Source organism: Mangifera indica, chromosome 14 (genome assembly GCF_011075055.1).
Source record: "Mangifera indica cultivar Alphonso chromosome 14, CATAS_Mindica_2.1, whole genome shotgun sequence".
Classification (NCBI taxonomy): Eukaryota; Viridiplantae; Streptophyta; class Magnoliopsida; order Sapindales; family Anacardiaceae; genus Mangifera; species Mangifera indica.
The window spans coordinates 12,472,985-12,534,660 of record NC_058150.1 but is presented as its reverse complement, the minus strand read 5'-3'; the positions used below and the strand labels follow the sequence as shown (position 1 = coordinate 12,534,660).

The window sequence follows — 61,676 nt, the reverse complement described above, 5'->3', positions numbered from 1 at the left end:
TATATTTAATATTTAAATATAAAATCCAAATTATATTTAATCAGAATGTATGATCATGTGTATTTACAGAGTATCGGGTTTAACTTCCACCAATTACAAAAATTAAAAAAAAAAAAAATCTTTTTCTTACAATAGGGTCTGCCGGTATAGGATAGTGCAAGCCTTGAAGTGCAAAAGTTTTGCTCTCATCTCTGCGCAAGGAGGTTTGATCAAATTGAATCAGTCGACCCAATTTGAATTTAACTTTGAGTTTATCTTAATCAATTTAAATTTAAATGTTTAGATAAATTTAAATTTATTTTATTTATAAATATAAATTTAATTTTTTATTCAAATTTTAATAAATTAAAATTTATTTTATTTATAAAAATAAATTTAATATTCAATCAAGCTCAAATTAAAGATTAGAATTAAAACTTTCATTTTAGCCACATCATTTTCTGAAGTAAATGTGAAAAGTACAACACGTGATCAGAGCTATAGCTCCGTCTTATTGTTTACTTTTCCACAAGCTGTCAGTATTATCTTACTTTTCCACAATTAGCGCGTCATGGGTCCACACGCCTATTACTTTTCCACATGCTGTCCGTATTATGATACTTTTCCACAATTAGCGCGTTGTACGTCTACACGTTTATTACTTTTCCACTGACAACCAAATTAAAAGGGGGCAGGGGGCATATTTTTCATTCAAATTTTAATCAAAATTTAAAAATATACTTATAATAAATAAAAAATTTAAATATTTATTTTTAAATTATTTTTTGTTAACAATAAAATTATTATTTTAATAATAATATTAAAAGTATATTATTTTATTTTATTTTCTCTCAAAATTTTGAAAATTGTTTTCATCTCATATATCAACTTTGAAAAGTCATTATTTTCTTTTTAGAATTTGAAATTTTTAAGGTGTTCTCTTCAGCTATCGGAGTCTGCTTTTCTCACCTATCTTTTATCGACGACCGAAGAAGAAGGAAGGGTAACCACTCATCTTTCGTTTGATGCTCAAACGACTACCTATTTATCACATTCGAACAACATTCAAGGGATATTGCACGATTCATCGATCTCAACCACAATGCTAGATTCAACAATGATGTTGACGAGATGATGTTAGAGGACTTCAAGAGATGTTGGGACGATGATGATAGATACTCAAACAACACAACGGAGACGAATTGAGCAAAGTCGTACAATTTATATTATTATAATATAGTATAAAAAGGAATTATAATCTTATAAAGATGAAGTAAATGGATTATAACTGATTAATATACAAGAATCAAATCATATATTATATTTTGTTGAACAAGAGGTACCATTATTTTACCTTGATTAGTAAATATGTGTATTATTCGTATTCTCGTATTATTCTCATATTAAACATGTTCAAAAGAATTTTTAACCCTAAAACATATTAAACGTATATTTTATGCCCTTTTCATATTAAATATGAATTATACATCATATTTTACATTTATCGTATTTTTGAATTTTTGGTTAAACTTAAAGTACAAAATTATCCTTCCTATTTTTAATTATTTACAAAAATGTCACTACCATTTAAAAAAAACTCAATGGCAATTTTTTTAATTCCTAACCCTAAATTAACAAATACATACTTGAAAATTAAAACGAGCATCAGATTCCGTTGATATTGGTTCCATCTCTTTCCTCACATATGAAGCTAATTAATTTCGATATGAATCAGTGAAAAACAGAGGGCTACCCTTGCGTGTATACGTAGAAATTAGAATCAGTGAGTGGTTGCCAACAAGTCAAAAGGAGCGGCGGCGGTGGGCTTTGTTTGACTATTTATGCCTGGAATATTTAATGTCAGCAAAATGAAGAAAATTTGGGATTTCAGGTCTACGTTTGAATATGATGGATTTAATTGGCCTGGTGTGAAAATTTGTTTGAGTTTCGTTAAGTTTGGATTGTGTTGGTACAGAATTATGGATTTTGATGCAAACTGGGCAATATTGAGGGATTTTTAATGAATTTTGAAGTTTAGAGTAACATGCTAAACTTGAAGTTCATGTAGTGTATTACTGTAAGTAAAAAAGTTAAAGTTTAAACAAGGGGGAGTTTGGCCACTAACACTTATCTATTTTGTTTTATTTGTTGTTGTATCTAAATTTCTCAAATTTAGGTAACTTCTTAAATGATTTTTGAGATGTGAGATATGTTATATATCCAAGTGACTTTCCACCTTATCAAGTCAAGAAAAAGTGGGAAAAATAATTTATTATTGCAAGCACGTGAAGGAAGAAAAATGGTGAGGGGTGACATCAATTCTTATTACCTTTTTGCGTAAAAATCTATACAACTTGTCATTGAGAAATATTATTTATTATTATTATAAAGATAAGGTTATAACAGTAAATATAAATATTAAAAATTTATTTAAACAGTATTAATTTAAAAAACCAAACACATTTTTGTATTATAATTATTAAATATTTTGTTTAACTAAATACTATTAAGTTTTAATTTAAAAAAAAAAAGTGACAAAAACAACAACAACCAATTCCTGAGAATATTAATATTAACAAATTATATTTATAATTTACTCTAGATATTTATTTATTCTCCAAAGAAAATCAATTAATCCATCAACATATGAATGAATCCTTTGGCACATAATAAGCATATTTTATAATTTAATTAACAATGTCAGCAACCATGACATCAATTTTTTGTATGGCCGATAGACTGAATGTATATTAAGATAATATAAATACTTTTTGCTCGAGTGTTACAAAAGTAATTTAATATGAGCATATTTATTAAGCTAACTACTTAAATAATATACATACCTTTATTCTTTATTCTCACGCCAACCTCCGAAGTAATTTCCAGATAAATCAAAGTTTTTTAGCTCTTCAAAAGAATGAAACATTTTTTAGCTCTTCCAAAGAATGAAACAAGGACAAATTTAGAGTTGAAATTTGAAAAGTTGTTATGACTTGAATTGCATAGTGTAATTGAGGGACAATTTGGTAACACGTCCAGTAGTGACATTGTATTGAATTCTCTCTCGTTCACAACAATCAGACATTTTATTATTAACTCATGAAACAAAAATTTTTTCTATTTTATAATTGTTTAATTATTTTTAAAAAGGCTTCAATTTGTTGTTTTGTAAACTACATAAGATGAAATTTATTAATAAAGATTAGATATTAATTTCATTTATGTAGCAATTAATATGCCACGTAAAGGTGCTTGAAAATAAATGCAAGAGTGGAACAGCAATCAGGTGTAGTCGCACGTAGAAATTGAAATTGCGAGTTCACTGCCATCTAAAGAAGGAAGAATACTATTTCCCACCAAATTATGTCACAATTTCGGTCACCCACCCTTAAGGTTGAAACATGACATTTTCCCACATTCCATCATGCACTGTTATTGAAATTACTTAATTTTCCAGATAAATAAACTGAAAATACAAAAATGTCTTTCATAACGCTTTAACAATTATTAAGGAGAAATAACATTTTACCCCCAAATTTTATAGAAAACATTTTCACTCATTATATTTTATAATCTAAAAAGGCGACCGAAGTCACTCTAAATCAGCCTAATTCTTGTCAAAATAGAACATTCAGAGGATTGTCACTGTTTTTGAAGACATTGTTGATGCGAACTTTGCATATCATGTGAAATATAAGCTTGTCTTCATCACATGCAAGTGTTGCAGATTATAGAATATGGAAAATAATGTAGAAAAAGTGGTAGAAGAACAAGTGAATCTAGGAATTGTTTACAGTGTTTCATTATGAACACCGCAAACAATCGTTTCTTCATGAACAATGGTTTATTGTTCGTCATCAATAAACAGTTTATTTTCACAATTGTGTCAACGAATTGATCGAGTTGAGTCATTGATGCAGTCTCAAATTATTTTTTTCTTTTCAGTTTTTTAATCCTACAGATTAACTAATTTCAATAACAGTACTTGACAAATTGTGAAAAATGTCATGATTTAACGTCTAGGGTGGGAGCCCATAATTTTGACATAGTTTGGATGGAAAATAGTGTCTAAGAAGGTGTTTGGTTGAGAGTAGATAAAGATTACTATAGTAATTTATTTTTTATTAGTTATATTATTTTTTTAATAATTAATAAAATATTATAATAATTTTTTGTTATCAATGATAATATAACAGGTAGTATAAAAAATAATCTTATTAGCATTTTTGCTTACATCTATGCCTGGAATATTTAACGTCAGCATGACACGTCCATGGTTCTAGAGTATTGAAGAAAGTTTGGTTTGAATTGTAAACAAAATAAGAATTGCCAGAGGGATAAATTGGACTGCCAGAGATATTTTTTAGATCTTTTATTTAAATTTAATATTTAAATATAAAATCCAAATTATATTTAATCAAAATGTATGATCATGACTATTTGCAGAGTATCGGGTTTAACATCCACCAATCACAAAAATTTTTAAAAAAAATTCCTTTTCTTACAATAGGGTCTGCCGGTATGGTATAGTGCAAGCATTGAAGTGCAAAAGTTTTACTCTAATCTTTTGATCAAATTGAATCGGTTAATTCGATTTAAGTTTAATTTTGAGTTTATCTTAATCAATTTAAATTTAAATATTTAGATTAATTTAAATTTATTTTATTTATAAATATAAATTTAATCTTTTATTCAAATCTTGATAAATTTAAATTTATTTTATTTATAAAAACAAATTTAATATTTGAACAACCTCAAATTAAAGTTTAGAGTACCTACCTACGAAGGAAACCAACCGTACTTGAAAGAGCGTAAAATTTTCTTTTTACCCACTTCATTTTTTGAAGTGTGAAAACGTGTGGCTTTATTGGCGTCAGCCTTGCTTTATTCTGTATTATTATTTTGCTTTTGTCCCACTACCAACTAAATTAAAATTGAAATAAAACTTTAAAATTAACGCGTTTGTGTTACTTTTCCACGCTTCCACAGTTGACGCGTCATGGGTCCACACGTTTGTCACCTTTCCACAAGTTGTCAGTATTGTGGTACTTTTCCACAATTAGCGCGTTATAGGCCCACACGTTTATGACTGTTCCACAGACAACCAAATTAGAAGAGATTAAATTTTAATCAAAATTCAAAAATACATTTATAATAAATAAAAAATTTAAATATTTATTTATAAATTAATTTTTGTTAACAATACAATTATTATTTTAATATTATTATTAAAAAATATATAATTTTATCTCATTCTCCCTCTTTAAATTTTAAAAATTGCTTTTGGCTCGTATATCAACTTTAAAAAATCACTATTTTCTTTTTAGGGTTTGAAATTTTTAAGGTTTCTTCTTTAGCTATCAGAGCCTGTTTTCCTCACTTATCTTTTATCGATGACCGAAGAAGAAGGAAGGACAACCACTCATATTTTGTTTGACGCTCAAATGGCTACCCATTTATCACATTTGGACAACACTCGAGGAACATTGTGTAATTCATCGATCTCAGTCACAATATTCGATTCAACAATGACGATGACGGGATGACGTTAGATGACTACGAGAGACGTTGGGACGACGATGATAGATGCTCAAACGATGCTAAGGAGACAAATTGAGCGAAGTTGTATAATTTATACTATTATAATATAGTGTAAAGAGGAATTATAATATGATAAAAATGAAGTAAATGAATTATAACTGATTAATATACAAGAATCAAATCATATATTATATTTTGTTTAACAAGAGGTACCATTATGCTGCTCTTGATCAGTAAATGCGCCTATTATTTGTGTTTCTGTATTATTCACATATTAAACACGTTTAAAAAATTTTTTGAACTCAAAACGTATTAAACATGTATTTTATGTCCTTCTTATATTAAACACGAATTATACATCATATTTTACGTTTACCGTATTTTTAAATTTTTGGTTAAACTTAAAATACAAAATTATCCTTATGATTTTTAATTATTTATGAAAATGCCACTACCATTAAAAAAAACCTCTAACATTTTTTTTAATTCCCACCCCTAATTTTGCATTTTTCTCTCCTATAGCTTGTATAAAGATTCACTATGATATGAAGTTTGAAATATAAATTAATTAATTTGTTTACTTTTCCCAACTAACTAGTACGTTACTTATTGTACGAAGAATTTTAATTATGTATCATATTATATTAGGTATAATAGTTAATTAAATTTTTTACAGTTGAATTGTTATATTGATTTTCAATAAGAAATTCGTGAAAAGTACTAAAATTATAATGATATTATCGTATTTTAATAAATATATTATTGATGATATATCATATGAAACTCATATATACACGTTCTATACTTTTTTCCGTATGTAAATTTTAGGGGCTTTTTTTACAAACATTTTTTTGTTATTCATCGTATTATACCCGTACAATTAGCATACAATTTTTTTCTCATTCCTTGTATTTACTAACTAGGATTCTGCATGTGAAACATTGATATATATAGCCAAAGGACTTTTTCCACCTAAAGTATCCTATTTTCTCAAGGTTTTATCTTTTAACTACGAAAGTCTCAAATATCTATCTATAGAGGGTTAAGTTTGTTAGTTTTAAAACCAAAATCGTTATTTTATCTGTAATATTAAAAACAAATTAAAATTTAATCTTTTTTTCCCTTCCAAAATCATAAAAACTAAAAGTTTGTCTTATAGGCTGAATTTTAAAAAATGACATTTCCTCCTTAGGGTTTAGTTTTCAATCTTTGTTGCCAAATTAGACGTCATAGCCGATGATGAAGATTCTCTAACACATCATTATGCTCTAATAGTCTCTCTCCCCTCTTTCAAAATGTTAACTGATGAAGATCTCATTTGGGAAGACGAAGATGAAGAGTTTCGTCTTCTCGATGAAACCCTTCATATCCTCAATTTCATTTGATGCTGATCGGGTGTTCAACTGAAAAGAGAGAGATTGTCGAAGGGAGATAAAACTTTAAAAAGGAGAGACAACTGACAACGGTGTTAAAGTTTGAAAATTAAACTTTGAGGGGGGAAATGTAATTTTTTAAAACTTGATTTATGAGGAAAATAATTAGTTTTTAGAGTTAAAAGGGAAAAAAGAAATAAAATTTTACGAAATTAAGGTTCTATTAATTTTAACCATTCATAGGTAGGTAAATAAGATTTTTAAAGTTAAAAAATGAAAACTATGATAAGAACATACTTTTGGTGAGAAATAGTCCTTTGGCTTATATATATATTTATTTATGCTACATAGCCAGACTAATTGATCAATCTATTACCTAAAATAATTATATTTTTTATTTATTACAAAGTAGATTAATTTAATTTGTTGTCTTGTATAATTGGCTCAATAAGCAAGTGCATTTGGTCCAACTTATAATTCGGTCAATGGAGTATCCAATGTCCGATAGACTTTATTAGATCGTAAAACAATATAACATATATAAGAGAATGACATTTAATTATTAATGTCTATGCAGTCTTTGAGCTTTGGAGATGATAATTTGGAAAAAGTAAGACAGTCTGGGTTGGAGTTTAATTATCTCATGTTCTTCACTCCGTATGTTCTACAACGTTGTATGCCACGCAACCACGCGAATTTAACCTAAGATAGATATACAAATTTATAAATTAATAAAACTTAAATGAGAAAACTATATGCATTAATTACTTGAAATGACAAAAAGGGAGGGTTTAATTCAGATAATATTTTATTATAAAAAATATAATATTATCAAAAATATGAATTACTTAAAAAAGCTGTTGTCTATAAATTATTAAAATTAACATATATAATAATTATTATGTTTCATTGAAATTTGCCAATCATAAAAAATATTAAGATATTATTTTATTTAAATATTATTAAAAAATCATCAGGTATAAAATATATTTTATATATAATAATAAAATATTATATTTGATAATAAAGTATTATCAAAAAATTTTATTATTTAATAAATAAGATAATATAATATTAATAATAAAAGATAAATAATCAAAATAATTAAAAATTATGCAAAATCATATGCCGTTGAAAAGAACATTTGACAAATTCACAAAGGCTTTTCGAATCTTAATCCTTGTCTAGAATCTGAATTTAAAAGAAAAGAAAAAAAGCAAAACTCTGACAGTTTGTATAATTAACTTGTCCATATATAAATTAATTATGCAAACTATTCTTTAAAAACTAATATTAATGTGACAAATTGATGTCGCAAATGTATTATTTACTCTAACTAGTTTAAAGATTACATTACGTTTTTTCACGTAAATAATAATTTGAGTAATATATATATATATATAAAATTTTATTGTAATAATTTTCCACTTAAAATCAAATTTTATCAAGGAAAAAGATTTTGACACAATGTTAGAGATGGAAAATTTTCTTATCTTATCTTTTCTTCTATTTATTCATACTGTTTTTCTTATCTTCTTCCTTTATTTCTTCCATCTTATCTTGTCTTCCATCTGCTCCTCTTTTGCTACACTTTCTTTTTTGTTTTCTTCCTCTTTTATTTCTTCCATCATGTCCCATCTAACTACGAATGGATTTGTAAAGAGTAATACTACATGTATAAATAAATTATAAAAACTTATTTATATAATTTGATATAGTAATATTTAGTTGAGTAATTTTAAAATTAAAAAAAATAATTATATCATTTAATCATAAATTATTATCTCATTTTATAAAAAAAAATTGTATAATTTATTTGTATTTATAATTTTATCCATTTGTAAATTAGTAATGATGATAGTAATGGTGGTGGAATTTTACTTCTCGGGTGGATATAAAAATAACAATTTTGACCCTTTACTATAAATTTTCACCAACAGTATTATAATTTGGATGAGAAGTGTGATGTCATGACATCAAAGAGAAAAAATAAAAAATCTCTAAAAAATAATTTGAATGACAAAAGTAAAAACTCAATATATAAGAGAATATGAGTTTAAATTTTTTAATAATATATCAAAATCAAAATTTTAATTTATCTAATTTAATAATTATAAAATTAATTTTTAAATTTAAAATTTGTTCTGACCGAGATAATTCATTTGAACGAAATTCTTGATTTAAAAAAAAAATATGCATAGAAAAATGTTGTTGAACCAAAACTTGCATAGGAAAATATGATTCGCTCTATTTAAATATTTCATTTCACTAGTTTCCAAGCAATCTTACTTCATATTACAAGCCTCGTAAAGCTTGTAAAACGGGTCCATTAGCCTACGACCCTACCAGCTTAGGTTCATATTGTCCTACGTGGTTTGGTTCGGATTGGGCCTTAAGGACAAGCTAATATGAGTTCTAATAATAGGTGCTCGTAGATAGAGGGTCTACTTTAAGGTCCCATAGTTTATTTGAGGGATAGACGTAAGAATTTTATGTTTTGGGGTTTAATGAAATTTTTTTTTTGTAACATACTCAGGTGATGATTAGAATAAATATACTGGGTTAGATAAATATAAAAATCTAAAAAAAAAAGATAATATTCATAAACCATGTGTAATTTTATAAATTTGAAAGAACATCACAAACAAAACAAATTTATTTAATAGAAAATGGGAGGATTATAGCAAAACTAATAACATTTCGAGATATATATATAAAAGGTTATCTCTCATTTAAAAAATATATTTAATATAATTTCTCATAATTATACTTTGTAGTGCAAAGTACTTTTCAAGCAATCCATTATCCGATGTGGAATGATCAAGGCAACTTGAACTGAAGATGGTGTGGTTGTTGTAGGGATACCAACTTCAGTTTGATGTATTAGGTTTGTGGATGTTTGGTTTACCTCTAGTAATCGTGGTGTGTACGCTTTGGTAAGACACATTTGCCTCTTATGGGAGAGGCCGAGGAGCTTAAGATGTAATGACAGGTTTATTCTACTACTCACTTTCTTTTGAGTTACTTGTTTCTAAATTGGATATATATATGTAAGAGGTCAAGATGATTGCCTGAGTTGGTGCTTAGACTTTAATTGTTTAAGGGAAACTACAACTTCATTCTTGATTTTTGGATTTTCTTTACTGCTTAAACAAGCAGCATGTTCATTTTTACATCACTAAGAAAGGGAAATTACTGTTCTTCTACTTCTTAGAAAGCAAGTAAAGTGATTATCTTCCCAAATTCAAAGTTATATCCACCATTCATAAAATTTGAAAGAACAAATACAACTGAACCATAAAATTTATAGGACTGTCAAAAGAAAGGAAATTAGACTAGAAGAAAAAAAAAATGAAAATAAGAGGAAAAAAACTACTATCTTGTCATTATTAAACAACTAAAATGAAAAACAAATTTCTTACTATAGAAAATTTGGGGCAAAAAATGAAAGAATAGAAACTTAAATATAAAAATGTTATTTAGACATTGTTAAATACCTTAATGAAAAAAAAATTCCTTTTTATAAGAAAGAAAGAGAAATTAAAATTATATTTTCCTGTTTTAAGGTATAAATCTCATTATAACACTGTAGATAGAAAGTGAAAGAGTAGAAAAAAGATGAAAATTTGAAAAAGATTATTCAAAATATGAGTTAGAAAACTGTTTTATTATTTAAAAAAAAAGACTACAGTATTAATTTTTTAACAAGTAAATTATTTACTAAATTTAAGATTACAAAAATACTGTATGTATCCAAACTGGATACATAGTTTGGCACCCACTACTGTGGTAGATGCCACATCCTCTGCCATGTCAGCATATTGCTACATCAGACATGTAGTTTTAATTTTTTTTTTTTTACATTTTACACCTAAATGAATATTGACACAAAACCTAATTACAAAATCTAAAATTAAAAAGGCCAAAAGACTATTTCTCACCCAAATTATGCTGAATTGTCAAAGTTCCTCCTATTAATTATGGAAATATCGTTTATCCACCCCTGACAGGTTAAATTTAACGGAATCCTAACCCTCAAAAATTTAATCTCATTTCCTCCCTAAAAGTTTAAAAACTAATTTTTCTCCTCTAAGCCAAGTTTGAAAAGATCACATTTCTCCCCCTAGGGTTTAGTTTCCAAAACCCTAGCAAGAGTTGACAACCCTCCTCAACTCTACCTCAACCAATCTGATGTCGAGAAACATCATCTAGAAAGATAAATCGTCACCCCAGATGAAGACGACTTGTCTTCCCAGAGGATGACGAGATAATGAAGATGAGATCGATCTCGTCTTCATCGTTTGGGAAGATGATTTCTCTTCCCAGATGACGAGATAGGTTGGGGTAAAGTTGAGGTGGGCCGTTGGTGGAAGAGAAACCGTCGAGAGGGAGAGAAGGCCAACGATGACACCGGAGAAAGTGAAGGGGTTTGGAAACTAAACCCTAGGGGGAAAATGTGATCTTTTCAAACTTGGCTTAGGGGAGAAAAGTTAGTTTTTAAACTTTTAGGGGGGAAATAAAATCATAGTTAAGTTTATTTTTAATATTAAATATAAAATAATGATTTTACTCTTATTACCATTAATTTTAATTGTTCATGGGTGGGTAAACGATATTTCCATAGTTAAGGGGGGGAACTTTCAGATTCAGCATAGTTTAGGTGGGAAATAGTTGTTTGGCCAATTAAAAAAAGGCGTCTCAACCCATCCTTCCATCTATCCTCGCGCTACCTCCACCACCATCAACCATTGCTCTCCGAAACCACCGTCAGTCGTCGCTTTCCAAAACCACAATCGGGCCGGTTCCAACGATTACAAGGGAGAAAACTCTTGCTATAATTAATAGTAAGCCCTCTTTCTGATTCACAAATAGCAATTAATCTGTGATTATATATGCCTAGATTGATTAGTCTTTTGTTGATTATTTTTAATCTTCAATGATTCTTCTGTGAGTTAAATTTTTTTGAGCACTAAAACAAATATATTTTATTGAATGACTTGTGAGTTTGATTTCACCTAAGTCAACTATTCTGAGTTTGATTGCATCGTCATTTGATCCTGTCCAAAAATAATTGGAATTTTGAATAATCCTATTTGTTAACTTGAATTTTGAGTTTGTTGTTTGCCTTTCAGTGACGTCTTTTCTACAAGTGCACTTAGTGGTTTTGCTGGCTGTTGTTGCCTTGCCTGGGGCATTATTTTTTCTACATGTGTTGTGATGATTTTTGGTTGGCTGCTGTGATGGTCTTTTTTTGCTACTGTTGTTGAGTCTTGGTGTTGCGTCCTCCTCTGTTTTTTATTTTTGTTTCAACTCAGTAACTTGTTGCTTACTAGGTGGGAAATGGTGGGCTTTGTGTTCTACTGTATGCATCTTCTTGGGTCTTGGCAATTTTGGCTGCCTTCTGGGGGGGAATAATTGAAATTTTGAGTAATTTGTTTGTCGACATTTCATTAGTTCTTGAGTTAATGTCATAATTTATTGCACTTTGATATCATATTGATATATTCTGATAATTTAGGTATTTTAGTACATAATTGGTTGTCCTCTGAGGGATTTGTTTGAGTTGGTTTCAAGGGTCTTGTTGTATAGAGTGCTTTTGGGTTCTTGTAAAGTGATGTGTATTTCTTTGATACAGTTTGTTATATTGTTCCCTATCTTGCTTTGTGTAGATAGTTAATAAGATGAGCTTAGGATGTTTCATTTCTGTGTACAAAATATATATATATATATATATATATATATATACATTTTCAAATTTATAACTCGCTTACTGCTTGTCAAAAATAATGTGTATTTATCCAAGTCAAACATATAGGAAACTGCATAAATTATTACCGCTTGGTGTTCATTCTTTGTATTTAGTGTTTAGTTCATGGGTAGAAGGTGTGTACACCACTTGCTTGACGTCTATATATGTTAGTTTTTTGTGATTGTTTGTGGACTTGAGTTGTGTGTTTGTGAGTCATGAGACACCCCATTTTTTGTGAATGTAGGCTGTAGGCACTATTATGATCTTTGAGGTAAAAAGAAATTCTAGATCAGACGCAAGAAAGGAAGAAATGCGTGTAAACAAGAGGTGGAGGTAACATATGTTAATTTTTCTTCCTATATTTTATGGTGTTCTTTTGTCTCTTGTGGAAATCTTGACTTGTTATATGTGGCCTTCAGTGTGAGGCTAGTGACAGCAATTCCTTGCCAAATTTCTTAAACGTTGTGTCACCAAATTCTTTAACAAAAATTATACCCCATGATCTAGCAAACATAGAATGGGGAAAAAGAATTTAATGATTAGTTGGGCATACAAGAATTTATAGAAATATTCGGTTTAGGCTCTTATTCATAATTTGTTTTTCAAGTTTTTTAACTTGATAAAAACTTTATGCAGAAAATTCAATGTGTTTCCATAGGATATCATTGTAGAGAATTTGTCTAATGTTACACCGTTAGGATTAATGAAACAAAGGAAAAATGGAGGGCTATCCGATTTTAAGGGTGAAACAATTTAATTAGTAGTTGTTTTCAATGGGATCACTCTTTAAACAGATTCTTGAATGAGATGGGTAAAAAGAGACTGTAAATAAAGCTCATGAATATGTTAAGGAAGTTATTTTGTGACTTATAAGAACAAGCAAGGAGACCATCAAATTGGGAGTAGATGAAAATGTTATAAATCTTCAAAGTGGAATGCTTTTGTTTATCACAAAATGTAGAATGATGTTTATTTATATTTGTAATGTGAAATGCAATAGTATTTAGGGAATCAGTTTTGATGGAGCTACTTTGTTGCTTTTGACATTGCTATTTTAAAAGGCTATATATGCAACTGAATTTGTTATGTCAATTTCGTGTCTTCTGCAAGAGTTTCAACAACAATGCCTATATAGAGAATAATAAATGGGTTCAATTATGTAAACCTGATATACTTAAATACAAATCTTTGAACTTCAAATGTTGAAATTATTGTTATATCTTTTATAATAACTTATGCAATTGAATTTAAATCTTCCTTTATGTGACAACCATGGAGAGTATTTTCATATGTTTTACATAGTTGGTACCATAGAAGAATTGGCTGTAAGATTAATGAAGCTAAGCTAAAAACTCACAAAAACTACTAATAAATTTACAAATCAAAGCATACAATATGACTCCAAATATTTTATCATATTTTAAATTCATCACATCATCACCTTGAAAATTAACATGCTTCCACTGGTAATGTTAAATGAATCAAAATATACAAAAAAGCCTTTAAATTCTATATATATATATATTTTTGCAACATAATCCATAAAAGAAAGCCTTTAAATTCTATATATCAAGCCTTTAAATATTTTTGAATTGCTGAAACATCTCCAATACCAAGTTGTGGTCTCTTCACTTTTTCAATGTAGTTCCTACAATCTTTTTGTAGGAACAAGAAATTCTCAGCACCACCTATTTCAACCAATAAGGCATTGAAATTTTTATTCGGTCTAATCTTAGCCTTGTCATTCACTTCAGACTTCCTTTTTACAAACGGATGTATTATTCAATGGCTTTTAAAGTATCTACTCTTGGTAGGAGTACTAAGTTCATGGTTATGATCCAATACAACTGAACATGTTGTCCCTTTACTATTGAAATGTATACTTGCACGAATTCAAGCTTTACAACCAGTTTTTGTCACTGGATGCATTTTAAAAGCATTCTTGCAGTTACTTCTAAACTTTTCATGACAAAAACAAGCCAACGCCAGTATTTCATATCTCCATCATCTCCTTTTGTTGTAGATGGTATAATTGCTTTAAAACCCTTCTTATTCCCATAGTTTTTATAGTCTTAGACAAGACTATCTAATGTATCAAAAACCATTCCTGGCTTAGGCTCCAATTCCTCTTCTAAACTTTTTGTATTGTCTATTGTTTCAAAAGGATTAACCTAGTTCATTGATATTAAACTAGTTAAAATTAGAATAAAATAATACTATGAAAAATATTGAAACAATATTTGAAAAAAATTATGTTCATATTGATAAATAAAAATATAATTATAAAAAAATAAAAATACCTCTACAACATTTAAATGAGAGCAAACATTCTCGGATTGTAATTGAATGTACTTTTCCATCTTTAGAACTCTAATGCAACACCAACACCAAGTTTAAAGTTAGTTAATGAAGAGTAACTAAATCTAACAATTGTTTGATTTTCTTCTCATAACATAACATATTGTATAATAATTCAATCAATGCAAATTTTATATACTGATGATAAATAAATCTAAACTTTTATTATTTAAATACAAGTGCAAACAAATATACAAACTTGTACAAATGTTGAAAACTAATTTTTTTATTAAAGACAAAATGTCCACTTGCATTATGTACAAGAATCTAGATTTAAAAGATTAACATATGATTTTGACATCAATTTAACGACATCCTATTATTAATCTCAACTCGAATAACATACCATAACACACTCGAATAACATGCTTGAATTCTAAACTAGACTCGGACTTGGTTTTTTTATTAAAATGATTACAATTTTGCAAGATCTACAGAGGGCTTAAAAAAAAATCACATTATTAAATACTCACCAATCTTGAACCACACATAAATGTTATTTTACATCAAAATTGAAACATAAACAATCATATATGTCATTAAAACATCTTAACCAAACAAAATACTATTAACAAGTCTTAAAGTAATGATAGATATTGTTCAAACAAATCAATTGAAAAGTGTAATCTAATTATAATTTCAAAATGCTGTAAAACCAATTGATGATTGAGCACATTGAACCAATTATAAGAAAACACATTGAAGACACAATTACATTGAAATTTTGGCACATCAAACCAATTATAGATCATGTGAGTTAATTTATACATACACAATTACATACTGAAATTATAATTTTCTGCATAAAGTTTTTACATAATTACACACATTGAAGACACAAAGACATTGAAGACAATGTCTTATTGTGTCTGTATTATAATTGGTTTTGAAACTAATTGATAGGGGTCTCCCTAACCACTTATAAAACTCTCATATCTTAACTAGTTATTCTCTCTTTATTAGCAATCAATTCTATACTAAAATACCTAAATTATCGTAATATGTCAATATGATGTTAAAGTGCAATAAGTTCTGACATTAACTCAAGAATTACTGGATTATCAACAAACAAAATTCAACCTAACAAACAGAATTACTCAAAATCTCAATTATTTCCCCCAGAGAATAGCCAAAATTGCCGAGGCCCAAGGAGATGCATAGTAGAACACAAAACCCATTATTTCCCACCTTGTAAACAAGAAGTTACTGAGTTAAAAAAATAAAAAATAAAAAACAGAGGAGGACACAACACCAAGACTCAATAATAGTAGCCAAAAAAGGCCATCACAGCAGCCAACCAAAAACCATCATAGCACATTTGTAGAAAAAATAACGCCCCAGGCAGGGCAGTAGTAGCCAACAAAAAACCACCCAAAACACTTGCAGAAAAGATGTCCCCGCAAGGTAAACAACAAACTCAAAATTCCAGTTAACAAATAGGATTATTCAAAATTTCAATTATTTTTGGACAGGATCAAAAGACAACGCAATCAAACTCATAATAATTGACTTAGGTGAAATCAAACTCACAAGTCATTCAATAAAATATATTTGTTTTAGTGCTCAAAAAAATTAACTCACAAAAGAATCATTGAAGATTAAAAATAATCAGCAGAAGGCTAATCAGTTTGGGTACTTATAATCACGGATTATTTGTTATTTGTGAATCAGAAAGAGGGCTTACTATTAATTACAGCACAAGTTTTTCCCTTTGTAACTGTTGGAACTGGAGCAACTGCGGTTTCACAAAGCAACAACTGATGGTAGTTTCGGAAAGTGATGGTAGTTTCAAACCTATATCTTGCAAATGAGTTTGACTTGAAACCATTGTATCTAATTATAATTAAAAAAATAAAAATATTTTAAATTTTATTCATATATTTATTTAAACAATTAATGATCCGATCATTAAATCAACTAGTCAAATCGGAAAAAACCCTAGTAAGCCATTTCACTGAGTTAATGTTCATTCTACTTTTAATACATTGCCCCACTCCCAAAGATGGAGTTGAATTTTGTGGATTTTTTAAAAAACGAAACAAACCCTAACCCCAATTAAAATTTTCAAAATTTGAATTGAAACAATTTAATGTCAGGTAAAATTAAATTTCATAAATATGATTTTTATCATAGTATAATATAATAAACTATTATTTTATTTATTGTACTGTAGTTACCGAATTAATAAAGGTGTCCAACAGTCATAATCAGGTTTGTCGGTACGTAATTGTTGACTTGATTTTGTAAGCCAAAACGGCGTCGTGGAGGGATAACTTGGGGTGAGGGGACGAAAAAGTGAAGGGTAAAATAGTAAATAAATAAGTATAAATGCGTGGTGAAGCGACGACAAACAGAGTTGACGGTAAAAAGTAAAGAATAAAAAGGAGGAAGGCAATCTGAAAGGGGAAAGAAGAAGAAGAGAAACGAATTTCTTGAATCGAAGAATGTATGGAAGGTAAGGTAGCCGCAGAGAAAAGATCGAGACTTGCCGATTAATTTGGATGAAAAGTGTGATTTTATGACATCAAGGTGAAAAAATGTTTTTGGACCAAAACTTGTGTAGGAAACGGTAACTCACTCAATTTAAATATTTCATTTCACTGGTTTCCAAGCAGTCTTAACTTCATATTGTAAGCTTTATAAAGCTTGTAAAACAGGTCGATTAGCCTATGAATCTGCCTGCTTAGGTTCATATTGTCTTATGCAGTTAGGTCTGGATTGGGCCCTAAGGACTAGCGGTTTGGTCTGGATTGGGCCTTTGGGACAAGCTAATATGAGTTCTAATAACAGGTACTTGTAGATAGAGGGTCCACTCCCAAGGTCCCATAGTATATCTAGGGGATAGATGTAAGAATTTTATGTTAAGGGGTTCAAAGAAATTTTTTGTAACATATTTAGGTGATAATTAGAATAAATAGACTGAATTAAATAAATATAAAAATACAAAAAAAATTGCATTCTCAAAAAAACTCCATTTAAACCTAATTATTAAAACTCTCTAAACACTGATATAATAAAAACTGAATAATAATAACTATAGCAAAAACAGTACAATATTGTGTGACTGTCTCCCCAAATTCAAGTGAATCATAAAATTCATAGAGCTGTCAAAAGAGAGAAAACTAGACAAGAAAAGAAAAAATATATAAAAATAAGAAGAAAATAAACCACTATCTTATCATTATCAAACAACTAAAATGAAATAAAAATTTCTTACCATAGAAAATTTGAGGCAAAAAAATGAAAGAATGCAAACTGAAATATAAAAAAAGGAAAAAATAAAAATAAATAAAAATGTTATTTAGACATGGTTAAATACCTTAAATGAAATAAAAATCTTTTTTATAGGAGAAAGAAGAGAAATTAAAAAAACATTTATTTGTTTGGAGGTTTAAATCTGTTTATCATACTATAGATGGAAAGTGGAAAAGTACGAAGAAGGTGAAAATTTGAAAAAAGATTATTCAAAATATGAGTTAGGAAACCGTTTTATTATTTTGTAAAAAGAAAAAATTATTGTATTAATTTTTTAACAAGTAAATTATTTACTAAATTTAAGATTATGTTAATTTTATAAATAGAATTTCAATACTAGTAATTCAAAAACAGAAAATAAAATAAAACTCTAAAATCAAGTTATATTTATAGTTAAAATTTAAAACCAAAACAAAATAAATTAGTAAAATTTGAATAATATTTATTAATATCAAATCTTTATATTCAAAATAAATTTAAATGTAAAACAGTTTATAAACTAAAAAGATAGTTCGTTGGTGAAGTTGGAGTTGATTTTATAAAATTTTATATGCTAAGGTTAAATTCTAAAATTAAGTTATCAATCAAATTACTAATAAATTTTACTTTTAAAATGATATGTTAATAAAAAACGCAAATAAAAAAAAAAGATAAAAAAATAGTTTAAAAACCGTAACGCTTTTCATTTACAGTAAAATTTAAATTTTTTATTCAATTAAAAAAATATAATGCAAAAATTAAATAAAATAAATAAATAATTAGTTCATACTCATATGTCCCGCTTTTAGTCTTTGGGACACATGGACTCTTTCTTCTGGCCTTCATGACTCCCAGAAATAAATTGACAAATTATAAACATAGAAACCACATCGATCAAATTATGTGTATAAATAATATATAAAATTTTATATACAAATAATAATATATCATTATATGATTAAATAATATTTTATCTTTAATTTAAAATTATTTAATTACATGATAATATATTATTATTTATACATAAAATTATATGTATTATTTGTATATATAGCATTACACAAAACATATATAGAGTACATAATGACAAACCGCTCCATAATTGTACCTCAACACAAGCATAGAACAAAATTGAACAAAGGCGCAAACATGCTTAACAATTTCCCAACATTTTTATACGCAAATGCTATAAAAAACATTACTTATGAAGGAAGGACCGTGCTAGTAAAATTGCTGGTACGGATTGTTGGGGCACAATTTGTTAACCTAATATAAGGATTCATTCTATTTTTATGGCACAACATAAGTAAAAAGACAAAATTGTAATTGAAAATATACAAACATGCTTATCACATCGGAGTGTGCTAGTGGGTTGGTACAAACATACCGTATCTCATACAAGTATATAACCATGGTGTGAAGTGGGTTGGTATAAACATACCGTATCTCATACAAGTATATAACCATGGTGTGAAATGTGCAAATAAATAGGGTTAAGACAAAAAATATTAAAAGTCAATGTTAAAGTTAGATAGAATTTAATATATCTCATATTAAAACATGTGAAAATATGAAATAACTATAATATAATTTTTCAATACACAACTAAAAGACTCTGAGAACCCAAGTTTTTGAATGAGTATGATTAGGACTTGGTCAATGCTCTAATAAAAAAAGACTATTGATTAATGCTCAATGGTGTATTATCTCATCACCTATTTAATTTTATATTTTATGGTATATGTATCATAATGTTTTTCAAGATATTGCAAGAGTATTAAAGAATTTTTTTTTTTCAAACATTAAAAGGAAATGCCTTCACTATTTATTGTTGCCACTATTCTAGACCCTATAAAAAACTATCATAAGTGCAAATTTTGTTAGAAATTGTAAAAATTTGTTAAAATGTTTATCATATAGAATAAAAGATATTCAATTTTTTTTTTTACTTGAAAGTTTATCATATAGAATAAAATTTGTTTTTAGTCGATTCAACTTCAGACGAAGATGAATCACACAATATAAACTTCATCTAGAGTTGATTTGACAAAAACATGGTAGATCTAAGGGAGAAGGGAGGAAAACACAATGACAAATTCTTCGTCTCCAATTCATTGCACTTGTGTTTCTTTGTCTGTCATGAGAAGTTGTCGGTGGTGGTAGAGAGAGAAGGGAGGAGAATGGTGGTTGTTGTCATTGCCGTTGCGGTCATTGTCGTCGGAGAGAAGAAAACCTAAGGGGTCGTTTGGTTATGAGTTTTAAAAATTACCTTGGTAATTTATCTTTTATTCCCTTATTTGATTTGTTAGTAATAAAAGATTATAGTAATTTTCTATTACTTATGCTGATGTGATAGGTAATATAGGTGGTGATCTGATTACTACCTTTATCTTTGGTATTTAAATATTACCAAGGTAATCTTGATTTTATTATAATTATATTAGTATTTATTAATTTTTTGAGACAAAAATAAATTTATTTTTAATTAATATGACAAATAATATGAAAAATATTTAAAAATAATTATATTCAAAGACATTTAAGTAAAATAATTTACTAGTAATTTTTTATTACATTTAATTAAACATAATAATTATTTATACCTATCAAATTTTATCAAACATAGTAATTATTTATACATAGTAATTTTTTAAGTAATCTATCTATTTTGATAATAAAATATTACCCAAACTAAATACCCCCTAAGGGTTTGTAGGGGTGAAATGTCACTTTTTTAAAGTTGAGAGATTGAGTTGAAATATCACTTTTCAAAATCTTAGGGGGAAAATGATATAAATTATATATTTTTTAATATAAAAGGTAAAATGACTGTTTTACCCATACTTATAACTAAAAATTTTAACAGAAGTTAGTCTATGGAAAGATGTTTAGGTTTTTGAACTGTTATGGTATGTTTTTGAAAATGGGGTAAAACTCGGTTGGGAACTTGTCTTTTTCCCTAAAAGATATAAAAGAACTTAATTACCATTACAAAATCAAAATATCTATATCAATTTCCATTCCACGTCTCCAAACAATCTCCAATTAATTTTCCAATTTCCCTTCTCCACTCCACTCCGTTCTCTCCCAACCCAGTGCATTATCCCTGAAATCTTACAAAATCAGCGATCGGCAACGACCGAGCGAGTGGCGACCGACTAAGAGGAACAAACGAGACTGTGCTATGATAATCAAGATGAGGAACGATCGACGGACGATGAGGAGACACGAAATCCGACTGACGGAGACCAGGCGACGAACTGAGAGGCCGACCGACCAACCGACGACGACGAGAACAATATCTGCCCGAGAATCGAACAGAAATTGGTAAATCCTCATTTTTATGTGTTTTTTTAGGTTTCAGCATTGATTGGTTTTGATGCCGGGGCTTTATCTTTTTCAAGGTTTCAACAGCTTTGTTCCATCAAAGTCAATCCTATTATTTGGATTGGTGGTTTTATCGTTCTCTTAGCTTTTTTTAAACCCTGGTAGCTAATATGGACTATGGCCAGGGTTTGCTCCTAATTTTATTTTTAAATTATGATGTAAAGGAAGCCTCTGAATTCTTGATATGATATAGAAGCAAATTTTCAGGTATAATTACTGGTATTTTTATCGGTTAATCAATCCTTTCTTATATTTTAAGGATGTTGTATCATATGAATAATAGCTATTAAGAGGTATCACAGGCTTTGGCATGTCTTTTCATTTTTGTTTCCCCATTCTGTGTTTTTTTTTTTTTTTTTTGGGTACTCTAATTGAAAATTAATAAAATAATTAGTCTTTGCTGTTAGTGCCTTTACCTTCATGTTAGCCTGTTGACTATTTAAATGGCGTACTGATGCATACTTTTTGAGTTTTCATCCAATATCTTAGTCTCTGTTATAAGTTTCTGACTCTTTTGGCAGGAAAAGGAATTAAGAGATGTTGTTGTTCTCATTTTTGCAAACAAGCAAGTCCATATTAACGCTTTTTTTTTTCTTTTTAACGATTCATAGACAGCTTGGCGCCTAGTATTTGTTTTTTGAACATAAATGAGAATGATGACCAAGGTATTAGTGCCTTTGTTGTTGTTCTGAGAATAAAAGGTTAAAATATTATTATTATTGATAGGAGACTGTTCATTTATGGTTCATGTCTTGATGTTGCTTCTTCATATTATTTTTCTACAATATTTTCCTTTTTGTATTTCTTCCATTTTTGCAATTTATGAGTTTGGCATAGTATAATGCTCTGATGCTTTGATATTGGTGTTTGAAATTGTTTAACAAACAAAAGTATCATGTGAGAGACAAAAGTATCATGTGAGGTTGTGGTAAATACACAGAGTTAGACCATTGCCTGTAAAAACTGCTACCCTAAGGTGCTGATCAGAAACCATTAATTTTTTTTTTTTCTTTTGGTTAAGCATATATAAAACCCACTTCTTTGTTTAAATTTTATCCTGTTGTAATCACTAGAGCTCCAGCAGTCTAGCCCTTTCAATCAAGTTAAAAATTCTGTTTTTGGCATTTTATAGAAATCTCTCTGCAGTGAACTATTGAAAATTATTTGCAGTTATATTTGCATTATCCTTGATGATTATCTTTTACTATGATCAGTGATGAATGATAGCATTCAAAATGTGCCGCAGAGCTGAAAGATTCAATCATGGTCCTGTTAAGCGTACAAAATTGAATCAGGTGTGGGAATTAATTTAAATGTGAACATAAAAGACATGTGACTGTGGGGAATGTAATTTTGATAAACTTGATCTCATTAATCTATTAAATGCAGACTCTCATTTCCTCATGGAAGAAGGGCGGTACAATGTTCATATTTGATACAGTAATGCTTCAGTCATTTCTTCATTTGCTTTATGTAGTTATTTTTGCATTGTTTATCTCTCTTCACAATTTGTAGGTACTTGAAGATACAAGTCAAGCATGAAACACTAGATATACATGGATTCTTATGTTACTTGTAACAATATTTAATTTTTGCTGTAGAGAGAGATTATCATAATAGGAAATTTAACTTGGGAATATTGATTGTGCTTTAAAATACTACAATGATGTTTACTATAGGTGATGTGTCTTTTCCATTGCATGTGTCCTATTTTTTTTTTTTTTTGTCTCGGTCATGGTGATAGTAACAACCATTGTGATTTTGAGGAGAACATAAACTTTGTTGTCCATCCATCATTACAAGGGGTTCTCACAAAAATCGCATTGCTGCTATTGCCATAGCCTTGAAACAAGTGGCAACTTCAAAGGACAAAGCATATATGCAGCAGGTGAATGAAAATGCCCTGGCCCTAGCATCTGCTTTATTGAGAAGAAAATGCAAATTGGTGACCGGGGGCACTGGCAACCATTTGTTGATGTGGGATCTGACTACTTGAGGCTTAAGAGGTATACTAGTTTGAACCTTTTCTCCTGTTCTTTATAATACTTACTAAACTACTTACCCCAAAAAAAAAAAAAATCGTAAACTAATTTGCCTTTTGTAAGAGAATAGATGTTTGTATCTCAAAACTTTGTTACATCTCGGTTATGCATTGATCTATTTATACTGGTTTAGTAATTAGAGCATTGTGTTAGTTCCTCTTCGCTGATGATTAATTCTTAACTAACACTGCTTTCTATGATCTTTACTTGAAAATTTTGGACATGCTAATTAAGTGATTAATTTGTAAGTATGCTATAATCTTTACTCAAGTACAGGACAATGCTAGCACCTTCCTCAAGGATTCCTTGCTAATGTCTAGTTCTCTGATAATACACATGAGCTTTAATCATTTCTTTTTCTCATGTTTTGTTTTGTGTAATACAAAGTTTCAAGATTGTGTGAGGAAAATTTTTTTCAGAGTATTAGGGATTTCTTTTTGTTTGACTAGACTCCCACATGGTTAATTTATTGCTTTTTAGAGTATAATTTGGGTTTATAATGCTTTCCAAAGATTTTTCAGAAGGATTTAGTCATATACTATTGAGGTTAAGGACTTGTGATATTTTATGAAAATATTTGGTGGTTTGGCAGGATTTTTTTCATGATTATTAATTTGGTAGGATAGACATTATAGTTGATTCAATCTATTTTGGTTTTCTTTACTTTGTTTGATAATTAGTTTGTGAGAAAAAAATATGTTTAAATGTGTGTGTGTGTGTGTGTATGCTATGCACATTTTAATCGTATCAACTCTCTTCACAATTTGTAGGTACTTGAAGATACAAATAAATCATAAAACACTTGATTGTATGTGATACATAGATTAGAGGGAGAGATTACTATAATCGGAAATTTATAGTTTTTTTTTCTTTTTTTTTTAATAATTGTGGGTCATATGAGACTTTTAGATAATTGTGATTAGAACATAATCAATGTTAATAATTATATTTTGAGAATCAAAATTTTTATTATTAATATTATTATAACGATAAGGATATTTATCATTAATATTATATTTAGTGATAAGTAAATATGGTCATAATAACGGGGATATTCATTGTTAATATTATATTTAATGACTGATAAATATTGTTATAACAATAGAGATATTCATCGTTGATATTATGTTTAGTGATGGAGATATTGTTATAACAACGGGGTATTTATCGTTGATATTATATATAGGAACTGGTAAATATTATTATAATGATGGAGATATTTATTGTTGATATTACTATTTTTAATGACAAAATTTATACATTTTGTTATTTATATTAATGATGAGACTTTTCTTCCTGTCATTAATACTTTTAGCAATGGAGGTTATAACGATGGTCAACGACATGATTTTTCCTGTCGTTAATGATCTTTAACCATGGGAAATGGAGTTTTAACTACTAGTTTTGCTCTTGTTAAAAACCATTTTCTTATAGTGCCCTTGAATTGGCTGCTGTTACTGCTTTTGTTGCCCTCCTCCCTTGTCTTTGGAGCCTTTGTGTCTGGTAGTTCTCTTTTCCCAAGTTGCCTGGAGCCCTGCTCTCTCATTCCTCTGCTCTGGAAGTTCAGTCTGCTCCTTTCTGTCTTGCGTGCTATGCTTGCCTGTCACCTGGTGTGCCCTATGGTGGTTTCATGATCTGCACTCATGGCTGCTCTCCTTACAAGGAGGTCTTTGTTTTCCTCTTGCTGCCTGTTTTGGCGTTTTGGCTTCCAATTGGTCTATGGGATGCCTCCTGCTTTTGGGTGTCCTTTCTTCTTGGGATGTTGGGTTTCCTGTATTTCCCTGCTGTCTGTTTTGGTTTTGGGATGACTGTCTGTTGCTGATTTATTTGGCCTGCTTTGGTCTTCTTTTTCCTTTCCTTGGGCTTGCTTTCTCTTGATCCTATCTTTGGCCTGCTTTTGATGGTTTTCAAGAGAGAATCAAGTTTGTCTTGTTGATCGTATTGTTCTCCTGTGTCTTTGCCGCTTGTGGTTTCGGCGAGCTTTGATTGTACAAGTCCCTTTGTCCTTTTTCTTTGTCTATACATACTTAACCCAAGAAAAGAAAGGAAGAAATAGGCATTGCCAGTGTTAGATACTAGCTTGTCAAATAAATGTTTCTCTCTGATAGATGATGCTATTTCACGTACATAATAATTGTTAGTTTGTTACTTTCTTCCCATAGAAGTAATTTCGTATACGTCACAAGCCTTGGCAAATATGCACTTTCAGTAGTATATTTGCTTCTGGACAAATTATCAGCACACACTCATATGCCATAGTGTTGTTTTATATCATCTCTCATCTGTCAAATTTATTAACATGAAATTAGGATCTATCATTTCAAGCTCACAAAATGCTTCTTCATACCCCAATGCACCCCCAAGCACCTCTAATTCATCAAAAATCCATTTATTTGGAAGGCCTTCATGAGAACTCACCGTCTTGCCCCATGTACTTAGCTTTGTTTGTCAAATACAAATATATTTCTTCTCCACTTTGCCATATTGATCAACTTAAAAGCAAACTCTCAAAGTGAATAAGTTGACCCCGGCTTAGTGGATGAAGAGGGGTGGAATTTCGCCTCCAAGCTTCAATTATTTATATGCATTCTTTTGTACTTTCTGGCCTCCGATCTCACTTGTCTACACATTTTTTTCCCCCAAAAAAAATTCATTTCATATAGTTGCCTTCTGAAATCTACTATTAGCTACTTCTGAAATCTACTATTAGCTACTAATAAATGTTACAAGGGTTGGTGTACACACATTTAAGTATATAATCAAATATGTAGATAATATGTGATCATGTAATTAAATAACACAGCCTGCGAAAATATCAACTTCCACCACTCAGGTTGCCACATCCAAGAGCAGGGAAAAAACTGTTCTTTGCTCTTTTTGCTTCACTCTTAATTATCACAGCCATAATATAATATAAAATTATTCGCTAATTAAGAAGTCTTAGTATTAATTTCATTAAAACCGTGATATTAATTCCATCAAGATTATACTTAATTACTATTGTATCCATCTGCTGATTGTGTATTTTACAACTCAAATTCAATGGAATATAATCATGACAGATTAAAATTAGCACATTTAACATAGAAAATTATTATACGAAGTCTTCGTATTCAGGACTTCCTAAACTTTATATTTTTTTCTCTCCCTTTTTATATGAATTCTGATGTTGGTGGGCGATCAGTGGCCGTGGTAATTGCTTGGTGGTTTTGGTTATTGTCATGGGGTGGCATCTTTAATTTGGCGTTGAATCTTTATTCTTTTTAATTTTTTTATTTAAGTTTTTAATGTAAAGATAAAAAGCTTATTGATAAAATAATGTAAAGTTTTATTTAAGTTTCCCAGGTTCTTTTTATTCTTTTTACAAGGGATATATTAGGTTAGATCAAATTAGTCAGTTCAATCAATTTTATCGAGATCAATGATCTTATCTAATCTAGATAAAATCAATTTTTGTTTCAATAGTTGGACTATTTTCTCCTGGTCCTATGAAAGTTGGGAAGATGATGTAATTTTTATTTAATTTGTGTTCAAAGAATATATATATATTTGTGTGTGTTTTCCACCAAACAAAATTAGGTTTTTTTCAATATTATTTAGATTTTATATTTAATAATTAAATGAAAAATTGGTTTTAAATATTATTTTTAATATTAATTCAAATAGTGAAGTAAAATTATATTTGGGATTGCAACATCTTTTTCTATATATTTATTTATATTTATTAATTCAAATAATAAAGTAAAAACTATAATATGCTTATATAATTTAAAACTTAATCTAAAACAATGAAAAATAGAGATTCTGTGAAGCACATGATAAATTACAAGAAGAAATGCATATTAATATATTTTTCTTCATTTAACAATTGGTCAAACATATCTTTATTTGTAATTTCTAACAAAAAAAAAATCCTTGTAATAGTTATTATACTATTTAGCAATACAAGCCGTATTTAAGTGATTCAATTGATGATTAGTCACCGGTTTTTCTTTGATGGCAATTGGAGCAATTTAATCATTTATTTTTGCAATCACTATGATCTCTTTGTTTTTCTAAAATAGATTTTTGTGGTGATAACTTATATTTTTTAATTTGATTTTTTTATATTTTCTGGTGTTTTATTTTTTAGTAATTTTAATTTATTTATAAAAGAAATTATTTATATATATTTATTTTTTATAAAATATTGATCCTTTTTTTAATTAATTTTAATTTCACGATTATTTGTTGAAAGGGCATGGGAAAAATAAAACATAGATTTTTATTTCAACAAGTTCATTACATACAATCACGGTCATTCAACCAAACTTTTGTACATATCATAGCATCTTTTAAGTCATCATCCAAATTACCATTATAAATATCAGCAAAGCCATCCTCAGCCTCAGACCACATATCAGGAGAATTAAAAATAGGAATGGATAAGAAATCTCGAGCCATCGCAGCTACTGTTGGATAAATTGGAGAATTCACACGCCACCATTCCAGTATGTCAAAGCCTTCTTGTGGAGGAACCTTGAAATCTGTCAAATAGCGGTCAAAATCTGATTTTGATGAAGCAGTCTCGTTTGCATTTGCTCTCACCATGGAAGAATTGTTGAGATCCCTCGCATATTCATTGTAAATATTTGTAACATCATCCATCATTTTCTTGAAGTGTAAGTCTCCCTCATTATCATAAACTTCATTGTAGAAACGCTCTACAATATCTAGTTTAAATCTTGGATCCAGAATCACTGTGATTATAATTACCAACTTAAAGTTGTTGCAACATTCATCAAAAATTTTTCTGCAACGTAATGCAGCAAGGCGAAAGTACTGATTTTCAGTATTTTTGAACTGTAGCATTTTTGAAAAAATGTCATAAACCATAGGGAAACACTTGTTTGCCAACTTAGAATCTCCCAGTTTCTGAAGATCATTTTTTATATCTTCAACCACTACCCAAAAACTGTGCAGTGAAGTAGCGTCATCCCAATCAAAATTGGAAGACCTGAAATCAGGATCTATGCGCTCCAGTTCACAAAATACTTCTTTATATCCCATTGCCCAATCAAGCAATTTGAAATCATATAGAAAACAATCATCATTATATTTGGAAGTCACTTTTTTACCCATGGACTCAACTTGTTTTACCGCTAAGTCAAACTTATATTTGTTTGATGATGTCATGTAGTACTTTTTGAGTTCCCACACTTCGGACAAAGCACCACTTGTCCACATCACATTTTCTACTTTCGATTCAAAATCAAATAATAAATCATTATATGTCTTATAATTCCCGATGAAAGGAAGTGAAGCTCTTTCATTAAGCCAATTGGTAAGCTGAGGTACCATATCTTCTGATGGATTGCTCCTGTAATCAACCATAGACAAAATTCTTTTATCTATGTTCCAATCTTGAATCAAACGCTTTAAAGAGTCTTCATTTAAGGTTTTTTCATCACTATCATAATTCTTTAAATAAATAATCTTCGTTTTCAATTTCCATTTATCATCAATAAACCAAATCTTCACAAACTCAATATCAAAGCTCTCTGCATCATCTTCAATCGTTACATTAAAACGACCAAGAAGTTTATCTAAATATTTATACAACTTATTTTTCTCTTCTTCATAAACCTTAATTATATCGTATTTTATGCTGTTCTACCCATATTTAATAACCTTTCGCACCAAATTAGAGTGATTTAGCTCTTGATCAACCACAATAATGTCTTTCACTTTATTTGTTACTTTATCTAGATTTTTCAAACAACTTTTTAGATGATTTCTGAGATGTGTAGTTCCACTCTTACTTGATCCATCAAAATCTTTCTTACAATATTGACACTGGGCCTTAACCTCCTTATCTTTATTTTCATACTTTGTGAAGTAATTCCAAACATCTGACCTCAATTTTTGCTTTTTATTCATCCCCATATTAATCTCTGGATTTGGAATAAGTTTAAAATTGACATTTTGTTCTCTTATTTGAGTGATTTCCTGTTAACATACAAACAAATTTTCACTTAATAAATAATAAAATGCAAATGACTAAATATTATTTATTTTTCTATTTAACGTGACAACCCAATTAGCAAATAACTGAATGTATTTATTTTTCTTTAATTGAGGCAATATGTTTAATAATTAATTATATGAAAACAATTTCACTAAAACATTACTATTGTATAATTAAAAAAGAGAGAGAGAGAGAAATGGTTACCTGTTCATTGACGTGGGGATTAGATTCAAATGCATCTCCCTGCCGTGCTAAAGATTCGATCACCTTTGTGTTTTCAATAAATAAAAGGAAAAAAATTGCAAGTGTTATTCCTCATAGGTCAATATAAAATCATATAAACTATTCCTAATACAACATTAACGAAGAACCTGCCCACATTGTAGATCTGTTCCATGGACATTGAAAGATGCAGGTGTTGCTCCTCCTTGATGTGCTGCGGATTCAATTTCCTAATGGAAGGAAGAAACTATGTCACTTCAGATCGGACCAAGCAGGAACGAAAACATTAACAGTAGAGTATGATTCCTCATAATTAAGTAAATTGAACACTTCATTATTTTCTTGAATTAAAACAAAAAAATAGTTAATTTGTTTTGATATGATTTCAATTAAATATTTACTCTTACTCTTGGAGTATATAATATAATAAAATAGAAAATCAAAACCACAACACCAGTTTTGTGGTGATAAAAAATTCCAGTTCTCAACAATGAAGGATTTTAGAACGTTTACTTGTATTCGTCGTGGAAGAAATTGAAGGTAGGTCATGGTTTCATGGAGGATTCCACTATTTTCAGGGCTTGAGTTGTGCTTACACCATTGAACTAAATCATGCAAACACTTGAATCCCTCAGTGATTTTCTTCTTTCCCTCCTACGTACATAAATTACACACACATATAAGAGAGATATAATATTGTATGAACGTGAGCGAGAAAATAAATACTTACTTGAAAATAATCTTGAGGATCAATCTGAATGGTTATTAGAGCCATCTCCTTCCCTACAAATAAACCTTAGTTAACTCAATATGAAGCTTAGAAACAAAGTGACCCTTGCCTAGTTCCATACAAATATGAAGCTTAAATCTTGCAAACACTTGATTCCCTCACTGATTTTCATCTTTCCCACCTATGCACATAATAAATTACACGCACCACACACATATATAATTTTGTAAGAATGAGAACAGAAAACAAATACGTACTTGAAAATAAAAAAGAGGATCAAATCCAGTGGATATTGCTTCCAACTCTTTTCTTACAAATGAAGCTAATTAATTAATTTCATTGTGAATCAGTGAAGAACAAAGAGGCACCCTTGCGGTTACATATAGGGATTAGAATAAGTGAGTGGTTGCTTCCTTCCTCTTTCTTTCTTTGTCTTTTAGCCTTTATTAAGTCGAAAAGTTAGAAGCAGTTGAGTGGCGGTGGTTGGATTTTGGACCACATATTTTCTTTCCGCCGGCAAGCAAATTAAAATTAACTTAATCCTTAAATTTATCTATCATGGTTATAAGCCATTTTTGCTTACATCTATGCCTGGAATATTTAACTTTAGCATGACACGTTAACGGTTCTAGAGTATTGAAGAAAATTTGGTTTGAATTGTGAACAAAATCAGAATTGCCAGAGATATTTTTTAGATTTCAGATTTAATATTTAAATATGAAATCCACATTATATTTAATCAAAATTTATGATCATGTGTATTTGCAGAGTATAGGGTTTATCTTCCACCAATTACAAAAATTAAAAAAAAAAAAATTCCTTTTCTTACAGAAGGGTCTGCCGGTCTGGGATAGTGCAAGCCTTGAAATGCAAAAGTTTTACTCTAAACTCCGCGGGAGGAGGTTTGATCAAATTGAATCTGCCCATCCGATTTGGGTGTAACTTCAAGTCAATCTTAATCAATTTAAATTTAAATATTTAGATCAGTTTGAATTTATTTTATTTATAAACAAAAATTTAATCTTTTATTCAAACTCTGATAAGTTTGAATTCAATTTATTTATAAAAATAAGTTTAATATTTGATTGTACTTGAATTAAAGTTTTGAATACATGCGAAGGGATCCAACCCTATTTCAAAGAGCATAAAATTTACATCTTAGCCACATGATCTTTTGAAGTAAAGTATGAAGCACTATCAATAAAATTATGTATTTACATTTTAAATACACAAAATAGGTATATAAATAATGTGTTATTATATAATTAAGTGATTTGAATTAAAAATTTAATAACATTCAATCACATAATAATGCATTATTTATGTAACCATTTTTATGTATTTAAAATATATACATATAACATTGCCAAAATAATATTTTAGTTTGAAAAGATTTGTGGCCAGAGGACTTATGCCCATCCAAAAATTACTCTTTTCCAAGTTTTCACCTATTAACTTTAAAAAACTTATACACCCACCAATTTGTTAATTTTTGTTGTTATTGTTGTAGGTAAAATTGTTATTTTGCAAAAATCTTTTAAAAAAACTAAAATGTTTCACATGTCCCCTCTAAGTTTAAAAAACTAACAATTTCACCTTATCCAAAGTTTGAAAAATAATTATTTTTTTTAGGATTTTTCTAATCACCAATGTCAGTAGCTAAAGATAGTGACAATGATGACAATGTTTTCTTTTCCTCTCGGTTTCTCTCTCCATCCTGATTCATCGTCGATCATCACTGACCTTGTTCTCTCCAACCACCATTGAGATGAAGATGTTCGTATTTATCAGATGAAAACGAACATGAAGAATCGTCATTATCTCTCAGACGATGACAATTCGTCGTCTTCGTCTCAGTAATGGCTAGAGAGAACAAGGTAAGTGATGGTCGGAGAGAACAATATCAATGATGCCAAAGAGAACAAGGTTGATGATTTAGAATAGATCCAAAGTTGGTATTTTGTTTTCTTATTTGAGCGATTTCCTAATAACATACAAACAAATTTTCACCTAATAAATAATAAGATGCAAATGACTAAATATTATTTATTTTTCTATTTAACGTGACCACCCAGCTAGCAAATAACTGAATATATTTATTTTTCTTTAATTGAGGCAATATTATAATAATTAATTATATGAAAACAAGTTCACTAAAACATTACTATTGTATAATTAAAAGAGAGAGAGAGAGAGAGAGAGAGAGAAATGGTCGCCTGTTCATTGACATGGGGATTAGATAGAAACGCGTCTCCCTGCCGTGCTAAAGATTCAATCACCTTTGTGTTTTTAATAAATAAAAGGAAAAAAAATTGCAAGTGTTATTCCTCCTAGGTTAACATAAAATCATATAAACTATTTCTAATACAACATTAATGAAGAACCTGCCCACGTTGTAGATATGTTCCACGGACATAGAAAGATGTAGGTGCTGCTCCTCCCTGCTGTGCTACACATTCAAGTTCCTAATGGAAGGAAGAAACTATGTCACTTCAGATCGGACAAAAGCAGAAAGAAACTGTGTCCTCATAATTAAGTAAATCAACCACTTCATAACGTTTACCTGTATTTGTGGTTGAAGAGATCGAAGGTAGGTCATGGTGTCATGGAGGATTCCATCATTTTCAAGGCTTGAGTTGTTCTTGCACCATTCAACTAGATCTTGCATATGCTTGATTCCCTCACTGATTTTCATCTGTCCCACGTATGCACATAATAAACTACACACCCATCAAAGAGATAATTTTGTATGAATGAGAAAAGGTCAAAGGACAAGTTCCCACCCAAGGTTTAATGAAAGGATAAATTCTCATCCGCTAACTTTCAAAAACTCAAATATCCACCTATTCACTGTTATGAAATGGGATAAAATTGTTATTTTATAAAAAATAATTTATTTCCCCCTAAGTTTATAAATCTGCTTTCCTCCCATGAAGATTTGAAAAATCACTTTTTTCCCCTAGGGGTTTTGAAACTATCATTAGAGACGGCGGAGTTTGCCATCTCCGATCGCGTTCTCTCTCTCCCTTCCAACTTCTCTCTTCCTCTTGGTCCAAAACCCTGAATCTTGGTCGAAGATTGTTGGTGCCAGATGTTGCTTCCAGACGATCCATTGCACGACGAATCTTCGACAACGTTGCTTCCAATTGTTATCTTTGTGCCTTTTCATGACCGTGTCTTCGTCATGGAAGCTAGAGGGAGCGTTGATAGACGAAAGGTCGGCTGGAGAATGTTGTCGGAGAAGGAATGAAACCCTAGGGGGAAAATGGCAATTTTTCAAACCTTGAGTAGAGGAAAAATGTTATAGGATTTTATTTTTTTAATATTTTTAATTAAATAACAATTTTACCCCTATTCATAACAGTAAATGAGTGGGTATTTGGGTTTTAAAAGTTAATGAGTGAGAATTTGTCCTTTCATTAAAACTTGGGTGGGAAATTGTCCTTTGGCCATGAGAAAATTAACAAATACTATTCGAAAATTAAAACGTGCATCAGATCCAGTTGATATTGGTTCCATCTCTTTCCTCACAAATGAAGCTAATTAATTTCAATATGAATCAGTTAAAAACAGAAAGGTGTATATATAGAACGGCGGTGGTTGGAGTCAAAAAGTTAAAAGCAATGGAGCGGTGGTTGTTGGATTTTGAACTACAAATTTTCTTTCCACGGACAAGCAAATTAAAATTAAATTAATACTTAAATTTATATGAAAAGTAGAGTAATTAACTAAAGTTTTAATAAATTATAAACCATTTTTGCTTACATCTATGCCTTGAATATTTAACGTCAGCATGGCACATTAATGGTTCTAGAGTATTGAAGAAATTTGGTTTGAATTGTAAACAAAATCAGAATTGCCAAAAAGATAAATTGGACTGCCAGAGATATTTTTTAGATTTTATATTTAATATTTAAATATAAAATTCAAATCACATTTAATCAAAATGTATGATGATGTGTGTTTACAGAGTATCGGGTTTAACTTCCACCAATTACAAAAATTAAAAAAAAAAAAAATTCCTTTTCTTACAATAGGGTCTGCCGGTATGGGATACCGCAAGCCTTGAAGTGCAATAGTTTTACTCTAATCTCTGCGCAAGGAGGTTTGATCAAATTGAATCAGTCAACCCAATTTGAATTTAACTTTGAGTATATCTTAATCAATTTAAATTTAAATATTTAAATTAATTTAAATTAATTTTATTTATAAATATAAATTTAATTTTTTATTTAAACTTTAATAAATTTAAATTTATTTTATTTATCAAAATAAATTTAATATTCAATCAAACTCAAATTAAAAATTAGAATACCTACGAAAGGAATCCAACCCTACTTGAAAAAGTGTAAAACTTTCATTTTAGCCACATCATTTTTTGAAGTAAATGTGAAAAGTACAACACGTGATTAGAGCCAAGGATTGAAAAATCGAACTGGACCGATCGATTGAACCGGATAGACTATAAACCAGCACTATAGATGAATACTGTAGAAAACATAACTACTTTAGATTTGAAATCGGATTAGACCGCGGTTGAACCACTGATTCTCATTTGAACCGCAGTCTAATCGATTTAGGAGGATTCCGGTTCAAGATTTCATATAAAAACTATAAATACACTGGAAAACAATCCATTCCCCGAATTGAAGTGAGAAGAAGCAGAGGACGAGCACGAGCAAGGCATGAGACAGTTATTCATGAATGAAGAGGAAGATGAAGTGGAGGAGTACATACTCGAAGGCTTACAGTACGAGAACGGTGAACTGCTACGAGCTCCTGATGATGACACCATTGAGTTAAGTCGAATTGGCGTGTCGGCAAATGAGAAAACGATTGACGGAAAGGAGGGGGAGGAGGAGAAGAGAATGTGTCAGTGAACTCACATGGCTTGATACATAAAAGCAAAGAAGATTGTTTTCATTTTTATTTTTATTTTTACTTTTTATTGTCAGAAATATATATTGGATATATAAGTGTGAAGATTGAAACTCATATTACATAAAACCAATTGGGTTATGTTAAGGTCCAATCTTCAACACTTATATACCACTTTTTTATGTTTTATTCATTAGATGTGAGACTCTTTTTCTTTCTTTTTATTTGAGCCTCCAATACCCCCGCTTAAGTGCAAACACCTAAACTGTTAAACCTACCTATCGGCTCAGTTGATCGTTTGGCTCGTGCTCTGATACCATGTTGTAAATATATATTGAGTTTATAAGTGTGAAGATTGAAACTCATATTACACAAAACCAATTGACTTATGTTAAGATTCAATCTATAACACTTATGTACCACTCTCTTATATTCTATTTATTAGATGTGAAATTCTTTCTCTTTTCTTTTTATTTGAGTCTTCAACACCATCATTTAAATACAAGTACCTAGGCTGTTAAGCCTCTTATTTATTTGCTAATATAGACCTGCTATGGTGAGTTGGTTGTTTCTTCTTCTTCAAGGTAAAGAGAGAATTACAAAGAGAGAATGAGAGTGGAGTTGCGAAGACTAGTAGAAATTTTCTGTTAACTGTTTCTGTTAACTGGTGAGTGGTGAGAGAGTGAAACAAATGAATATTGAATTTTTAAAATGTTTGTTTTTAAATTTTTGAATGTTTAATTCATTTTTGTTGGAGGTTAAAATAAAATATTGAAGTGTAAGTTTCTGCGCTCGTGAAGTGGACGGTGGAGATGGCCCCGCAAAGTTAAGAAACTTGAAAAATAGATCGGCCAAAAATTAAAAATGAGCGGGAATAAGAGTGGGAGTTAATTAAACAAATCTACAATTTACTTCTATTTATTTTGACAAATGCACTCTCTCAAGTGGTTAAGCTGACATGTACTCGTTTTTATTGGCTGACATGTCAGATGAATTATTTGATTGCTGACGCAATTATTGATATGCCCTAATATCAGGGGCGATAATTTGGGAATATAAAATATCTGTAAAAAGAATAGCCTGAAACTTGGGCAACAAGGCAACATGTAATATTTTAAATTTTATCTTAACAGGTATTGAATTTTAGTGCTTGTGAATTTGTGTTATGATTTTGGTGTTTGTCAATTTATGTTATGATTTTTATTGTTTAATAATAGATTAATTTATTATTATTAATTTGTAATTGATTAATTGTTTTTGTCAAGTTAATATTTTATTGTTAATTTGTAATTTTATGTTCAATATTTATGTTCAATGCCACATATTTTGTTAATTATAAAAAATATGTATAATATAAAATTTAATATATAAAATATATATAATTAGATCGAATCAATCAGTTCAAACAATTTAATCGATTCAATCAAAATTAATATTTAAAACAGTTTTTAGTCTCATTCGATTCTAAAAATTGTACAGAGCTCTAGCTTTATTCGTGTTGTCTTGTCATTTTACTCTTCCACGAGCTGTCAGTATTGTCTTACTTTTCCACAATTAGCGCGTCATCGGTCCACACGTTTATTACTTCAATAAAACTATATGTACCTATTTTTGGTACATAATTTGTATACACATATAAAGTGTTATCATATTATTAGATGTTTCTTTATCATATGATGATACATGTTTTAAAATCACCTAATTATATGATAACACATCATTATATACATAAATTATGTACCAAAAATATGTATACATAGTACTGCTCTTATTACTTTTCCACAAGCTGTCCGTATTATGATACTTTTCCACAATTAGCGTGTTATAGGTCTGCACGTTTATTACTTCTCCACTGACAACCAAATTAAAAGGGGGCAGGGGGCTTATTTTTCATTCAAATTTTAATCAAAATTTAAAATTATATTTATAATAAATAAAAAATTTAAATATTTATTTTTAAATTATTTTTTTGTTAACAATAAAATTATTATTTTAATAATAATATTAAAAATATATAATTTTACCTTATTCTCTCTCTCAAAATTTTGAAAATTATTTTTACCTCATACATCAACTTTGAAAAGTCACAATTTTCTCTTTATAATTTGAAATTTTTAAGGTTTTTTCTCTCGCTATCGAAGTCTACTTTCCTCACCTATTTTTATTGATGATTGAAGAAGAAGGAAGGGTAACCACTCATCTTTTGTTTGACGCTCAAACGACTACCCATTTATCACATTCGAACGACACTCAGGGGATATTGCATAATTCATCTATCTCAACCACAATGCTAGATTCATCAATGACTTTGACAAGATGATGTTAGATGACTTCAAGAGATGTTGGGATGATGATGATAGACACTCAGACAACAAAAGGGAGACAAATCGAGCGAAGTTGTACAATTTATACTATTATAATGTAATATAAAAAGGAATTATAATCTTATAAAGATGAAGTAAATGGATTATAACTGATTAATATTCAAGAATCAAATCATATATTATATTTTTTTTAACAAGAGGTACCATTATTCTGCCCTAATTAGTAAATATGTGTATTATTTGTGTTCTCGTATTATTCGCATATTAAACATGTTCAAAAGAATTTTAGAACCTAAAACATATTAAACGTATAGTTTATACCCTTCTCATGTTAAATGCGAATTATACATCACATTTTATGTTTGCCGTATTTTTGAATTTTTGGTTAAACTTAAAGTACAAAATTATCCCTCCTATTTTTAATTATTTACAAAAATGCCACTACCATTTAAAAAAAACTCAATGACAATTTTTTTAATTCCTAACCCTAATTTTGCGTTTTCCTCTCTTGTGGCTTGTGCAAAGATTCACTCTGATCTGAAGTCTAAAATCTAAGTTGATTAATTTGTTTACTTTTTCCAATTGACTGGTATGTTACTTATTGTACACAGAATTTTAATTAAGTATTTTATTAAATTAGGTTTAATAGTTAATTAAATATTTTACATTTGAATTGTTATATTGATTTTCAATAGGAGATTTGTGAAAAATACTAAAATTATTATGATATTATCGTATTTTTAGAAATGTATTATTGATGATGTATTGTATTAAACTCCTATATGCACATTCTATATTTTTTCCGTATGTAAATTTTAGGAACTTTTTTTACAAACGTATTTTTCATTATTCGTTGTATTATACCCATATAATTAGCGTGCCATCTTTTTCTTATTCCTGTATTTACTAACTAAGATTTTGCTTTTATATATATATATATATGTATGTATTTAGAAGCTTTTTTTACAAACGTATTTTTCATTATTCATCGTATTATAACCATATAATTAGCATGCCATTTTTTTCTCATTCCTATATTTACTAACTGGGATTCTGTTTGTGAATATATATATTGCCAAAGGACTTTTTCCCACCTAAAGTATCCTGTTTTCATAAGATTTCATCTTTTAACTATAAAAATCTCAAATACTTACCCATAGGGGGTTAAATCTGTTAGTTCAAGAGAAAAATTGTCATTTCATCTGTAATATTAAAAATAAATTAAAATTTAATTTTTTTTCTCTTTCAAAATCCTAAAAACTAAAAGTTTGTCCTATAGGCTAAGTTTTAAAAATAACATTTCCCCTCTAGGGTTTAATTTTCAATCTTTGTCGCTAAATTAGACACCATCACTGACAATAAAGATTCTCTGATGCATCACCATGCTCTGACAGTCTCTCTCCTCTCTTTCAAAATGTTGATCGACTAAGATCTTATCTTTGTTTAGGAAGACGATCCTCTTTCCACACATCTTTTCGATGAAGCTTTTTGTATCCTCAACTTCGTTTGACGTTGATTAGGTGTTCAGCTAAGAGGAGAGAGATCCTCGAAGGGAGATCAAGTTTTAGGGGGGACACGCTGTCGACAATGGTGTTAGAGTTTGAAAAATAAACCTTGGAGGGGGGGAATGTCATTTTTTAGATTCTCTGACACATCACTATGCTCTGACAGTCTTTCTCCTCTCTTTCAAAACGTTAATCGATGAAGATCTCATATGAGAATATGAAGATCTCGTCTTCATTTGGGAAGATGATCATGTTCCCATACAACTTCTTCTAGGAAGATGATCATCTTCCTAAGCAAAGACGAGATCTTTGTCTTCATCTTCTAGATGAAGCTCTTCTACCCTTTTTTAAAATGTTGGCGATGAAGATTCTCTGACGCATCACCATGCTCTGATAGTCTTTCTCCCCTCTTTCGAAATGTCAACTGATGAAGATCTCATCTGGGAAGACGAAGATCTTGTCTTCATTTGGGAAGATGATTATCTTCCCACACAACTTCGTCTAGGAAAACAATTGTCTTCCTAAACAAATACAAGATCTTTATCTTCATCTTCTCGATGAAACTTTTCGTATCCTTGGTTTCATTTGACATCGATCAAATGTTTAGTTGAGAGAAGAGATCATCGAAGGGAGATGAAGCTCTAGAGGGGAGAGATTACCGATAATGGTGTCAAAGTTTGAAAACTAAACCCTAGGGGAGGGAGGAATGTCATTTTTTAAAACTTGGTTTATAAAAGAATGGTTAGTTTTAAGGATTTAGAGGAAAAAAAGAAATAAAATTTTACGAAATTAAGGTTTTGTTAATTTTAACTATCTATAAGTAAATAAATGAGATTTTTAAGTTAAAGGATAGAAATTGAGATTGGAGGATACTTTGGATGGGACATAGTCTTTTGGCCTATATATATATATATATATATATATATATATATATATATATATATGTATGTATGTATGTATGTATGTATGTTTATGCTAGCCAGACTAACTGATCAATCTATTACCTAAAATAAGTACATTTTTTATTTATTACAAAGTTGATTAATTTATTGTCTTGCGTAATTGGCTCAATAAGCAAGTGCATTTGGTCCAACTTATAATTCGGTCAATGGAGTATCCAAAGTCGGATAGACTTTATTAGATCATAAAACAATATAATATATATAAGAGAATGACATTTAATTATTAATGTCTATATGGTCTTTGAGCTTTGGAGATAATAATTTGGAAAGAGTAAGGCAGTCTAGGTTGGAGTTTGTAAAAGAGCAAACTTTGATTGTAGTAGCAAAAGTAGAGTGAAGTTGTAGTATTAGCTGCAGAGTTTTAGCTTAACGATACGGTGCATTTTGGAGATTTAATAATGCGATTTCCATATGGAGTTACTGTTGTTTGTGGTTCTTCAGATGTAAAGGTCAAGTCATCGTTGGATATGATCTCTAATGAAGAGCTAAGATTGAAGGTTGACAGTTGTCAACAGCTAGCAATTGTTTAGCAGGAATTTTATTGTATAAAAGTGAACTCTTGTGTATTTCTAAAAATAAGAAGTGAAGTTTTTTTTCAGTCATATTTTTGTTCTTGGTATCAGAGCCATTTTGACTAGCGTCAATGGCTGAAATTGTGTTTGATTCTTGTAGTCCAGAGTCCTTAAGTTGATACAACAGTGGCAGAGTCTCTCAAATGAGTGTAACACCTCAATTCAGGAACTTGTCCACTTCTGGCCTTCAGATCGTGAGTCCAAAGCTAACTGAGGACAAAGCTCACTTCTGGTAAACTTAGGCACTATTCACAGTAGGTGCACACGGCTTGGAAGATTATTTGATAGGTTTAGATCCTTGTTCGTCTCTTTTTATTTTTGTTAAAAATGAGAGTGAAACTAACGCTACAAAGCAGTCTAATCCAGAATATCTTATATGGAAGAAGTGTGAAAAGGTGTTACTAAGTTGGTTACTAACGTCTATTTTAGAGTCCATGTTTGATCATATAGCTAAGTGTGTAACTGCTGGTGATGTTTGGAAATCATTAGAAAGTTTCTTTGTTACTGAGTCTAAGGTGCGAGTTGTTCACTTGAAAAATGCTTTGCAAACTATGAAAAAAGGTGTTATGAGTGTTAGTAGTTATATAAAGAAAATGAAAGAAATAACAGGTGCTTTGAATGCAAGTGGTTAATCTATATTTGAAGGTGAATTAGTTGCGTTTATAGTGGATGGTTTAGGTGCTGAGTTTGATCCAGTTATTGTACATGTGTACTCAAAATTGGATTCTGGAAATGATAAGATCACTGTTGCTGAGCTTAAATTCTTATTGCAAAAATTTAAGCAACGAATTAATAGGAATAGTGTAATGAATTTGGATGTTTTTGGTGGTAGCACTGCTCACTATGTTGGTCAGGTTAAGGGAAATAATATTGTAGAGTCTTGGAAGAGTCAAAATGATAGAAGCACTGAAAGGTTGAGAAATATGACTCAAACCAGTTCTGAGTCAATAGTGAACAATAATATAAATGGTGAAAGTTCTAAAGGTTGAAATTTTCAGAAGGTAAAAGTTGTATGCCAAGTGTGTGGAAAAACAGGACACATTGCCCTTTACTGCTATCATAGGTTTGATGTGACATACATTGGAAATACCAAACTGCTTGTAGGTTTTAGTGGTGGTGGACAACAGAATGAGGTAGATGACATTCAGAGATCAGCAACTGCTCTGTTTATGTCATAAGTTGCTAGTAACTTTCAAGTAAGACAAAAGGCATATTCTCAGCCAATCAGTGGAAAGACAATGAATCAGACTAGTTTTTTAGCTGAAAATGAATTACAAGAGGATAGTGGTATTAAGTCTGGTGAGAGCAAGACAATTACTAATCATGCTAGTATCTCAGCAAAGTCTTTTATTGCAACTCCTGAAATGGTTAATGATCCCAGTTGGTACCTTAACTTAGGGGCGATAGATCATATTGTCTCTGATTTCAGTAAGATAGATGTTAGCTCTCTATACATCAGAAAACAACAGCTCCAGGTTGGCAGTGGTGAATGCTTGCCCATCACACATATAGGTTATATTACTCTTCCTACCGGCTTTATAAACAGATCCATATCCTTGCTTAATATTTTATGTGTACCAAAAATTACAAAAATCTTATTAGCATTTCTAAACTTGTTACTAAAAATTTTGTCTTAGTTGAATTTGCTAATGTTGTTTATGTTGTCAAGGATAAGGAAACTAAGGAAGTGCTTCTTCATGGAGTCATCAAGGAAGGATTATATCAGCTTATTATTCCTATTACAACATCTGTTCAGGGTCAGTCATATGTTCCATCTTTGAAAATTGTGTCTGATGTTTCAAACTAAATAAACAGTGTTGTTTTTTAGTCTAATAAAGTGGATCTTGTGATGTGGCATAAAAGATTAGGCCATCCTTGTAAACAAGTTCTCACTAAGATGCTCAAAACTTTGTTGACTACTACTAATGTTGAGAATAGAATTTTTTTTGTGTGGATTGTCAATATGGTAAGAGATGCCAATCAAGCTTTCCTATTTCTCATTCAAGAGCCAAAACACCTTTAGATTTAGTTCATACTGATGTATGAGGACTAGCCCTTATATTGTCTCAAGAAGGGTTCAAGTACTATATACACTTTGTTGATGACTTTTCTAGATTCACTTGGATTTATCCTTTAGAATCCAAGGCTCAGGTTTATCAAGTTTTTACCCAATTTCACAAAAAAATTGAAAACCAGTTTGACAAAAAAATTAAAGTCGTTCAGAGTGACTGGGGAGGAGAGTATAGACCATTAGTGAATTACTTGTAGGCTCATGGGATAGAGTTTAGACATCCATGTCCATACACCCATCAACAGAATGGGAGGGCCGAGAGGAAACACAGACATTTGGTTGAGTTAGGCCTTGTTTTATTAGCCCAAGCTTTCTTGCCTTTGTCATATTGGTGGTGTGCCTTCCAAACAGTAGTTTTTCTGATCAATAGGCAACCATCTTCTGTTCTTGAGTTTATGTCTCCTTATCAAGCCTTGTTTAATTAAGTTTCTGATTATAAACTACTAAGAGCCTTTGGGTGTGCTAGGTATCCCTTCTTGAGACCTTATAATAAGCATAAACTAGAGTTTCATACTCAAACGTGTGTTTTCATAAGCTATAGTTTGAGTCATAAAGGGTATCGATGCTTAAGTCTAAGTGGAAAAATTTATATTTCTGCCAGTGTGAGGTTTGATGAGTCTAAGTATCCTTTTAAATTTGATTCTGTTTTTGCAACCAAATGTGCCAATAACCATATGTTTAAGTCTACTGAAATTGTTCCAACCTTGAGTATGTTTATTCCTGAATACTTGCCTAATATAACTCCTGAGGTGAATTCAAAAAGCACTGAAAAGTTCTCTGAAGCTATTGACATGACTCAATAATTCCCTAGTGTTGATCCCCTTGTTAGTTCACAAATCCTTCTTGTCACAGATCCTTCTTCTAATAGTATCAAAGACACCTCTAAGGATCAACACATATCCTCTAAAATGTCATCAGATTTGTCCATTTCTTTATCAAATTCAGAAAAATCTTGTTCAGAAAGTATCTCTTACACATATACATCTCCTAAAACACTTCATTCGAATGACACTTTCACTACTATTAATCTGGAAGTTGATGTTCATGGTGTGTATGAGAGTACAACAACTAAGTCTAGGTGTAATAATAATGTTGATTGTAAGAGTTGTCATGATCTAGCTCCTATTCAAGCACCAAGTTGCTCGATTCATCCTATGGTCACCAGGCAAAAACCTGGTAGTCTGCCTCAACCAAAACTCTATACAGTAGAGTCACAAATTATAGAGCCTAAGTCAGTAGTAGATACTCTTGCTAATCCATTATGGGTTTAAGCAATGCAAGCAGAGTTTGATACTTTGATGAAGAACCAAACTTGGGTGTTAGTACCACCTACTCAGGCTACTCATGTTGTTGATCACAAATGGGTTTTTAAGAAGAAAATGAATGCTGATGGAACTCTTCAGAAACTAAAAGCCAGGCTTGTTGCTAAAGGATTTCAACAAATTCTATGAGTGGATTTTTTTTATACATTCAGCCCAGTGGTAAAGGCAACAACAATAAGAGTTATGCTCACCTTGGTAATGGTTTTTGACTGGAGAATTCACCAAATTGATATCAACAATGCTTTTCTCAATGGGGATTTGCAAGAGGAGGTGTTTATGACTCAACCAGAAGGGTTTGAAGACAAGTTGAGACCTGGTTTTGTTTGCAAATTGTAGAAAGCATTTTATGGCCTAAAACAGGCCCCAAGAGCTTGGTATGACAAACTAAAACAGGTGTTAATAAATAAAGGTTTCAAGAACTCAGTGGCTAATTTTAGTTTATTTGTCTTTAAATAAGGCATATCAGTAGTATATGTACTCATATACGTTGATGACATATTGCTCACAAGGCCAAATTTTGATTTTATTAGAAGGCTAATAACTGATCTAAATAATCAATTTGCATTGAAAGATATGGGTTAATTGAATTTTTTCTTGGGTCTGGAAGCAAAGAGAAGTTAGAAAGGTTTTCTATTGAGCCAAACAAAATATGTTTCTGATCTCTTGCATAAGGTGAACATGTAGGATTGCAAATCTGTTTCCACACCTATGGTCGTAGGTAGCAAATTGTTTCATGAAGATAGTCCTATATTTGATAAGCCAATGATGTATAGAAGTGTTATTGGTGCACTACAATATTTGAACCTTACCAGACCTGATCTTTCTTATTCAATAAACAAGCTAAGTCAGTTCTTGAAGGAGCCAACACAACTTCAATGGCAGGCAGTAAAAAGAGTGTTGTGATATATTCAAGGTACACTAGAGTATGGTTTGATGTTTAAGCCTTTTTCAATATTGAATTTGGAGGTTTTTTCATACGCAGATTGGGTTGGAAACTTGGAGGACAGAAGATCCACAAGCGGGTATTGCATTTACCTTGGAGGTAATCTGGTTCAGTGGAGCTATAAAAAATAAAGAGTGGTGGCTCTATCCTCTACTGAATCAGAATACAGGGCACTCAGTCAAGCAGCTACAAAGGTTGCATGGTTAAGGTCTCTATTCAGTGAATTGGATTTGGAGTGGTTTGGTCAAGCAGTAATATGGTGTGACAATATGAGTGCTGCTTCACTGGCAGCAAATTCTGTGTTTTATGGAAGGACAAAGCACATTGAGCTGGATGTGCATTTTATTCGTGAGCAAGTGGTTTCTAAATCTGTGGCAATTCAATATGTGCCTTCACAACATCTGGTAGCTGATGTGTTTATTAAAGCACTGTCAGCTATAAGATTTGAGTTACTTAGAGATAGACTTCGAGTAGTGAGAATTACAGGAGAAGATGACAATGCAAAAGAATTTCTTTTCGAAAACTGAAGCTGCTAGAAGAAAAATTACAAAAATTCAGGTGAGCTGCAGGGAGGATTATTTGTAAAGAAGTTGAGTTAAGTAGAATTAAGAGAGCTGCTGGACGATTTGAGTTACTCTTTTTGTTACAATTCTAACTATTTCTTAGTTAGAATTGAGGGAGGATGTAAAAGAGCAAACTTTGATTGTAGTAGCAGAAGCAGAGTGAAGTTGTAGTGTTAGTGGCAGAGTTTTAGCTTTAACGATACGGTGCGTTTTGGAGAGTTAATAATGCGATTTCCATAAGCAATTACTGTTGTTTGTGGTTCTTCAGATGTAAAGGTTAGGTCATTGTTGGATATGATCTCCAATGAATGGCTAAGATTGAATGTTGACAGCTGTCAACAACTAGCAATTGTTTAATGGGAATTTTATTGTATAAAAGTGAACTCTCGTGTATTTCTAAAAATAAGAAGTGAAGTTTTTTTTCAGTCATATTTTTGTTCTGAGTTTAATCATCTTATGTTCTACAACGTTGTATGCCATGTAACCACGTGAATTTAACCCAAGATAGATATACAAATTTATAAATTAATAAAATTTCAATGAGAACAGGCCAATCGTGTTAGATAAAATGAGAAAAAGAGTGTATTTAATTTGGATAATATTTTATTATAAAAAATATAAGATTATCAAAAATATGAATTATTTGAGAGACTATTGTGTATAAATTATTAAAATTAACATATATAATAATTATTGTGCTTTATTGAAACTTATCACTCATAAAAAAATATTAAGATATTATTTTACTTAAACACAATTAAAAAATCATCAGGTATAAATTATATTTTATATATAATAATAAAATATTATATTTGATAATAGAATATTATTAAAAATTTTATTATTTAATGAATAAAATAAAATAATATTAATAATAAAAGATAGATAACCAAAATAATTAAAAATTACACAAAATCATATGCCTTTTAAAAGAATATTTGACAAATTCACAAAGGCTTTTGGAATCTTAATCCTTGCCTAGAATCTGAATTTAAAAGAAAAGAAAAAAAGCAAAACTCTGATAGTTTGTATAATTAATTTGTCTATATATAAATTAATTATGCAAACTATTCTTTAAAAACTAATATTAATGTGACAAATTGATGTCCCAAACATATTATTTACTCTAACTAGTTTAAAGACTAAATTACATTTTTTCACATAAATAATAATTTTTATATATATATCGTTATATAATTGAGAATTATTTTATCATTAATTTAAAAATTTTTTAATCATATTATAATATATTTATATGTGTAAATATTCGTATATCAAAAATATATATACATAATTTTATTGTAATAATTTTTCACTTAAAATCAAATTTTATCAAAGAAAAAAATTTTTACACAATGTTAGAGATGGAAAATTTTCTTATCTTATCTTTTCTTCTATTTATTCATACTCTTTTTCTAATCTTCTTCCTTTATTTCTTCCATCTTCTCGTCTTCCATGGTGAATTCCTCACTATGGATTGCAGTGAACGTGCCCATTCTCTTTTGCTCCACTTTCTTTCTTATTTTCTTCCTCTTTTATTTTTTCCATCTTCTCCCATCTAACTACGATTGGATTAGTTAAGAGTAATACTACATATATACATAAATTATAAAAACTTAATCATATAGTCTGATATAATAATATTTAGTTGAGTGATTTTAAAATAAAAAATAAATAATTATATAATTTAATCATAAATTGTTATTTTATTTTGTAAAAAAAAAATTTGTATAATTTATTTATATTTATAGTTTTATTCATTTGTAGATTAGTAATGAGGGTAGTGATGGTGATGGAATCTTACTCCTCGGGTGGATATGAAAATGACAATTTTGACCTTTTACTATAGATTTTTATTAACGATATTATAATTTGGATGAAAAGTGTGATGTTTTGACATCAAAGATGGAAAATAAAAAAATTATGAAAAATAATTTGAGTGACAAAAAAGAAAACTCTATACATAAGAAAATATAAATTTAAAATTTTTTAATAATATATAAAAATTTTAATTTTAATTTATTTAATTTAATAATTATAAAATTAATCATTAAACCTAAAATTTGTTCTGAGTAATGTAATTCATTGGAATGAAATTCCTGGTTTTAAAAAAAAAATATATAGAAAAATGTAGTTTGCTCTATTTAAATACTTCATTTCACTAGTTTCCAAGCAATCTTGGCTTCATATTACAAGCTTCGTAAAGCTTGTAAAACAGGTACATTAGTACGACCCTACCAGCTTAGATTCATATTGTCCTATGCGCTTGGGTTGGGATTGGGCCTTAGGGACAAGCTAATGTGAGTTCTAATAATTGGTGCTCGTAGTTAGAGGGCCCACTCCCAAGGTCTCATAGTGTATTTGGGGGATAGATGTAAGAATTTTATATTTAGGGGTTTAATGAAATTTTTTTTTGTGACATATTCAGGTGATAATTAGAATAAATATACTGGGTTAAACAAATAAAAAAATCTAAAAAAATGCTAATATTCATAAATCATATATAATTTTATAAATTTGAAAGAACATCACAAACAAAACAAATTTATTTAATAGAAAATGGTAGGATTATAGAAGAACTAATCGCATTTTACACCCAAATAAATATTCACGCAAAACCTAATTACAGAATCTAAAATTAAAATAAGACATCTCAACACACCCCTTCGTCTATCCCCATGCTACCTTCACCACCGTCAACCATCGCTTTCCGAAACCACCGTCGATCATTGCTTTCTAAAACCATAATCGCTCTGGTTCTAATGATTACAAAGGGGAAAACTCTTGACGTAATTAATAGTAAGCCCTCTTTCTGATTCACAAATAGCAATTAATTTATGTTATATATGCCCAGACCGATTAGTCTTTTGCTGATTATTTTTAATCTTCAGTGATTTTTCTGTGAGTTAATTTTTTTGAGCACTAAAACAAATATATTTTATTGAATGACTTGTGAGTTTAATTTCACCTAAGTTAACTATTCTGAGTTTGATTGCATCGTCATTTGATCCTGTTCAAAAATAATTGAAATTTTAAATAATCCTATTTGTTAACTTGAATTTTGAGTTTGTTGTTTGCCTTGCAGTGACATCTTTTCTACAAGTGCACTTGGTGGTTTTGTTGGCTGTTGTTGCCTTGCCTGGGGTGTTATTTTTTCTACATGTGTTGTGATGGTTTTTGGTTTGCTACTGTGATGGTCTTTTTTGGCTACTGTTGTTGAGTGTTGGTATTGTGTCCTCCTCTGTTTTTTATTTTTGTTTCAACTCAGTAACTTGTTGCTTACTAGGTGGGAAATGGTGGGCTTTGTGTTCTACTATATGCATCTCCTTAGGTCTTGGCAGTTTTGGCCGCCCTCTGGGGGGAATAATTGAAATTTTGAGTAATTTGTTTGTTGACATTTCATTATTGCTTGAGTTAATGTCATAATTTATTGCACTTTGATATCATATTGATATATTCTGATAATTAAGGTATTTTGGTACATAATTGGTTGTCCTCTAGGGGGTTCATTTGAGTTGGTTTCAAGGGTCTTGTTGTATAGAGTGCTTTTGGGTTCTTGTAAAGTGATGTGTATTTCTTTTATACAGTTTGTTATCTTGTTCCCTATCTTGCTTTGGGATGCTTCATTTCTGTGTACAATATATATATATATATATTCAAATTTATAACTGGCTTATTGCTTGTTGAAAATAATGTGTATTTATCCAAGTCAACCATACAGGAAACTGCATAAATTATTACTGCTTGGTGTTCATTCTTTGTATTTAGTATTTAGTTCATTGGTAGAAGGCATGTACACCACTTGCTTGACATCCATATATGTTAGTTTTTTGTGATTGTTTGTGGACTTGAGTTGTGTGTTTGTGAGTCATGAGACACCCCATTTTTTGTGAATGTAGGTTGTAGGCGCTGTTGTGATCTTTGAGGTGCAAAGAAGTTCTAGATCAGAGGCAAGAAAGAAAGAAATGCGTGTAAACAAGAGGTGGAGGTAACATATGTTAATTTTTCTTTCTATATTTTGTGGTATTCTTTCATCTCTTGTGGAAATCTTGACTTGTTATATGTGTCCTTCAGTGTGAGGCTAGTGACAGCAATTCCTTTCCAAATTTCTTAAACATTGTGTCACCAAATTCTTTAACAAAAATTATACCCCATGATCTAGCAAACTTAGAATGGGGAAAAAGAATTTAATTATTAGTTGAGCATACAAGAATTTATAGACATATTCAGTTCAGGCCTCCTATTCATAATTTGTTTTTCAAGTTTTTTAACTTGATAAAAACTTTATGCAGAAAATTCAATGTGTTTCCTTAGGATATCATTGCAGAGAATTTGTCTAATGTTATGCCATTAGGATTAATGAAGCAAAGGAAAAATGGAGGGCTATCCGATTTTAGAGGTGAAATAATTCAATTAGTAGTTGTTTTCAATGGGGATCACTCCTTAAACAGATTCCTGAATGAGATGGGTAAAAGAGACAATAAATAAAGCTCATGAATATGTTAAGGAAGTTATTTTGTGACTTACAAGAACAAGCAAGGAGACTATCAAATTGGGAGTAGATGAAAATGTTATAAATCTTCAAAGTAGAATGCTTTTGTTTATCACAAAATGTAGAATGATGTTTATTTATATTTGTAATGCAAAATGTAATAGTATTTAGGGAATCACTTTTGATGGAGCTATTTTGTTGCTTTTGACATTGCTATTTTAAATGGCTATATATGCAATCAAATTTGTTATGTCAATTTCATGTCTTCTACAAGAGTTTCAGCAATAATGCCTATGTAGAGAATAATAAATGGGTTCAATTATGTAAACCTAATATACTTAAATACAAATCTTTCAACTTCAAATGTTGAAATTATTGTTATATCTTTATAATAACTTGTGCAATTGAATTTAAATCTTCTTTTATGTGACAACCGTGGAGAGTATTTTCATATGTTTTATATGGTTGGTGGTGTAGAAGAATTGACTGCAAGATTAACAAAACTAAGCTAAAAACTCACAAAAACTGCAAATAAATTTACAAATCAAAACATCAAAATATACAAAAAGCCTTTAAATTCTATATATATATTTTTGCAACATAATCCATAACAAAAAGCCTTTAAATTCTATATATCAAGCCTTTAAATATTTTTGAATTGTGAAGCATCTCCAACACCAAGTCGTGGTCTCCTCACTTTTTCAATGTAGTTCTTACAATATTTTAGTAGGAATAACAAATTCTTAGCACCACCTGCTTCAACTATTAAGACATTGAAATTTTTATTCGGTCTAATCTCAGCCTTGTCATTCATTTCAAACTTCATTTTTACAAACGAATGTATTATTCAATTGCTCTTAAAGTATTTAGTCTTGGTAGGAGTATTGAGTTCATGGTTATGATCCAATACAATTGAACATTTTGTCCCTTTACTATCGAAATGTATACTTGCACAAATTCAAGCTTTACAACCAGTTTTTGTCACTAGATGCATTTTAAAAACATTCTTATAGTTACTTCTAGACTTTTCATGACAAAAACAAGCTAACGCCAATATTTCACATCTCCATCATCTCCTTTTGTTGTAGATGGTATAATAGCTTTAAAATCTTTCTTATTCCCATAGTTTTTATAGTCTTGGACAAGATTATCTAATGTATCAAAAACCATTCCTGGCTTAGGCTCCAATTCCTCTTCTAAACTTTTTGTATTGTCTATTGTTTCAAAATGATTAACCTAGTTCATTGATATTAAACTAGTTAGAATTAGAATAAAATAATACTATGAAAAATATTAAAACAATATTTGAAAAAAATTATGTTCATATTGATAAATAAAAATATAATTATACAAAAATAAAAATACCTCCACAACATTTAAACAAGAAGAAACAGTCTCAAATTGTGTTTGACTGTACTCTTTCATCTTTAGAACTCTAATACAACACCAACACCAAGTTTAAAGTTAGTTAATAAAGAGTAACTAAATTTAACAACTATTTGATTTTTCTTCTCATAACATAAAATGTTGCATAATCATTGAATCAATATAAATTTTATATATTGATGATAAATAAATCTAAACTTTTATTATTTAAATATAAGTGCAAACGAATATACAAACTTGTACAAATGTTGAAAACTTTATTAAAGACAAAATGTCCACTTGCATTATGTACAAGAATCTAGATTTAAAATAGGCCTAACGACTATTTCCCGCCCAAGGTATGTTGTAATGACAAGTTTCCCCCCTTTAACTATGGAAACACCAAACACCCACCCATGGCCGGTTAGATTTAACCAAACCCTAACGGTGGTAAGGGTAAAATCGTCATTTTCGCTATAATATTAAAAATAAACTAAAATAGAATGTATTTTACCCCCCTAAACTTTAAAAACTAAAATTCCCCGACGACGTCTCCCAAGGCGAAGACGACGCCGATCGAGGCTCCAAATGGGAGGAAAGCGTTCGCCGGAAGGAGAGGTTGCTTTCGGAGGGAGAAGCCGTCGGCAACGGAGTCGGAACGGTCGCCGGAGATTTCAAAACCAAACCCTAGGGTGAAACTGCGACTTTTTAAAACTTAGGCTGAGGGAAAATTTTAGTTTTTAAAGTTTAGGGGGGCAAAAAGAGATGAAATTTTCAGGCGTTAGGGTTTGGTTAAATCTAACCGGCCATGCGTGGGTGTTTGGTGTTTCTATAGTTAAAGGGGGGAAACTTGTCATTACAACATACCTTGGGTGGGAAATAGTCGTTTCGCCTTTAAAATATTAACATATGATTTCGACATCAATTTAACGACATTTTATTATTAATCTCAACTCGAATAACATACCATAACACACTCGAATAACACACTTGAATTCTAAACTAGATTCGGATTTGATTTCTTTATTAAAATGATTATAATTTCTCAAGATCTACAAAGTGCTTAAGAAAAAATCACATTATTAAATACTCACCAATCTTGAACCACACATAAATGTTATTTTACATCAAAATTGAAACATAAACAATCATATATGTCATTAAAACATCTTAACGAAACAAAATACTATTAACAAGTCTTAAAGTAATGATTGATATTATTCAAACAAATCAATTAAAAAGTGCAATCTAATTATAATTTCAAAATGCTGAAAAACCAATTGATGATTGAGTACATTGAACCAGTTATAAGAAAGCACATTGAAGACACAATTACATTGAAGTTTTGGCACATCAAACCAATTATAGATCATGTGAATTAATTTATACATACACAATTACATACTGAAATTATAATTTTCTGCATAAAGTTTTTATATAATTAGACATATTGAAGACACAATGACATTGAAGACAATGTCTTATTGTGTCTGTATTATAATTGGTTTTGAAACTAATTGATGGGGGTCTCCCTAACCACTGATAAAACTCTTATATCTTAACTAGTTATTCTCTCCTTATTAGCAATCAATTCAATACTAAAATACCTAAATTATCATAATATGTCAATAAGATGTCAAAGTGCAATAAATTATGACATTAACTCAAGAATTACTGAATTATCAACAAATAAAATTCAACCTAACAAACAGGATTACTCAAAATTTCAACTATTTCCCTTAGAGGATAGCCAAAATTACTGAGGCCCAAGGAGATGCACACAGTAGAACACAAAGCCCACTAATTCCCACCTGGTGAACAAGAAGTTACTGAGTTGAAAAAAAATAAAAAACAAAGGAGGACACAACACCAAGACTCAACAATAGTAGCCAAAAAAGATAGAGGGTCCACTCCTAAAGTCCTATAGTGCATTTAGGGAATAGATGTAAGAATTTTTTGTTAAGGGGTTTAAAGAATTTTTTTTTTAAACATATTCAGGTGATAATTAGAATAAATAGATTGAATTAAATAAATCTAAAAAAAATTGCATTCTCAAAAAAACTCCATTTAAATCTAGTTATTAAAACTCTCTAAATACTAATATAATAAAAACTGAATAATAATAACTATAGCAAAAACAGTACAATATTATGTGATTGTCTCCCCAAATTCAAGTGAATCATAAAATTCATAGCGCTGTCAAAAGAAAAGAAACTAGACAAGAAGAGAAAAAAAATATAAAAATAAGAAGAAAATAAACTACTATCTTCTCATTATTAAACAACTAAAATGAAATAAAAAATTCTTACTATAGAAAATTTGAGGCAAAAAATGAAAGAATGCAAACTGAAAGTATAAAAAAGGGAAAAAATAAATAAAAATGTTATTTAAACATGGTTAAATACCTTAAATGAAATAAAAATCCTTTTTATAGGAAAAAGAAAAGAAATTAAAAAGACGTTTATTTGTTTGAAGGTTTAAATCTCTTTATCACACTATAGATAGAGAGTGGAAAAGTACGAAGAAGATGAAAATTTGAAAAAAAATTATTCAAAATATGAGTTAGGAAACCATTTTATTATTTTCCCAAAAAAAAAAGAAACTACTGTATTAATTTTTTAACAAGTAAATTATTTACTAAATTTAAGATTATCTTAATTTTATAAATAGAATTTTAATACTAGTAATTAAAAAACAGAAAATAAAATAAAACTCTAAACTCAAGCTCTATTTATAGTTAAAATTTAAAACCAAAACAAAATAAATTATTAAAATTTGAATAATATTTATTAATATTAAATCTTTATATTCAAAAAAATTTTTAATGTAAAACAGTTTATAAACTAAAAAGATAGTTCGTTGGTGAAGTTGGAGTTGATTTCATACAAATTTTTATGCTAAAGTTAAATTCTTAAATTAAGTTATCAATCAAATTAATAATAAATTTTACTTTTAAAATGATATGTTAATAAAAAAGATAAAAAATAGTTTAAAAACCATAACGCTTTTCATTTACAATAAAATTTAACTTTTTTATATTAAAAAAATATGATGCAAAAATTAAATAAAATAAATAAATAATTAGTTCATACTCATATGTCCCGCTTTTAGTCTTTGGGACACATGGAATCTTTCTTTTAGTTAAATTGACAAATTATTAACATAAAAACCATACCGATCAAACTATATGTATAAATAATATATAAAATTTTATATATAAATAATAACATATTTAAATAATATTTTATTTTTAATTTAAAATCATTTAATTATATGATAATATATTATTATTTATACATAAAATTATATATCTTATTTATATATATAACATTACACAAAATATATATAGAGTACATCATGACAAACCGCTCCATAAATGTACCTTAACACAAGCATAGAACAAAATTGAACAAAGATACAAACATGCTTAACAATTTCCCAACATTTTTATACACAATGCAAGCGCAAATGCTATAAAAAACATTACTTATGAAGGAAGGCTGTGCTAGTAAAATTGCTGGTACGACTCGTTGGGGCACAATTTGTTTAACCTAATATAGGGATTCATTCTATTTTTATAGCTCAACACAAGTAAAAAGACAAAGTTGTAATTGAAAATATACAAACATCTTATCACAACGGAGTGCGCTAGTGGCTTGGTACAAACATACCATATCTCATACAAGCATATAAGCATGACATGAAATGTGCAAACAAACAGGTAGAATTAGGTTAAAATTAGGAATAATTCTATATTTAATTTTTTTAAGACAAAAAAAATTAAAAACTAATGTTAAAATTATGTAAAACTCAATATATTTCATATTGAAAGCATGTGAAAAATATGAAATAATTGTAATACAATTTTTTAATATACAACCCAAAGATTATGAGAATCCAATTTTTTGAGTGAGTATAATTGGGACTTGGTCAATGCTCTAGTGAAAAAACAACCATTGATTAATGTTCATTTGTGTATTATCCCACCACCTTTTGAATTTTATATTCTATGGTATGGTATAGGTATCATAATTTTTTCAACATGTTACAAGAATATTACAGGAATTTTTTTTTTAAACATTGAAAAGAAATACCTTTACCATTTACTATTGCCACTGTTTTAGCCATAGAAAAAACTATAATAAGTACAAATTTTGTTAGATATTGTGTAAATTTGTTAAAACATTTATCATATATAATAGAAGGTATTCAAAATTTTTTATATTTATGAAAATTAATATAGAAGGATATCACAAACTCCTAAACTAGAGATAAGTTTAGGTGGTTTATCTAAATGAATATCGCTTTATGGTTTAACTTGTGTAAAAGTAAACAACAAATAAGTTAAAGTTCAAAATATAGTGAGTTTTATTATTATGTTAACATACATAAATTATAACTATCCTTGTGATACAAACATAAGGATAAAGGACTGTTTCCCACCAAAGTTTCAATCAATTTGTAAAACACACCCATGATATTTCAAAAACACAAATACCTACTTACGGGTTTGCTTTTATTAGAGACAAAGATAAAAATCATTATTTTATCACTAAACCTTAAAACTCTAAAAAGTTATATCATTTTTCCCCTTAGTTTGGAAAATAAACAATTTTCCTTCATAACTAAACTTTGAAAAATTGTATTTTCCCCCAAGGGTTTCAATTTTTCAAGCAAACCTCTCATTCTCTAACAACTAATAGCCTCCAATTGTCTTTTTCCCTTCTTTCGGTCTCATTGTTGTTAGAGAAGATAAGTATTTATGTGGACAAAGATGAATTGTCTTCGTCTAGATGAATCAACGAAGACAATTGATTCCAAATGAAGAACACTGACAAATCGTCCATTCCAGACAAAGACCATCGAAACCATCGCTATTTCACATCCTCGACAAATCGTCTCATCCTCGATGTCTATTCCATATGAAGACCATCACTATTTCTCGATGAACACGATTTATCGTCTTTCACGATTCATCTTCTTCGACGAGGATAAGATTAGAAGAAAGGAAAGAGATGCTCAGAGGGTGCTGGTTGTCAAAAAAGGGGAGGTTTGCTTGAAAAGTTGAAACCCCAAAGGAGGAATACAACTTTTCAAAGTTTAATTATGAGAGAAATTGTTAGATTTCTAATTTAAGGAGAGAAATGATATAAATTTTTAGATTTTAATGGTAAAATGATGATTTTCCTTATCTCTAACAGAAAATTCTAACTAAAGTTAACCCATGGATGGGTGTTTGGATTTTTGAAACGCTGTAGGTATGTTTTTGAAAATGGGCTAAAACTTGAGTGGGAAATAGTCCTTTGGCCTAAACATAAAAAACATATACAGAGTACATAATAACAAACCACTCCATATAGGACAAAACTACTATAGCAAAGACGCAAACATGTTTACCAATTTCCCTACATTTAACACACAATACAAGCGCCAATGTTATAAATCACATTACTAATGAAGCAAGGACTATGCTAGTAAACTTGTTGGTAAAACCTTTTGGGGCACAATTTGCTTGACCTAATATAAGGAATCATTCTATATTTATATCTCAACACAAGCAAAAAACCAAAATTGTAATTGCAAATACACATACATGCTTATCACATTGGAGTGTGCTAGTGGGTTGGTACAAATATACCTTATCTCATACAAGCATGCAAACGTGTCGTGAAATGCGTAAACAAATGGGGTTAAGATGAAAAAAATTAAAAATTGATGTTAGAATTAGGTAGAATTCAACATAACTCATATTAAGAGCATATGAAAAGTATGAAATAACGATAACATAATTTTTCAATATACAACCAAAAGATTTTAGAGACCCCATTTTTTTAGCCAGTATGACTGGGACTTGGTCAATGTTCTAATGAAAAGACGACTATTAATCAATGTTCAATTATATATTATCCCACCACCTGTTTAATTTTATATTCTAGGATAGAAATTAGTGATATTAATTTTAAAGAATATATATATTATAATGTTTTTCAAGATATTGCAAGACTATTAGAGGAAAATTTTTTAGAATATTGAAAAGAAATGACTTTACTATTTGTTGTTGCCACTTATCTTGCCCTTTTTACCATGACACATGATCTAGTAACTTATCTGGTGTAAACTCTAGCATTGGAATAATCTTTAAGTGTAAGTTGGTGCATGTTAGATGCTAAACAATCCAACTTACACCCTAATATGTTTGAAACAATCATGTATATGAAGGAATGGGTGATTGTTGAATTCAACTTGCAGAATGGGGTAGCAGAGGATATATTTGAACATTTCAAGAAATTGGACATTAAAGATAATTACAAATTATAAAGATAAGAATTAGAGCATGTATATTATATAAATAAATTAAAATATATTATGTTTGATTTTTTCCATCATATAATCATAATATTCCTTCATCATAAGTGAGAGATTATCAATAAAATTTATGATATGTTGTTCTTGGTTCCATTAATTTGAAAATAAATATAAATTAGCAATATTTAATTATTTAATTAAAAATATTTTATTATTAAATTAACGAGTGACCCATTAAGGACTCAATCCCATATGACATGACTTGCTACAATACAAGTCTTGTTATAGGCCTTTGTTATACAACTAGACACGTTAATTGGGTCGGGCTAAATAGAGGCTCGACCCAAATCACAACAAAAAAGCCCGACACGAGAAGATTCGATCCGACACTATAACATGTCGGGCTAGACCCATGGGCCTATTAGGCCAAGTGTAGGGCTTTAATATTAAGCCCATGGGCTAACTCGGCTTGACTCGATACTGTATATAAAAAATAAAAATAAAAAAATATATATTTTTTTACTTCAGCCTTGAAGAAGCAAAGCTTCTGCTTTGTGGCTGAAGCAAGCTTTTGCCTTGCCTCTACTTTGTGGCCGAGGCAAGCTTCTGCCTTGCTTCAGCCACAAGGTAGAGGCAGAATCTATTTCTGCCTTTTGTGGCAGAAGCTGTTGGCCTCTACTTATTTTTTTTTTAATTTTTAAATTTATTTATTTATTTATATAAATTCATTATATTTTCCTTCATTTTCACTTTTATTTACAAATATTTTAATCTCTCAATCTCAATTATTTCATTATATTTTCAATCTCATTAACTCTTTTTCGAAAAATATCTGAATTCATAAATAATAATTCTTTATATTTATAATTTCATTTTTATTTTAATTTTATCATTACAAAATATTATAAAATATTTGAATTCGCAAATAATAATTCTTTATCTTTGAAGAATTCAGAGATTTAGATATAGAAGATGAGTTATGTTTTGTAATTTATACGATATGTAAATTAATTTATTTATACTATGTTATCAATTTATAATATTTTTCATCATGTAATTACAGTATTTTTCTGTCACAAGTGAAAGATTATAAATAAAATATTCGGGATACTATTCTCATTTTAATAATTGAAAAATAATTTGTGTTTATAAATTTTAATTCAATTTTAAAAAAAAATTGAATAAGACCCGACCCAATTAAGACTCATTATTATATGGGTTGGGCCTTGGTATATCAATAGACCAACCCAACCCGAAGGCCCATTACTGTTTGGGCCTCAAGCCAGACCTGACCCATTAGCCCGATGGGCTGAGCCAAAGTCAGCCCAACCTAACCCGACTGGACCTATTGACACCAGTATATATAACTATCCAGCTTGACCTACAAAGCCTGCACTGTAACGGGCCTACACTCATCAATTGGTACATTAAATTGACTTGAAAGTTCATCTAAATATCTATGCAACTTATTTTTCTCTTCTTTATAAACTTCAATTATATCATCTTTTATGTCATTCAACTCATACTTAATAAACTTTGGCACCAAATTAGAATCATTTAGTTTTCGATCAACTATACTCATCTCTTTTGCTTTATCTACTACTCTATCTAGATATTTGTTTTCATACTTTTTAAAGTTCTTCCAAATATCTAATTATATTTTTCGCTTTTTATTCATCACCATACCAATCTCTTAATTTAGAGTAAATTCAAAGTTGACATTTTGTTCTCTTATTTGAGTGATTTTCTATTAACATACAAATATATCTACACCTAATAAACAACAAAATGCAAATTCAAACAAACAATGTCTCTTTAATGTGACCAAGTCAATTTCTATAGTTTCCTAGCTAGCAAATTGTAGAGTATATTTATTTATCGCGAATTGAGGCAATATATAAAATAATTAATTATAGAAATATTTATATGAAAACATTTTTGCTAAAACATTGTTATTATATATATAATTAAGAGAGAGAACATGAATGAAGAGTAGGGTGAAGGAACTTGTCCATGTTGTAGATGTCTTCCATAGACATTGAAATCCAGGTGCTCCTTCCTATTGTGCTCCAGATTCAATTTCCTTCACATATTTAATGGAAGAAGCTATTTTAGTTTAGATAAAAGTTCTAGTTTTCAACAATGAAGGACTATTTAACATTTACCTGTATTTGTCATTAAAGAGATTGAAAGAAGGCCATGGTTTCATGAAGGATTCTGCCATTTTTAGAGCTCAAGTTGTACTTGCACCATTGCAATAAATCTTGCAAACACTTGATTCCCTCACTGATTTTCATCTTTCCCACCTGCACACAAAAATTACACACACATCACACAGATACATAATTTTGTATAGATTAGAAAAGAAAACAAATACGTACTTGAAAACAAAAATGAGGATAAGATCCAACGGATATTGCTTCCATCTCTTTCCTTGCAAATGAACCTAATTAATTACAGCATGAAGCTTTTGAATAAGATAATAAAGAGATCCACCGATGCGTGTATGAATAGGAAATCAATAAAATTATATGGACTCATTTTGTGTATATATGTGTTTATCATATAATTAGATGATTTTGAATTAAGGAAAAAATGTTATCCAATTATGTCATGATACACATAAGTGTATACAAAATTTGTATAATATTACTTATAATAAATAGAATTAATGAATGGTTACTTCCTTGCTCTTTCTTTCTTCGTCTTTTAAACGGTGGTTGGAGTAAAAAAATTATGAGTGGAGTGGTGGTGGTGGTTGGATTTTGAATTAAAAATTAAATTAACACTTAAATTTGTACGAAAAGAATAAAAATTAATTAAATTAAGATCAAATAACTATTTTCCACCCGAGATTTGATAAAATGACAAATTACTACCCTTTAAGTCTCAAAGGCCAAATTCACATTTGTCATTTACATATATTAGTGAATCTATTTGATTTTCTTTCAGGTGATTGTTATGTTATTTCATTGAAATTACATAATAATTATTAACACACTTGTTATAGATGTTAAATGATCAATATACGCTTATTAATTTAAAAATTCAACACTTACACTCTTAACAATTATCATAACTATAACCAACTTGAAAATGTTGTGTTTTATTCATTTTCTTGAGGATGTAATTGTCATTTTTAAAACCATTAAAGAGCATATTAAAATTTAAAAAATACCACCAAACTTTTTTAAATTTCCAAGAGATGTAGTGTAGGAATAGTGGCTATCGACGATGAAAGCCAAGGGATGGATTGCTGGGTGGCACTATAGCTAAAGTTGTCTTTGAATCAGCCAAAGTACCATTGAATGTCCATAGTCGTGCCTATTTTAATGAAAAAATCGTTGTGAAACAAAAGGTTGTTCTTGTGAGAGGATAATCAGGATAAACTATGTACAATAGAGAAAGAGTTTGTTGTGTTATCTTAACGTGATATTTGTCAAAGAAGGAGGAACGTTTCACAATGACAAAAGGAGATAGGACAATGCACGAGGATGGAAAAAAGCATATCTCATTTAAATTGCATCAAAAGGGGGAGAGGTTGTCAAAGATAAACTAGAATAATGTCAATTTAGTCTCAACCAAACTCTCTACTTGAGACTAGTTTGTCTCTGTAATCTTATTTAAGTATAATTATTTTAAGCATACCCTCATTTAAGTATCAAATTATTATACTCGAAGTTAGTTGGAAATGAAGGAAGAAATTCGTTAAAAATGATTATACGAATCGTTGGAGAGAGGATTGAAATTG

The 61,676-nt window shown here is 29.6% G+C and overlaps 1 protein-coding gene and 3 long non-coding RNA genes across 9 annotated transcripts; 3 read left to right on the top strand and 1 right to left on the bottom strand.

The window, feature by feature from the left end:
- The first annotated feature begins 11,552 nt into the window (after positions 1-11,552).
- On the top strand, positions 11,553-13,748 carry LOC123196201. The gene is made up of 2 exons (XR_006497633.1): positions 11,553-11,737; positions 12,887-13,748. It is a non-coding gene; the product is annotated as an uncharacterized LOC123196201 (long non-coding RNA).
- A 7,495-nt stretch (positions 13,749-21,243) lies between these two features.
- Positions 21,244-23,317, top strand: LOC123196200. The gene is made up of 3 exons (XR_006497632.1): positions 21,244-21,561; positions 22,836-22,916; positions 23,011-23,317. It is a non-coding gene; the product is annotated as an uncharacterized LOC123196200 (long non-coding RNA).
- Positions 23,318-27,904: 4,587 nt separating this feature from the next.
- Positions 27,905-30,994, bottom strand: LOC123196199 (zinc finger BED domain-containing protein RICESLEEPER 3-like). 5 transcript variants are annotated; one of them, XM_044610115.1, is made up of 6 exons: positions 30,880-30,987; positions 30,623-30,675; positions 30,406-30,546; positions 30,042-30,122; positions 29,875-29,937; positions 27,905-29,022 (listed from the first exon to the last, which is right to left on the bottom strand). In XM_044610115.1, the coding sequence occupies exons 5-6, from the start codon at positions 29,907-29,909 to the stop codon at positions 27,945-27,947; spliced, it is 1,113 nt and encodes a 370-aa protein (XP_044466050.1). In that variant the 5' UTR covers positions 29,910-29,937; positions 30,042-30,122; positions 30,406-30,546; positions 30,623-30,675; positions 30,880-30,987; the 3' UTR covers positions 27,905-27,944. The 5 variants fall into 5 exon arrangements, with proteins under 5 accessions (XP_044466050.1, XP_044466053.1, XP_044466049.1 ...); XM_044610117.1 differs by lacking the exon at positions 27,905-29,022 and adding an exon at positions 29,280-29,651 and having other exon boundaries at positions 30,880-30,994; XM_044610118.1 differs by lacking the exon at positions 30,880-30,987 and having other exon boundaries at positions 30,623-30,860.
- Positions 30,995-48,280: 17,286 nt separating this feature from the next.
- LOC123195882 lies at positions 48,281-50,510 on the top strand. Of its 2 annotated transcripts, XR_006497537.1 has the most exons (3): positions 48,318-48,561; positions 49,662-49,750; positions 50,055-50,510. It is a non-coding gene; the product is annotated as an uncharacterized LOC123195882 (long non-coding RNA). The 2 variants fall into 2 exon arrangements; XR_006497536.1 differs by having other exon boundaries at positions 48,281-48,561; positions 49,662-50,510.
- Positions 50,511-61,676: the final 11,166 nt, after the last annotated feature.

Coding starts and splice junctions, on each gene's coding strand:
- LOC123196199 (XM_044610115.1), bottom strand. CDS start 29,909: ATGCATTTGAATCTAATCCCCACGTCAATGAACAG. Junction 29,023..29,874: donor ATCCCCACGTCAATGAACAG/GTAACCATTTCT, acceptor GGTTGATTACAG/GAGCAATCCATCAGAAGATA.